This window comes from Cebus imitator, unplaced genomic scaffold (genome assembly GCF_001604975.1).
Source record: "Cebus imitator isolate Cc_AM_T3 unplaced genomic scaffold, Cebus_imitator-1.0 Scaffold39, whole genome shotgun sequence".
Lineage (NCBI taxonomy): Eukaryota > Metazoa > Chordata > Mammalia > Primates > Cebidae > Cebus > Cebus imitator.
In genome coordinates this window covers 3607901-3679989 of record NW_016107354.1, presented here as the reverse complement: position 1 = coordinate 3679989, position 72089 = coordinate 3607901, and the positions used below count along the sequence as shown (strand labels likewise).

The following is a 72089-nucleotide window of genomic DNA, read 5'->3' as shown; positions in this document are numbered from 1 at the left end:
GAATAGCTACTCCTGCTGGCTTTTGGTGTCTATTAGCATGAAATGTCTTTTATACCCCTTTACCTTGGGTTTGTATGAGCCCTTAAGTGTTAGTTAAGTCTGTTGGAGGCAGCAGATAGTTGGTTGGTACATTCTTATCCATTTTGTAATTCTGTATCTTTTAAGTGGAGCATTTAGGTCATTTACACTCAACGTTAGTATAGAAATGGAAGGTACTACTCCATTCATCATGCTATTTGTTGCCTATATGTTTTGTTTTTTACATTGTGTTTTTGTTTTACAGGTCTTGTGAGATGTATGCTTTAAAGATGTTCTATTTTGATGTGTTTCCAGGATTTCTTTCAAGATTTAGAGCTCCTTTTAGATGTGGTAGTAGTGACTTGGTAGTGGCAAATTCTCTCAATGTTTGTCTGAAAAAGATTGTATCTTTCCTTCAGATATGAAGCTTAGTTTCACTGGATACAAAATTCTTGGCTGATAAATGTTTGAGGAGGCTGAAGATAGGGCCCAAATTCCTTCTAGCTTGTAGGGTTTCTGCTGAGAAATCTTCTGTTAATCTGATAGGTTTTTCTTTATAGGTTACCTGATGCTTTTGTCTTACAGCTCTTAAGATTCTTTCCTTCATCTTAACTTCAGATAACCTGATGACAATATGCCTATGTGATGATCTTTTTGCAATGAATTTTCCAGGTGTTCTTTGTGTTTCTTGTATTTGGAGGTCTAGATCTCTTGCAAGGCCAGGGAAGTTTTCCTCAATTATTCCCCCAAATATGTTTTCCAAACTTTTAAATTGCTCTTCTTCCTCAGGAATACCAGTTATTCTTAGGTTTGGTTGTTTAACATAATCCCAGACTTCTCGTAGGCTTTGTTTATATTTTCTTATCGCTTTTTCTTTGTCTTTGTTGGATTGGGTTAATTCAAAGACCTTGTTTCGAGCTCTGAATTTCTTTCTTCTACTTAGTCAATTATATTGCTGAGACTTTCCAGAGGATTTTCATTTCTATAAGTATGTTCATTGTTTCCTGAAGTTTTGATTATTATTTATGTTATCTATTTCCTTGAATATTTCTACCTTCACTTCTTGTATCATCTTTTGGATTTCCTTACATTGGGCTTCACCACCTTTCTGTGGTGCCTCCGTGATTAGCTTAATAATTAACCTCCTGAATTCTTTTTCAGGTAAATCTGGGATTTCTTCTTGGTTTGGGTCCATTGCTGGTGAGCTAGTGTGATTTTGGGCATATGTTAAATAACCTTGTTTTGTTGTATTACCTAGTTGGTTTTCTGGTTCCTTCTCATTTGGGTAGGTTCTGCCAGAGGGAAGGTCTAGGGCTGAAGGCTGCTGTTCAAATTCTTTTGTCCTATGGGGTGTTCCCTTGATGCAGTATTCTTCCCCTTTTCCTATGGATGTGGCTTCCTGGGAGCTGAGCTGTAGTGATTGTTATTTCTCTTCTGGATCTAACCACCCAGCAAGTCTACCAGGCTCCCCATGGGTACTGGGGTTTGTCTGCACAGAGCCCTGTGATATAAACCATCTATGGGTCTCTCAGCTGTGGATACCAGCACAGCATTTGGGGTGTCTCCCAGGTCCCACAGGAGCAACCCACTTCTTTCAGAGAGTCTGTGAGTCCTCTCAGATTTCCTGATTTATTCCTGCAGTCATTCTGGAGCAAAATTCATGATGCAAGCCTCCTCATGCTGCTCATTCATCCGAGTCAAAGCTGTAATCTAGTCCTGCCTCCCGTCCACCATCTCTCAAATACTTCTTGGAGTTCCCAAGGAATATTTGGCATATAATCATGAACCAATCCATCGGCTTTAACCAACACTTGGCCCCACCCTTCAGCTTGCCCTGGTTCTCCCTTGTCAACATCCTCTGTTGTCACATCTACATAAGGGAGCCTCCATACACCCCAAAATAGCTGTTCCCTTTCTGTTTGAGCCCAGAGTCTCACAACATCTGTAACTCATCTCTCCATCAGGACTAACAAACATTTCAAGGGGCTTGGCAGAAAGCATACCCCCCCCACCTAAAAAAATTTCCTTTTATCTCCCTCTTCTCTCAGTCTTCCATCCCACACTTACTGTTTCTCTCCCACGTACCCTCGTGCATATCAATCAGCTCATGGAAATATAAGAGTCCAAGAGGGTGTCTGGTCCACCAGTTTTGACTTCCAGTTTGGGCTCAACTAGAACATTCTTTTGCATATGTAACTACAACGTAGCGGTGACAAAAGCGATCTAGTTGTAAGAAAGGAAAAGGGCATGTATACCAGACAAGTGTATCTTGGACAAGGGGCATCTAAATTGAGCCTTAAGCAATTAATAGGAAAGTTGAAGGGATGACATACGGGTGACATTCCAGACCGGAACAGCATAAGCAAAGTTGCAGAGGCCTCAGCTTGGTGTTGCTGGAGGGTAAAATGCAGGGCAGGGAAGGTGAAGGGAAGTTGGAGGAGTCAACAGAAACCAAATGAAAGATGGTTTTAGAGATGACATAGAGGAGATTGTACTTTCAGGCAGCAGGAAGGCCACTGAAGGTGTTTAGCAGAGGAGAGGATAATTAGTTCTGTGCTTTAGAAAGATTGTTCTGGTCACCTGGAATACATTTGAAGAGTGTCAAAGAGGAGGAGTGGACCTACTAGGGAGGCTGTTGGAAAGATTGGGGTAAGAGGTTATAAGGACCAGGGCTGAGCAGTAGTTAAGGAGGGCAGGAGGAGGAAAAGAAAGAGGAGAAAGAGGAGAAGCAGGAGGAGGAGAAGCAGGGGCTTGGGGCAGGTTCATAAGTAGAGGGGAGAAGGACTACTCCCAGGTTTATGGCATGAGTAACCACATATGTATTGAAGCTACTGACTAAGACAGATAACATGGGAGAAGGAAGAATTAGAAGGTGGGAAGTTCTTTTTGAAGATGTCTGTGATATCTTTTGGGAGTTGACAGGTAGACCTGTGGAAGTATGCATCTGAAGCTCAGGAGAGGTGTCTGAGCTGAGGATATAGATTTGGGATCATCAGAGGGGAAGTTTTGTTTGTGGCTGGGTTACTGCCAGAGAGCATCTAAAGAACAGAAGAGTGCTGAGGGCAGAGCTTTGCAGGACATTGATATGTAAAGAGTGGCCAAAAAGGAAAAAAAAGTTAACAAAGTAGATTGGGAAAACCAAGATATCATTGTGATAGGTACAGTCAAAGGAAGGGAGAAACTCAAGGAAAATGAATTGGTCAACAGTACCAAATGGTGCAGACTTGCTGAAAAGTAAGTCCTAATTGCATCAGATGTGCCTAGCTAGATTGCAACGTGCTGAAGCATGGGTGGCAAGGGAGGGAGTTGAGAAAGAAAGGATAGACCACTCTTTGAAGTTTAGAGGTGGAAGGAGAGAAAAAGGAGGCATTCACGTGAGGAGGAGCCAGTGCAGGGAGTGCCTGTATCTCCATGGAGTATATCTGAGAAGGCTGACAGGCTAAAGGGAAGGAAGTGGAGAGCAAAAGGCCAGAAGGAATAATTGATAGGAAGATGTCCTGGAATGGTCAAGGGGAAAAGGGCACATGAGCACAGGTTGGGTGCTGGCCTTAAAGGATGAGGGATGTGTATGAGACCCGGGAGTGTGGCAGCACTCAAAGTTTGTAAGTGGAGGGGTTTCATGACTGATGGTCTCTGTTATTTAAGAAAAAGAATCTGGACTGATTAGGAACTTGTGGAGAGTAGAAAAGGCACAAAATGACCACCATGGGGAGTGGGCAAAGCAGGCCACCAGGACTGTTCAGACAAGTTGTGCTTTGGTTTTGGCTTTCTTTCCCTACTGCCAGTGTGCAAGAGAATTTGCCCACAGCAGAAAATAACCTGAGAGCTCATGCTTATCCCCTTTTTCCTTTCACTTTTCTCCAAAAGAAAAGTGTCTTGTGAAAGCTTAAGCTTTCTGAGTCTGTGGCCCTCCCACCTGTCACAGACACCCAGTGCTGTGCCCCTGACCTCACTCCACTCGTACATCTTCCCTACATCATCCTCATCCCTCATTTCTGGATTTACTGCAGTTTCCCCAGTTTCTCAAAGCTCAACTGCATCCTGTGCTCAGACACCTCAGGCTTTGGGACCAGCAAGACTCATAGAACCTGAGTCCGGCAGGAAGCAGCATCCTCAGAAAAGTAACAGAGTTTAAGGAAAGCACTATTTACAAACGTGTGAGCAGGGTTATGGAACCCAACAAGGGATGGTGAAACAGTGGCGATAATGGCAGGGCAAGGGCAGGCAGCGGTTGTTGAAACTCTAAGAAATGCCTCTAGAGCAGGTCACCCTATGCAAACACTGGCATTTGGTAGAGGAAGGCAACCACTGCCAAGCCAGAGCCCATAGGGAGTGATTGAGGATTAATCCCCCGGTCCTCTCTCTGGTTCTCTACTCCTGCCAATGCCCCTCACTGGCTGAACTCCACTGGAAGCAAGGGAACCCAAATGTGTCATCCACAAAGGTCAGCTTGCTATGGCAAACAGCAGTGTGGAAAAGAGAGGAGAGGGCTCTGCAGGGGTGAAGGGGGAACACGGAGCATAGGAACCCTTCTCTTAGGGGAAGGAGGTTAGGGTGAGGATTGAATTAGAATTAGAAACTTCACTCAGTTGAAATAACTGGGAAGTTCTAGCCAAGGAAAAAAGATAAAAGATAACCAGGTTTATTTTGTGAACGTATTCATTTAAACTGTAATGAAAAAAAAAAAAAAAGAATAAGCCTAGAAAAAACCCTGGCAACTGACTATAGAAACATCGTAGACACTCTTTTGAAAATGACAATGGCTAAGAAAGCTGTATGGAATGCCTGGAGCAACACGACCCAAATCGCCGTGTGGGGCATGGTGGCTCAAACCTGTAATCCCAGCAATTTGGGAGGCCAGGGCAGGTGGATCACTTCAGGTGAGGAGTTCGAGACCAGCCTAGGCAACATGGCAAACCCCATCTCTACTAAAAATACAAAAATTAGGTGGTCATGGTAGCAGGCAACTGTAGTTCCAGCTACTCAGGAGACTGAGGCATGAGAATTGCTTGAACCCGGGAGACTGAGATGGTGGTGAGCCAAGATTGTGCTACTGTACTCCAGCCTGGGAAACAAAGTGAGACTCTGTCTGAAGGAAAAAAAAAAAAAAAGATCCAAAACTAGAGCTAAGCACCTGTGATTTAACTATGGCTAAACACATGTGTTCTGCAATTTCTAGTTGTAAGTGAAACTATTCTGGCTTAGAGTTTTGGTTCTGATGAAGGAACCTAGCTCAGTTGCAACATTTTAAATGCGTATGCAGCTAAGTGGATGATTTCCTTCCCATTTCAGTTAACTGGGAGCTTGTTTCTGGACAGTTTAAAGTTTTTTATGAATTATAAGCCACTACTCATCCTGTGCCTATAATTTTTCAGCACGGAGGGCTACCAGGCTAGTGGAATGTGAAATGCTCTTAGGAGCTAAGTTACACAATTAGAAAAATCAAATTATTTTGTGTTTCAGGTTAATCTCTTTTAAATACATGCAAAAGGAGAGAAACTCCCAAAATGTTTTTGGGAAACAAATAGGGCCCAAGTTACATGCTATAAATCTCTCACTCCCAGAAGGGAAGATAAACCATTGTTTGCTTGAAAACTGAGTGACTACAGACTATTGGAGGTGGGAAAGAGGGTGAATTGTCTGAGTTCTGGCTAACAACAAAAAAACCACAGGCATGGATAATTTGGAAGCTGCAAACTGAGGGTTCTTCTGCCTTTGGAAGAAGTGAGTAGGAATTATGTCCTTGGGTGGGAAAGGTTGGAAGGATCTTCTCTATCTCAGTGGCCAAGAACTGCTGGCCGCAGAAAAGCCACAGTGGGGGAGGTGCTCAAGGAAAGAGATATTATTAACATCACAAAGAGAAAAGGGAACTAATGTTTTATATTTTTACTCAAAATTTTCAGAATCTGTAATCCTTAAAAATAGTTTAAAATAAGAAAATGTGATAGAAATGTTAGAAATGGGAAAACCATAGCATAAAAATGAAAAATATAAATTAGGTTGCATTAATATAATTCTAATGTAATTCCTGTCATAGTTTGGGAATTTTTTTGGTGATTCTGAGGGAAGAGTTACCGAATACTTACTATGTACCACACACTTTCTATTCATTGTACCATTTAAATCCTTCCCAGGTAGGTATTTTACAGATGTGGAAACTAAAGCTGAGAGGCTAAATGACTCATTCACGACCACACAGCTGGTGAGTGGCAGTGAATTTATATCTAGTCTCTTTCTTTCCACAATACAATTCTGCTTCTCTGTCCTTATGGAAGGGTTTTTAATTATAGTTTTTTTGTTTGTTTGTTTGTTTTTTGACAGAGTTTCTCTTTATCGCCCAGGACAGGCTGCAGTTGTGCAATCACGACTCGACTTCCTATGTTCAAGTGATCCTCCCGCCTCAGCTCTCCTACACTACCACCCCCATCTCCAGTAACTGAGACAACAGGCACATAACACCATGCCTGGCTAGTTCTTTATTTTTTGAAGAGACAGGGTCTTACTATATTGCCCAGGCTGGTATTACATTATTTTTTTAATTTTGGAAGTACTTCTGTTTGGGAGTTACTATGGAATAGTATGTTAGAGATGCAGATATGGTGTATTTATTCATAAAAACAACAGAATGTTTGTACTAAAATGGCAGTAGAATTTGCTGAAAATGCTAAAGAACTGCAACTGTGCACATTGTTGGCATCTGCTTTTGTCTTATTTGGGAAAAATGCTGGAATTTTTTCCCAAGAGTGGCAAAACATTTCTTGAAAAGGTTTAGGTGGAACTTCAATACCCTATGTATGTCAAATCACTCACAAGGATTATTATAAATGTATAGTCCCTGTTCCACTTGTCTGGGATACACGGCTCCTAGGTGGGGCCTAGACACCTCTATGTCTATTAAACTCCTTAGATGATACTGCTGCATACCCCTGGCTTAGGGCAGGGACAATCACATCTGGATCATGAGAGTCACTGGGAGAGAATGTTTAAAATTCAGATCCCTGGGCTTTTCTCTAATCAGAAACTCTAGAGGTCAGGCTGGGTGTGGTGGCTCACACCTGTAATCCAAGCACTTTGGGAGGCCCAGGTAGATGGATCACGTTAGGTCAGGAGTTTGAGAATAGCCTGGTCAATGTGGTGGAATCCTGTCTCTACAAAAAATACAAAAATTATCCAGGTGCAGTGGCATTGGCCGTAGTCTCAGCTACTTGGGAGGCTGAGTCAGGAGAATTGCCTGAATCCTGGAGGCAGAGGTTGTAGTAAGCCTAGATAACGCCACTGTACTCCAGCCTGGGTGATAGAATGAGACTCCGTTTTGAAAAAAAAGAAACTCCAGGGGTCAGTCCACAGAACTTCTGTGTTTAAAAAAGTTAGCCAGTAATTTTGACCTGGCCAGTTGTGAGACCCTGTTTGGGGGTTAGCTAGAATAAACTTAGAGCTTGTTGTGGTTTGTGGATTGCAAAGTGATTGGCATCATCCAAGGAGATGGCATTTTCAGTTTGGGGTTTTATAAACTCATAATCTGATTCTTCAAGAACCCTAGCAATAACAGAAGAGTGTGAGCTCAGAGGAATCATCCAAATTAAGGAATTAAATAAGCATAATGTTAAGACAAATCTTCTCTGCTTTTTAACAACTATTATATATATTTCAAAAAAGGTTTTGCCACACAAACCAATATTCTTTCTCTGATAGCACCTTTTGTTGAATGATGTCACATAAAAGGAATAGGATACACACACACACACACACACACACACACAAAGGGTAAGTGATAAAATTGGAGTCAGTGTAGCAAGTTACCAATATTTAAAGCTCTTTAAGAATCCCTTTCAACACTAACCTTTAACTGCTCAGTTATTTCCAAAAGTGTCAAATTCTTCTTGTGTGTGGAACTTATAGAAGCCTAGTCCCCTGGAAGAATGCCAGCTGATCCTGGAAAGCTCATTGCAGCTGGCAAGGGAGGTTTCAAATGGGAGATGGGGAAGGCAAGAGCAAACAGGATCAAAGAACTATGTGACAAAAAGAAGAGCAGCAAATGTGACGAGGGTAGGTAAACAAGTATAAGTGGCTTTTAAAAAGATGAAGCTAGATTTGTACAGTATACTCAGTCTTTGTGAAAAAGCCTGTGAACTGGTGTTTTAGAATGTCTCAAAGTTAACATTTCCCCCTTGCATTTTTCTCCACTAAGTGAAAAAAAGATTTCCTTTCTGCTTTAAGGGGCTCTTCCATTTTCCCTCTACGGGATGATTTCTGTGTGTATTTGATTACTACTATGTCTACCTAGTGCCAAGGAGGATTTCTGGATACTCCAGCACCCAAGTACTGACATTTATTTATTAACTATACATTTACTCTATAATGACCTAGAATCTAGTGGTCTAGTAAAACTAACAGAGTATGGATATATACAATGTGCTTGTAGGTAAAGTATATCTAACAATACATGAGCGACAGAAGAGTGTTTATCATGTGGTATGTATTAGAATAATATTGAACACCGAGGGAACTAAAGGTTGAGGTCTGGTGGATTTCAGAGCAAGGTAGGCAGTTCTTACAGTGTATGGGGTACTGTCTCTTGTACCAGGGAAGGGAAAAATCAAAACATGAACACAGGTCTATAAGATGTATTCTGGCATACTGCAGAAGGCAGATGATACAGGCAGGGCAGTGTTCCATCTACTGTGCTCTGTCAAGTGTCACATGCACAGCTCACCCTCCTAACCACTTCAGCATTACTGAGCTCAGCAAAGTCATCAAATCTATCCATAAACCAGGAATCAAGTTGGCCCTCAATCTAGACAACTAGATTTCTTTGGAAAAACATCTTCATAAGGAAAAACCCTGAAGGTGTAAGGGCATCCGTTAGTACTTTATGATCTGTTAACAATTTAGAAAGGTGTACTTAGCATGATTTTACATTAGTGGACCACAAACAGCTGATCAATTCTTATTGAATAAAAGACAGTAAAGTATGTCAACTGCGGTTTCTAACATGGGTCATTTGCATTACATGTTGCGCTAACATCTCTAGGTGACCAACAACAAAAAAGTTAGTTTGGGTAACAGATGTGCTTTTGCTAGGAAAACCTTCTTATTGTGTAATAGCCATTCCACAGCCTATAGTGAATTTTGAGCGTACAAGGACACTCAGATGGCTCAACAATCTCTCCAGCCTAATCTTTCTTTAGCTATCCTCTCTTCTAGCACCAAAACATGTCCTCTCTCTTCCTTACACCTCCCAGCCTCTGCAAATGCTCTGATGCCTGGATGCTTCTCTACCCCACCATTCTACCAATCTGACTTAAAACCACAATTCAAAAGTTCTGTTTGTATAAGCTTTCTTGAAATAAGCAAGAAATTGCTCCTCTGTGCCTTTAGTATGTTGTTCTTCTGTCATTACATGTTAAAATTATCTGCTTGTTTATCCATATCAAATCATAAAATCCTAAGGAAAGGCATTGTGTCATATTCAGGTCTAGGCCACTGAGCAGCTTAGTTTGGTATGTGATACAGGTAATTGCAATGTAAGACACAGTGCCTAAATCTTAACAGCCACTCAAAATTTGTTGAATGGATGGATGCTGGGTTTTTGAAATGAAGTTAACAAAAACATTTAGTACTAGTCAGGGAAACTCTGAGTAGTCAGTAGTCAGAATACAGATATAGAAATATCTGTATTCCTAGGGTGAAACACAGTGCAGTACAATGGGCTGGAGTGCGGACTTTGGAACTAGTCTGAGTCCAAGTCTTGGCTCTGCTACTAGCAGTGTAACCTAGGGTACTTTATAACATCATGTACCTTAGTTATCATACAAACACAGAGGGCATAAGTGGGTTATTACATACAAAATGCCAAGAGTAGTGCCTGGTACATTGTTAAGTACTTAACAAATGTTAGCTAGTGTTGTTTATATAACATAAAATGTGCAATGCTGGTTTTGCTCTCAAGAAACCAACAACCAACTTGGGAGAAGTTAGGGGAAATGACAAGAACCTGTTTAAGATGTGGCATAAAGCAGAAAGTCAGGTATTAAATGTCAAACAACTAGGTACTGATGAAATAAATAATCTGGATGACTACTGTAATTAAACTACACCCATCTGTTTCGATTCAGGTGTGTTTGTTAGGAAACGAAAGAAAAAAGGCAGCTATAATACTAGACTGAGTCATATAAAATTCCTTATAGGTCAAAGACATAGCATTTTTATATGGCTCAACCTAACATTTTTTAGTTACACCTTGCTCAAGACAAGAGAAAGGAACTTATTTATATGAGAAAGAGAATTAGGTTTACTGTACAACTATAGAAAATAAAGGAATTCTGCCTCTAAAGCATCTTTGGAAGATACCTAATTCAACTTCATGGAACTTTAAAAATGAAAATTATATGTCTAGAAGAGAAAGGAATCTTCAAGACAATAAGAATGTTTACTTTTCTAAAAAAATGAATTCAGAAAAATCTTGGTTGTCTCTCTTTCCCCTTGTATAAAATTACAGATATTATAATCTGTGATCTCTGGCCAAAAACCAGTTATATCCTTATTTCTCTGAGTTCAGGCCCACAGCAAAAACATTAAACTTACACTTATCTCTTATGTTTTTCTAAATAAATGAATTTTAGAGACATCAACTTGCAAAGGAGCACATCAAACTTAATGTTTGTCAAATTTTTCTTTAATAAAGACAAATCAGAAGAATTATTTAACAATTTTTGCACAACTATGATTAACTGACAAAGGTGATTTGTTTAGGATATTAAGGGTAGCAAAGATGTATGCTAAGAGGGTACCACCAAGAAAAAAGACAAATACATTCTATTACTAGAAAATGCTTCAAGACAAAAATATTAATTCAGTAAGAAAATATTTCATATATCTTTTATCACAGACTATTAACTCATTTCTGTAATCCAGTTACATGGCATACATTCCTTTTTCTAGTTTCTCATGCAAAAGGTTGGAAAGTTTTTCTCAAAACAGAGCAAGTCAGCGCTAATGGTTTCAAGTCAGGGCTGGGAGTCAGCCTAGAAGAGCATGCTTAGAAGGCCATTTACGTTTACCTGACCCCAGCCTCATGTTCTCCCCTGCTCCAAAAGGGTTCAGTTAATTTCTATTACTAATGAATTATCTCTTATTCAATAGACATATAAATTACTACAAATGTACCTATAAATTAACAGGATATCATTCAATGTGGAGGAGAGCAGCTGGAACCTAATGATACCCTAGAGATCTCTTGGTTACTCTTTTTAGAAAACAAAAAAAACCTGCCTCATTTCAGATAATACATAAAAATAATAACACTTTAAAACAAAGTAGTCATCCTGCCTGAATGCTTCTCCTAAAATACCGTGTGAACAACTCAGAATTAAATACAATTAGGATGTAAGAATTAACAAGGCCAGGCGAGGTGGCTCACGCCTGTAATCCCAGTACTTTGGGAGGCTAAGGTGGGCGGATCACAAGGTCAAGAGATTGAGACCATCCTGGCCAACATGGTGAAACCCCATCTCTATTAAAAAATAAAAAAATTAGCTGGGTGTGGTGGCACGTGCCTATAGTTCCAGCTACTTGGGAGGCTGAGGCAGGAGAATCACTTGAACCCAGGAGGCAGGAGGTTGCAGTGAGCTGAGATCATGCTACTTCACTCCTGCTCCATCTCAAAACAAACAAACAAAAAAACACAAGTTCACCTAAAAGAGACAAGAAGTGTAAGTAAGGACTGCTTCCTGTAATCCTAACCATATCGTTTCATGGATAATTTTCAGAACATAAATATACAGTAAATACTATAATGGAAATATAGGGATTCATTTATTACTTTTTGGTTTACAAACAAAGGCACCCAATAATGCTTCTATTTACTTCCTATAAAAATTTATATTAAAACACAAAACAAAATCCCAAATCAATTCCTACAGACAACATAAAAACAGGGGAAAAGGAAATTATTTTCCCTGCTTTCAAGCTTTATTACACAGGTTCAAAATTATTATTTTATGCCATTCTTAAGTCAAAGAAAGTACTGCCATGCTTCTCTTCACTGAGTCTTAGGACATGTTAATGTTGCCAACTCAAATTTAAATGTAGTCCCAATGACATCACAATTTACAAATGTATATGCCAGGATTAGGAGTGAATAGGAGAAAAAAACCCAAATGTTTTAGAATACAGTTTAATCAAATAATTTAAATGAAATAAGAAACATTCAATTTAGTAGGCTATCCTGTTAAATAAGGAGTCTGTGTAGAAAACATAAACAGAACTAAAAATCATGTCTAGTAAATGACACAAATAATTTCTCAAATCTTTAAGTTTGACTTAAGTTCAAAGTCTAGTTGGTGGGAATTAACACTACATACTCTTGATACTAATTTTAGAACTTTAAATTCCAGAATAACAAGCTAATTTATTCATTAGTTTTCTGTTGACAACACAATTCTAAATACACAAAATTAATGCAGTGGCCTCAGCATCCTCCCAGTTAATATTTCTTTAAGTTAGATTACAAGAACAATAAAACAGTTCAGAAGACATACACTCCCTATGCACTTCATGGGCCTGCCCAAGTTGTCCCCAACTCTTTTGCAAGACACAAAGACAATTCATCTGATTCTAAGTCTATTCGGCAGAAGTATAAAAATCATACAAATGTTAGCAAGTTTTCAACATGTTATGGAAATACATTTGGAGAGATGGAGTGTTCAATGTATACTATGTGGGTCACTTTAAATCAAAGGCATCATTATTCCATTTTCAGACACTGTCATGGTCTCTTATACCTTTATGTAAGGTATGGTCCTAGACCAGAGACTTTAGTATCATTCCAAAGAATATGGAGATATTTATATACATATTTCTTTTAAAATAATATTTAAAAGTTTTACTACGGAAAATCTGGCTTCAATATGGAAGCATTTTTCCTTTTCAAGATTATACACCTGCATGAAAGTAGGTGATTTCCTTTACATTTAGTTTTTCACAATAGCAAAATAAACTTCTTACACATTGCATTTAGTTGACAAAGAAAGTTAAGATGTAAAGTTCCATGTAACTTTTTATATTGTGAACCGTTCTTTTTAAACATACTCCAGATACACTGCTGATTATTTAATACAGTACAACTTGATCAACTTAATTAGAAGTGTTATACTGAACAATCTATTGAACCAAATGTAGGCTAAAACAGTAAGTAGAGTTAGTTATTATGATTAAAGGGAATTTTAATGTATCATTAAAATATACATCAATTTTCTGGCTATTGTTTCTATAATGCATTTCTTTCTAAAGCTAAAACCACATGCATAAAAAATAAATGATATCTTCAAACTCATTCAAGTTTGCTACTTTATGTGGTAAGTAAAGTCCTTTATTTAATTTCATACACATTATCTTAAGCATTATTTTTCTTGAAGGAATTCATCTTTCAAGGTCAAAATTAGTATGTGTTTACACATGAGAACATTTTTTAAATGTTATTACTACCTGCAAATACATTCTTCCATAATAATGCACTTTCAGTTTTCATTGGAAAGATAGCACAAGCCTTTTGAAAGTCCTATGAATTAAGTTTATAAAAGGAGGAGAACACAAGTATGGTGAATCCCTCCCAATTCCCACTTCCAACAAAGTCTTAAGAAATCCTCCTGCTTCAAAACATAAACATAATCTCACAGGATTTTTATTTGATCATAATGTCGACAAGAAAACTGTATTCCTATTTTTGATACTAACAGTTTTACTGAATTTGTTTTCACTTTCCGTCAAAAAACACATAGCATATGTTGATATGGATTCTCAAACCCATTTAGATACAGGAGGGTCAATAGAATAATATAGCCTTCTGATTTTAAAAGCAACTGATTGCTTATAGAAAAATGATATGTATCAGACCTTTAATCAGAAAAAGAAAAATGAGAACATGTCTTTCATGTTTGATATCATTTAACTTAAAAGATGATGTGAAAATAGGCTGGTTATAATTTAAAAAAAAACAAAACCTACTTCAACTAATGAAAAAAATCAAACACTGAATAATCAAGTATCTTCCAACTTAGCTAGTATTACTGTCCAAATAAATGTCTTCCATTGCACTGAACATTAGAATTAGAAACTCACTATATGTTAAGGCATATTTTAATTAATATGTTCCAGAATTGCACAGTTATACTGGTCAGTGTTCCTATTTCCCCACTTCTGCCCTCATCCCACCCGTTTCTTCTAGGCTTAAAGTATTAAGTCATGGTTTTGGTGGCTATTGTAGATTTGAGCTGGCATAACACAGTGTGTTCACTAGGTTTTATGAGCATAAACATTAAAATGTTACATAAAATGTCCCATAATTTACTTCACACTCCAATCTAAGATGGTTTAATGTCTTGACAAAAGGTGAGATGACTTAAGTACATTTTACATTTTGGGCATTTAGACCACCATATGCATAGATGTTCTAATGCTGAATTCTTGGTCTTCAGTATCTCATAGTGCTGGATGCTCGGAAGTATGACAGAAACTTGTAACACAGACTAACCACAAAGTACCAGATGTTTCTTGCCATCTGTGATCTTGCAATAAAAATGCGCCAGATGAGGATCACAAGGATAGTATTAAAACCATAACGTATATTCCGCAACCTGGAAAGCAAATCAAGAGATATGTTAGACAATATTTTCTAGAATAAAATATACTGAGTTTTTAATCTAATCAAAGCTCAAATCCATATTAATTTGAAACTCATACTAGGCATTAAGTATACTGTAGGTAAAACAGATATGTTCCTTGAATTTCTTCAGCTTCTCATCTAATCTAAAAAGGCTCGTTCATTACACGCATAACAGTACAGACAAAATAGAGCATTTTTTTGACATCTTTAGTTGCTTACAAGTTGTCACACAAGTAACTTACTCTTTCAGTTACAGCTGACAGTCACATGATCAAAGGACAACTAGACAAGCTCTCATTCAAGCATAAAACATGGCATTAACTCGATAAAGGAGGATCTTCCCTTTTCTCAAAAAGTAACATGTTACTCAGCTCATGTTTCAAAACATTTTGATGTTTTTGATGGAGTTTAAAAGAAATACAAACCTTTAGATATGTAATCATATTACATAAATTACAGTGACTTCAGCAGGCAGTGCAAGATAGGACTGCAATGTAAGAAAAACAATGCAAAGAAAAGAGCTTTAAATAAGGAGTCAAAGATCAATACTCTAGTTTGCTTTGCCACTCAATACAATATGCATGGCCTAGGCAAATACAACTTTCCTAAGTCTCAATTTCCTCATCTATTTAACTGGCTTCCCTGCAAAGTCCCACAGTGTTATGAGGCATGAGAGGGATAATAATGTGAAAGTCTTAAAGAGTGTCATAAAAGTCATATTAAAAATCACTACAAATGTAAGCAATTACCATTAAAAATTATCTGTATCTCTGATACATTACCAATGATTTTTCCTCTTTTATCTTCTGATTATTAAAAAAAAAAAATAGTATGTGTTACTTGTATAAAGAGATAAAGGAAATTATAACGATTTTATATAAGAAAAAAATATTCTATGCTGAATGATGTATTCTCTTCCTCCAAACATTACTGAGTAGGAAAAAAAAAAAAAGCCTTTAAAATAGATTACCTACAATATCCTCCTTCTAATACCTTTACTTTTAAAGTAGCAATATAAAGAAAGATAATAGTAATTTCTGAAACTCAATTCCACCTGAACTTCATCCTAAGAAAGATATAAACTGTTGAAGACAGTAAGTTTCAACAATTTTAGGCTACAGTAATACTACCATAGTTCTAGTCCAAAGGTAAGTACTTATCATAGATTATTAGCAATACCTTTTATTCAATCTAGCAGTTTACCAAAAAAAATTGTGGAATATTTCATAAAGAAAATAAGATGCAATCAAATCCATGTATCAAACTCACTTGTTCAGATGTTTTCTGGCTGCAGGGAGGCCAGACATTTCTTCATTCAACACGTACTTCTTAGTTCCCATGCAGTAGTTCTCTATGTATTCTGCCCAATGTAACTGCCGTACATCAATATTGAAGGTCTACGTTAACAAAAGTTAACAAAAAATTTACTGATTATTTTCTTGACTAATTTTTTTCACAACCAGTCAGAAATTCATACTTTTTCTAAAGGCCAATTCCAAGTGACATAATTACAAAATGCTTAAATATGGAATTAACTTTTGAAATCTTACTGCTAGTCACAGAAAAGTTCTTATTCCTAGTTCATACCTTCCATTAAATGTGGAAACATTTGAGAAGATAATCTGGAAACTTGTGTCAGCATTTTAAGAGAAGTAGGTTAAATGTAAGAAGAGAAAAGCTTGTACCATTTTGCTAAACAAAGAAAAAAACCACAAAATTCCATTGTCCAAATAGATCTATGTATTCCTCACTACATTATGCATGTACTGATACATTTCCTGTTCCTTTCTATCTGTAGTCTCTTCTGCCTTCCTGTACATCATACCTACTGCACAGACTAATTTTCCTAGAGAACACTTTTGACATCAAGATAAAGAATACGTTATGAAAGCTAGCTAAGGAGTTTGGATAACTGTTATTAGACTATTTGATGAAAAGGGTACGTAAATCCAGAAAAGAAAGCCTTTGGAAATGTTATGGCAAAGTAAGAGGGCTATGCACTGCTCAGTGCTCCTTAGCATATAATCAGATAATTTTTTTGGAGTTGCAAAGATATTATTCACTATATACCATCACTTATGTAAAAATTGCCAGTTCTAGGAGGGGAAAAGCTACTTATAAGACAATCAGTAAAATATAAAAATGTAATAACTCTGCATTAAAATGAAGACTTAGGGGACATTATGAACAGGTATATGTTTATGTTATTGGGAGTCCCATTAGGAACAGTTAAAAAATATATGGAATAAAAGCAGTATCTGAGAAGATAAGAAAATTTTCCAAAAATGATGAGAAACCAAGTCACCAATTCAAAATACAAATACAACTCCCGCTTCCCCTACGTCCTGCCCCAACACACATCTAGGCACACGAGTGTCAGAAAAACATCCTATAGATTACCTCCAAAAGAACAACTATTAGACTGTAAGTTGACTTCTCAACAGACGCAATGGAAACCAAAAGACTGAGAGATGTGTTCCAACTACTCAATGAAAACAACTGCTAAGGTAAAACTCTGTACCAGTGTAAATATCCATGAAAAATAAAAGTGAAATGAAGATACTTCCAGAGAATAAAACATGAGACAATCTGACATCAGCAGAAAACCCATGTTAGAGGAAGTAAACTTAAGTATATTCTTTAGGCAGAAGGAGAACGATTCTGGATTTAAGCCTGGAGATGGAGGAAGAAATAAAGAGCAATAAAAGGACCATTATACTGGTAAATCTGTATGAATATTTATTGCATAAACTGCAATAAAAATACTGGCTTGTGTGGCTTAACATATATATAGAATTAAAACATGTATTATGGCCAAAATCGCAATTACTTTTGCACCAGCCTAATAACAACAATAACAGATAGGTGCTGATCCTTCACTATCTGAGAAGGGTAGAAGTATCAATTCATAGTAGACCTTACTAAATTAAAGGATATTGTAATCTCTAGAGTAAGCTACTAAAACAACCAAAAAAACCCCCATAATTCTATGCAATACATATAGATGGGAAAATATAAAATTATTCAAAATCTAACCTAAAAGGGTGGCAAAAAAAAAAAAAAAGACAAAAAAGCAAAAAGAATTAAAACCAGCATGACGAATACAAAGCACTAAAGGACTAAATCCAAAATGACAGCAATTACATAGAAGTTCTCCAATTAAAGGTCAAAACTTGTCAGACTGAAAATAAAAACTAACAACTATATGCTGCTTACAAAAGGCATATCTAAAAGAAAAGATACAAAATAATTGAAAAAAAAAATGGAGAAACATACACCATACAGTTCTAACAGCAATGTATAAGGATGCTGATTTGTCCAGGGACTCACCAGAGGACACTGTCCGAGTTTGCATTTTTGCAAATTTGGTAAATAGTAAATAGATATCCCAGTCTTACTTTAGTATGCATTTCCACTGAGTAAAGCTGAATATCTTTTCAAATTCTTGGGAATCATTCTGTAAACTGTTCATCTCTCTGATCTATTTTCCAGTAGGATTGTTTACCTTTTTCATTATGTCTATATAAGCATTTTATGTACTAGGGAATATATAGTAGAATCATTTTGTTATACCACTGTATACCACCTAAGTGGCTAAAATTAAAAATCAAAATTAAAAAGCCAAGTGTTATAGAGGATGTGGATTAACAGAAATTCTCATACACTGTCCTTTGGAATGTAAACTGATACAACCACTTTGGAAAACTGGTATTACCTACTAAACTGAATGTATGAATGCCCTATGTTATCCTATTTCTAGGTATATACCCTACACAAATGTGAACAGATAAAGAATGCTCATAGGATAATTATTCCTAATAGCCAGAAACTGGAAATAACTCAAATGTCTATCAACAGAAGAATGAAAAAATACTGTATAATACCATCTGTGTGAAGTCAAAAATAGGTAAAACTAATATTTAGTGTTAGAATTCAAGACAGTTGTTCCCTTTGGGAAGACAGCGGAGGTAGTGATTAGGTGTATTAGTCCATTCTCGAATCCCTATAAAGACCTACCTGAGAATGGGTAATTTGTAAAGATAAAAAGGTTTAATTAGCTTATGGTTCTGCAGCCTATACAGGCTTCTGTTCCTGGGGAGGCCTCAGGAAACTGATAATCACGGAGGAAGGTGAAGGGGAAACTGGCCTGTTCTACATAGTAGGAGCAGAAAGAGAGTGAAAGGGGAGGTACTACACACTTTTAAACAATCAGATCTTAGGAGAATTCACTATCACGAGAACAGCAAGGGGCAAGTTCGCCCCCATGATCCAATCATTTCCCACCAGGCCCCTCCTCCAACATTGGAGATTACAATTTGGACAGAAGATGTAGGCAGGGGCACAAATCCAAACCATATCATTAGGACAGGGTGTAAGGGGGACTTCAATGGACAATAATGTTTTAATTCTTCATCTGGTTGCTTACTTATTTTCTTATAATCCCTTGAGCAGTATGCATTATGCATGGGGGAAAATGCAGAAGGAGAAAGTAAGGAATCAGCAGATTCCAGAAAGCCAGCCTAATCTTTCAACTTGAGAGTATCTGCAGGACCCCGCAGAAGGTGGCTTAGACCTTCTGCTTTGAAGGCTGTAGGCAGAGGGGGAGATTAGGAGTCTTACAGAATACCCCTGCAAAGAATAAGAACCTAAAAAGCTATATCCTCTGAGCAAAGGGGAAAAAGTAGTACTTGTATACCCACCACACACCGAAGTGGACAGAGAAACAGACCACTTGAGGACTTCTGTCATGCAGAACCAGTAGAACAGACTAGATCTCTATTGTCTAATATGGCAGCCACAAGCCACCTGTGGCTCTTGGGCACTTTTAATGTGGCTAGTCCAAACTGAGATATGCTGTAGAATATAAAATACACTCTGAGTTTTGAAGGCTCAGTATGAAAAATATAAAGTAAAATATCCTTTAAATAATTTTTAGATTTTTGATCAAACAATATTTTTGATGATGTATTGGGTTAAATAACACAGTATTAAAATTAAAATATTAAGTGGGAAGAGAAAGAAATCTGGCACTAGATGAAAAAAAAAAAAAAACTCTTGAAAAACTAATGAACCAGCTCTACATCTTTTTTTTTAAAAATCAGATTGACAAAGCCCAACCCAATCAAGGTAAATTTTTCAAATTACACCCACTTTCACAGTGATACTGCCAAATGCCAAACATAAAGAGAAGATGGAAGAGGAACCAGGAATAACAGATCACCTATAAAGGAAAAGCTATCTACTGGCTTTTCAATAGCAACAATGGAAGACAAAATATAAAAAAGAAAGTTTTTGTTTGTTTTTTTGAGAGACTCTCACTCTGTTGCCCAGGCTGGAGTGCAACGAATGATGGGATCACATCTCACTGTAGCCTTGACCTCCTGGGCTCAAACGATCCTCCTATCTCAGCCTCCTGAGTAGCTGGGAATACAGGCACATGTACTATGCCTAATTTTTTTTTTTATTTTTGTGGAGATGGATCTTGCTATGTTGCCCAGGCTGATCTTGAACTCCTGGCCTCAAGTCATCCTTCCACCTCAGCCTCCAAAGTATTGGATTACAGTCATGAGCTATTATGCCCAGCAAAAAAGTTCTTTAATGTGTTGAAATCATGTTCCAAAACCAAGGATGAAAACAAGGACATATTACACAATCAAATACTGAGACCTCACTACAAAACACAATCCTTACTAAAACATATTCTAGGTATGCTGGATATATTTCAGGCAGAAAGAAGATCATAAGGAGAAAACCTGAGAGTAAAGACATTGGTATACACACACACACACAAACACACAGAGAGAGTTAAATCTAAATAAAAACTAAATGAACAAAATAATATTTCATCATGGGGTTTAAATAGGGGACTGGGGCAGCCATGGTGGCTCACACCTGTAATGCCAGCACTTTGGGAGGCTGAGGCTGGCAGATCTCCTGAGGTCAGGTGATTGAGACCAGCCTGGCTAACAAAGTGAAACCCCATCCCTATTAGAAATACAAAAATTAGCTGGGTGTGGTGATGGACACCTATAATCCCAGCTACTCAGGAGGCTGAGGCGGGAGAATTGCTTGAACCAAGGAGGCAGAGGTTGCAGTGAGCCAAGATCATGCCATTGCAGTCCAGCCTGGCCATAGAGCAAAACTCTGTCCCCCCCCCCAAAAAAAAAAAAAAAAAAACAGAACTGAAGTAATATAGAATTACAATCATTTTAAGTGAGTGGGAGTGGTAATCACAACTAAAACATTTTAAGGTTCTAAATATTATTAATGTTAAGAAGGAGGCTATAAATATTGCTTAACTTAGTCTGTGTTAGATATACATGTTAAAACATCTAGAGTAAACTCAAAAATAGCATACATCAAAGAATTTAAGTTCCAAACTAACAAAGGGCAAAATGTGGAATAAAAAAAAGTAAAAGGGTTTGTGAAAAACAAGTTTCTCTAAGAAACTTGTTTTTCTCAAAACTCAGAGAAAACAAAGTGTTTGAAAGAAAATCACGAAGATAAAATTCTCTCTTAATTCAACATTAAGAAAACAAGAGAATCAACATTTCAATCATACTTTGAAAATACCTTTGTCACTCTAAAATACTTATACTAGAAATTTTAAGATAGAGCAATTTTATTTTACCACTAACAATTATGACAAACTTTATGAGAGACTGTAAATAATGACTTTCTTGTTGCATAATAGCTGTGGAAAATATTTTTCAGGTTGCTAATGGTTCTGTAATTAGTATGCTACTTATTTTCTAATATAAAACAGAAAATACTTGCCTTTTTATCTTCAGGGTTTAGTTGATTAATTAACATATTGACATTGTCAGTATTCCAAACCCAAGAATTACTTGTGAAATATTCAAGAAACATCATAGCTTTGTGAAGACGAGTAATTGCTTTCATCATCCTGTATTGTAAGAAAAATTGACAGATTCATATTTTGTATAGATTAGGAAAAATCCTATTACCACCAATATAGGCATTAAAATTAAAATTATAACATTTAATCCTTAAGTGTACCAAACCAGCAGGGAATAAGAATATTTCTGCATCTTGGATGAACAATTTATAAATCCAAAAAAAAAAATTTTTTTTGAAAGCAGCAGAAAATGAATTTAATACCACCTAAACAGAATTCTACTGATATACAGAATTAACTCTCAAAGGATACACAATACTCTTAAATTTTCTACATCAATACTAAGCAAATGAACGGATTCAATTAATATGTCCTTGCTTTCTATTCCATAGACTATATTTTAGTTCACAGCTGCATTTACTAAGATTTCCTGTGAATTCATAATATACTGTGTTATATTTATAATCCCAACTCTCCAGCATCGCTGAAGCAAAGTGAATACAGAAATATTCGTTTCCAGGTAGTCAACTCTATTCATTTTAAAAAAAACAAAACAACTTTTCTTTAACAATGATTGGCACCACTCTTCATCATCTGGATGACTCATGCTGAAAACTATCTGAAACAGATACTCACTCACCTCCCCATACCCCACCTATAGTCATCCTTATAGAAATAAAGGAGTGTGACACTTGTTTCTTTTCAAAAGTACAAGGAGCTTTAATCTTTAAATCTGTCATTTTATATATGATGGCTCACTGTAAGTCATTGATATCATAACACTAACTTGAACAGTAACATCTATACAATAATATTTATGACAAGTAGGGAAAGGGAAGAAAGAACTTTTTGAAACAAAAAATCCCAACTTCTGAGAACAGAAAAATAATTTGTACAGAAGTATTTTTTTTAAATTTCATTTATATTATAATAAAGATTTGCATTATATGTATTAAGTAGTTCAGAAAGTCTCAAAATTGGAGGCTTTAGAAATAGGGGGCATGGAGGAAAATTACATTAGAAATGAAAAGAAAAAATTTTAAAAAAGTATCATTAGCTAAGCAATTCTGATAACACATTCAATACATTTAGAAAGAAACTGAGTCCAGAATACTGGAAAAAAATGAAGCAACATAAACTATGTAAAGAAAAACTATATTTCAACCAATAAAGTAATTTCAAAATAAAATATCTATTAAACACAAAAATAATTATCAAGCATTGAAGGCGGTTTTTGGACAGGGATAGTTCTGTAGATAAAAAGCATTTGAGGGGGAAAAACACATGCTGCTATTAGAAGAGATTAGGTGATTATTTTTTTCTAAAAAACAAGAAGAGACAACAAATTTGTCACTAAATCAATACACACTATCACGCCAGTTTAGCATACTTAAATCTCTTTCACACACACAGCTAACATGGTTTTCCTATATATATCTTATTAAAAAGTTTTTCTTAACTCTTTTTCACTGACAATTCTCTCACCTAATCTTATCTTCATATTCATTAAAGTGACAGAATCACCCTAACATCAATCACTGATTCAGCCATTCAAAACATAATTGCAGTAAAAAATTGGGGAAAGGGAAGAAATTTGAAATACCATATATTTGTGTGTGAAATTCATAGAATATTTATCATGCAAGAAAAATACATGGATCGAAAACTATGGGGAAATAGAAAGAAGCATAAATCTTTGTACCATCACTCCTTGGTTAAACATACCATAGAATAGATGTTTAAGACTACATTGCCAGGTATGTTCTGAATATGTATTTATTCTTTATTATGACTACTTTAAAAAAATAATCACAATCCTTTAGAGGAAGGCAAGATCTTAATGATTATCTAGTCCAGGGTAGATAATCATTTTTCAACCTTGGCACTATAAATATTGTGGGTTTGTTAATTCCTTCTTGTGGAGGGCTGTGAAGCATGCTGTAAGATGTTTGTCAGCATCCCTGGCCTCCAGTAGCAGCCCTCTCCCAGTTGTGGTAACTAAAAATACCTGCAAACATTGTTAAATGTCTCCAATTGAGAAGTACACAGATGAAAAATATCTGGTTTAGAGAAGTTAAGCTAGTTATGCTAGTTAACTAAAACATAAGGTCATAGAGCCATTTTTTAAAAATACTTTTAACAGTGATGAAATGTCTACTGTATTTCCAGAGCTAGAGTGAATAATTTATACTTGCTTCGACATGCAATAACACCATGCATCACAGTCCCCCCAATGACTATTAACCAAGAATCCATATGATGTATAATTGAGTTGTGCTTTTTATAATTACATCAAGATATACAGCAGGTCAGATTGTTATCTAGCTCACATTCAGAATTACGAAAATGAGTAAACTGGATGAAATGAATGACATGACTGACATCAGTTTAATGTAAAATTAGGCATTATAGTAAAGCCCCAATATAAGGTGTAAAGTCTATTACCATGCTCAATAAATTTCTGAACAAATTAAACAATACAAATTGTAAGACTGTATTTAACATTTATAAAATTATCTAAATAAAAAAATCTCTACATTCCTTGTTGCTTTTAGACTATAAGCTCCCAGAGGTCAAGGATCTGTCCTGCTTTTATACTTAGAAAGCCTCACACAGGACAAACCTCAGGTAAGAAAATTCTTTACTTTATGTTTTCTACTTAGGAAAGATTAATTTCCAAAGTTGCCTATGATATTATTTCACATCCTACATGCCCACCTACAATACAATGTCACCTTGACTGTCTTCTCAATGACAGCTGAAAATAACTTAGAACCAACCAAATGAGGTGGAAGTGACACAATGTGACTTCCAAGGCTAGGTCAGAAAAGGTGTAGAGCTTTCTGTCTTGCTCACTGGATACTCACCCTTGAAGCCTTCAGTCACCATGTACGCTGTCCAGCTCCCCCTGAGGCTGCCATGCTGCAAGGAAGCTCAAACTAGTCCATGTGGAGAGACCACATGGAGAGGCTCTGACACTACTGGAGAGAGAGATGCCCAGCCACACCAGCTGCTCTGCTCCTTCCCCGCTTTACCACTCCCTCCACAGCAAAGCTGCTCCAGTCCCTGTCTGACTATAATCATTTGAAAAATCCTGAGCCATTACCATCCAGCTAAACCCTTCTAGAATTCCTGACCCACAGAAATTGTGACACAAAAATAAAATTATTACTTTAAGACACTAAGTTTGAGGTGCCTGGTTATACAAAACAGATAAGAGATCTCAACAGATCTCAATACTGGGAGGGGCTGCTATAACAAAAACCTAAAACGTGGTATTGGCTTCAGGGTCAAGTGGTAAACAAAATCTGTAAGGCCTGTGAGGTGATCGGCAGTGAAATGTAAAATGACCAGGAAAACAGTATTATTAGAAGCCTTAAAGGGCTTTAAGAAAGCTGTTGGTGAGGGCTTGAAGTGAGGACAACAAACTGTCACCTGTGGTAAGAAGGAATATGGAAAGTGTACCCAATAAACTCAATGATCTAGCCGAAATTTGCTGAAAGAGGGCAAAAGAGAACAAAGATGATCTTTAAAAATGAACTATTTGAGTGCAATTTGGAGGAAATGTAAAATGTCAGCCAGGAATTCTTTAAGAAATGGTTTCTGAGCATAGCAGGGTAGGGGAAGATGGATTCTTTGCTAAGACTTTAGAAAGACCTAAAGTAGTGCCTTCCAGAACTTTCAGATAGACAAAAGGCACTCTTCAGATCTTAAAGAAATGTGTAACAGAAACTCTTATTGTTCAAAAGGCAGGATCTAAGATCTAAAAGTGTTGTCCCATAGCAACTTCACAGGGAACCCAAAATAAGAGAAGGGCTAGTGTCAAAGAGATTTATGGATATGGCTTTTGTCTAATGGGGTGAATTCCTTTAAAATAGATACACCGGAAACCCACACAATTTTTAAGCAACTGTGTCAGAATACATATAAAGGGATAGACAATAAAAAAATGAAGAGACTGCTATATCAAGGGTCAGCAAACCAGGGCCTATATACCAAATCCAGCCCACCACCTGTTTTTGTAAATAAAGTTTTATGGGAACACAGTCATGTTAATTCATTTACCTATTTATTGTCTATGGCTGCTTTCATTTTTAACAGCAAAGATGAGTAGCTTCAACAAAAACCACATGGGCTGCTAAACCTAAAATATTTACTATATGGTCCTAATTTACAAGAAAAGCTTGCCAGTTCCTGCCCTGATTCCCTACCCTTTTATGGGCAGGAAGCAAGATAAGAAGGCTACTTGGCTGCACACAGAGCCCATAGCACAAGCCAGTTTTTAAAAGGATGGCACAAGCCATCCTTGTAAAGAAGGATTACTCAGAGCCTCAGAAACCTTCCAGAGAATAAGACTGATGGTTTCCTAATCAAGAAACCATCAACACGTATCTGATTGGAATTCAGAAATGTTATGGACCAGTGTTTGCTGGGTACCTCCCAATACTCTCTTTTTGAATAAAACTGTTTAAAGCCATTATCCTATGCTACCATCATATGATGGGCGTATGGGCAGTCAGTAACTTGTTGCTTTAGTTCACAGATCAATTCTGGAGGAACTATACTCAAGGAGCTATCCTGACAAAATCACTCCTAAAGAGCCTTACCCAAAAATGGACCAGATTTAGATGACAAAACCCTGGCAAACAGCTGATGCCACAGGGATCTGGGGTGGTGGAGGTGGGGAGGCATGAAGGGGAAGGCATGGTGAAGGGGGAAGAAGCAACTGTACTTTCCATGTAGAAGAAATACGAATTGTTTTGGCCAGAAGGTTGACTACAGCAGATTGTACTTTCCAAAAATGGCGGCAACAATACCCTTCATCTTGACTACTTTCTAATTCCCCTTTCCTTAAATTTAGGAAGATTTGTGACTCACTCGTGACTAGAAGAATGAGGGAAAAGTGATACTGCATGACTTCTACAGGTAGCTCAGAAAATGCAACACAACCTCCACCTTACTTGCTAAAAGACTTCCTTCCCCCTTTGAAGCCATCAGCTGCCATGTAAGAAGTCTAATTCCCCTAAGGCTATCATTAATTACTGCAAAGAAGTAACGGAGAGATCCTTATGACATGACAAACAGTAATATCCGGGCTCCTGGCTGTTCCATTGCCTCTCTGCCCACCTGTCTCTTTCATCTGATCACAAACACATGAAAAGCTCCAAGCCAAATGTGCCCAGCTGATTCTTTCTCAAATTCCTGATTATGAAAGAAATAGTAAAATGATTGTTGCTGTTTTTAGCCTCTAAGTTTCAGATGATTTGTATGCAGCAACATCCTCTGAATCAGTAACTAGTAAACCAGCTATTAGCAAACTAACAGTAATTAGTAAACTAGCTATTCACTTATTTTTTTAAAAAGTTTACTAAGTCCCCTTTCTTTGTGTAAGGCAATGTGATATATTTAATGTTTTATTTTTTTACACCCAGTTTTTACTTTTCTGCCCTAAATTATAACCTTATTTATATAAAGAAAACATACACTGCCATCATTCATGAATTTATACCTGCTGTTTAGCCATGAAAGAATGTTTCCAATGGCAAATATTGCATTTTGCATATCACTCTAGAAAAGCCCGGAAATATTTCTTTACCCATTCTAAATTTGTTCAACACCTCTCACATATTTCAATTAGCCAACATATAGGGTGAGAAACATCTTGGAAAAGAGAGTCCACAGAAAATACCTACAAGGAACTCAGATCCTGATACACTGTAACTGGCATATACCTCACTTTTATTTTTGGAGTAACTGATGGAACTTCTGGGATCAGTATCTTCTTTATACAAAAAAAGTCAAATCCTGAACTCTCCAATCAAAGACTCCACTGTAATGCCAACGTAGTTTTAAAAAGTATTTTTATGATATATTCTACTGTAATTGTGTGGTAAAGACAGTAGAGGAACTTTTAAGTTTGTGGGATTTCAACAAAAACAAAAAATAAAGAAAGGTTATAACAAGTATAAGAAAACAGAAAGTTTTCCATTTTTTTTTTCATAACTGACATTCCCAACCTGGAAAATTAGTCAAAAACTGTAATAACCATATTATAAGCTGAATGGGCAGCTGAGATATTTCAAGTTATTAATTTTCTAAACATATCCTGTATTTTTAACATAAAACTGCAGCATCCATTCAAAGCAAAACTTTTACCCTTAATCCCCTATAAAAACTCATCACTAGGTTTCTAAGATGGAGAGAAGGGCTCAATTTCAGCTTATAATAACAATGACAATCATAATGTAGGACATTTTCTGTATTATGGAAATTAAGATGATCAATGACCCAGTAAGATGTGATCCATAGTTAGTGCCCCTAAAGATCTCCAAATTCTAAGAAATGTCCTAGCATTCTGATTGTGATTGTAATTAATCTGGTTAGTAAATCTAAAGGTAAAACTCATGCTAGCGACTTTTTCTCTCCAGCAAGCTTCTACCACCTTACCAATACATAGTGTATTTACTGCTATTCTTCTTACCACGGTTTCTGACCTGTCAACCTGAGTGCAAGATCGAGCAATAATGCAGGTACTGTATGTCTGACACCCTTCCAATAATGAAGCAATAGGTTGTTGGTATAAAACTTAATATTGGGGCGCCTGTAAACTTGGTTAAAAGGATGCATCTTGAAGTAATGATTTAGAATATCTCCTGTGGGAAAAATAAGCGTCAAAGCATTTTAAATATTGTTATTCAGAAAGAAACCTAAAGTAAGACCTAGAATTCAATACATGATAATAACTATCCAAACTTTAAACAAATTAGAGTAACTTACAACACTACTTTTGCTTTTCTGACAATGTCTTAAATTCAAGAGTCTTCTCAGTCACAAAAGGCCATTAAGCCTTATCAAAAGCATAAACAAATACAGAGTTAATATGCATTTTAGTGTAAGCATGGGTTGTTTAACAGTCAGAGGAACAGATAAGACAGAGCTAGTCACCATTACCTTGGGCTTCTTCCAGTCATCCTGAGGTAGATATCATACAGGAATGCTGGGGCCTTATGGCTTACAGCAATCCAGTAATGATATAAAAGGTGATTGGAGGTTAGATTTACATTGGGCCGTCTGAAGGCCTGTTCGAGAGGATTCCTCTTGAAAGTGGAAATTACATGGTATTCTGAGGAAGAAAAGTTGTGTAACAGCTTTGATAATAACCATGTAATGAAGTTTTGAAAAAAAAAATCATGTTTTTACAATGCAAAATATTTTACCAAAGATGTCAGAGTTCGTTCATTTAAAAAACAAACTTTTCTACTTTCTAGAAGCTAGTAGAATATGGGTATTAGAATGCTAAACTCAAGTGGTTTTATAACTGCTGCTATTTATGAATTTTAATTAGATGAATGAATTTTTGCTAAAATTCACTCTTAAAATCCTTTCAATGTTTTACCTATGTCAGTTTACAGTGTCACTTTCTATATTTCACTTCTCACGATAGCTTCTTTCTTTCTGTTCCTCTTTCCAGACTCTTATTACTGTACTTACTTAAAAAAGAAAAGGAAAATCATCATCCTTTGCTTAAGTTGCTCAAATTAACATTTATTAACAGGCATAAAACAACCCAAAATTAACTTCTGTTGTAATTTATGTAGGCTATGTAATGTCAACACAATCAAACCTAGTATCATCTATGTTAATACTTTACTGAAAATGTATATTGAGATAGTCATTAAAATATAATGCTCAACTTCAGCTTCTACTAAACTTTACAACACATTAAAAGATTACCAAAAAACCTAACTCATTTAAAATATTTAAATATTCTTAAAAGAATACTAAAAATAATTATAAAGTTAAAATCACCTGAGATTTTATCTTTTTCCTATATGCTCTAATGTCAATCTTTACACTGAAATAAAATGCCATAGAAAAATCCTAGGACAAATGTCATAAAAAATTTACATTGAAATCAAAATTGTTCTGCCGGGGTAATTATTCAATTAGAGGTTAAATATGACCTAACACTAAATTAATACCAAAAATATATTTTACTTTAAATTTGAACTCATCAACCAACAATTTAAAAAATGATTCAATTGCAACAGGTTTTAAGTTATACTACTCCTATTTAAGTTACACTATTCCTATAGAATTAAGAACACATACACCTGCTGTGACTCTGTAAATTTAAATAGATTAATGAAGGTTAATAAAAAATATTCTAGCAAACTGTATTCTTCTTTCTAATTCCTTCATTTATTACTCTGGGTACCACTTAATAGACCACCTCTTGTAAGAAGTGATACTGCCTACGGATAGGCAATGGCAAGACCAAGGGTGCTCACAAGGGAGAAAAAAAGCACTGTTCCCATGCCATAGGTATCTATGAGGGCTGCTGCAGATGGCAGTAGAAAAACAGCAAGGCTTAGACAAGCATAGGGTGGGTGGGTAAGAATAGACAACAGGACATTTTAAATTTGTGAAACATAATATTAAGAACCACAAGGTAGTATTGGTAGATATTACTTCTAAGATGACAATTAAGAACTAATTGGTAACTCAGTGGCCTTAATGTCTCGTAGGTATTCTAACATTAAAACTTCAGGGAACTTGGCTTTTTAAGATTTATTCTAACATTCAAAAACACAGGTAAAATCATACCAACTTCACCCCAGTGGAAAGGATTAGTGCTGCCTGTTGTACAATTATACACCATGATGTTTCGTGGTCTGCAAAGACAAAGGTGAAACCAATTAATCATAATAAGAGGCCAAACATATCCAATCTAAATCTTAGATAATATTCAAGAAGACATGAGGATGATGAGCATCTTTTCTATACTAATGTTTTTAAAGGATTAGTTTTTATGCTAATGACTATTTACAACTACGCTTTCTTCTTCCCCTACCAAAAATAATTATTTATTTTTAAAAATACAGACTTTTTTCCCTTTCACATTTTTCCTCCTTATATAGGAGTATCTGTTTTTAAACATGAGGAAAACAACAAACAATCTCAGCTCTTCTTGTCTCATTTTCAGAGGATCAAGCTGAAAAAAATTATGGACTGTTTCCTTGTGCCAGAAACAACATATTCATATAATCATCTCTCTCCTTTTTTATGACAGAAAATACTGATTATCAAAAATAAAGGTAGTTTACTAGTAGAAAAAAAAAGTTACTGGGAAGCTGAAAGTTTAAATGTTACCCATAAATGCGACTTTTACCTTTTAAAGGAAAGATGTTCATGGGTTGATTAAAGCTGCTCTGATGTGCAATGTTTAATATATGTAAACCATATTCTGTAAACTTCAGCTCTTTATATATATATATATACACCAAGTTTTAGTTTGGATTAAAAAATCATCCTTAGGGAAAGTATTTTTTTCATTTTTAACCCCTAATAAACTTATCTATTCTGTAAGTATAATATATGAGCATTAACATTAATTCTTCATTACTACTGATTGGGACCACTTGCTATTGTCTGTGATAATACCAACTCTTGGAGTTGGCAGTGATATTGCCTAAATATTGGTATGGCAACATCTGGATGGAAGGATTAATTAACATTAGTCAATAGTATGTCTTCCCTTTTCAGTTACTATACATTTAATAAGCAACATTGTCACCTCATATACCTATTAACTCCGGAATACCAGGCTGCTGCAAGACTCATGTTGACAACTACGTCTACAGGAACAAGATCTGCAAGGGCACTGTTGGAGGCACGCATTGTTCGAAGAATTCCTTTCCCTGCCTTTGTTGAAATTAAAAACAGCACCTTAAGATATATAAGCCATAGTGTATATATATCTAAATATACACATAAAGCAGAAAAATGTATAGAATATTAAATAAATCAAAAGGTTTACTTACTGCAATAAAGAGCCCACTTGGTCCATTAAAGTTATCAATCCATCCCTAATACCAAAAATTTAAAAAGGGGGAGAAGCTTTAGAAACATTATGAAGCTAGAGATTTATTATTTGAATTCTACAACCCCAAATATATACTTGATAGCTGTCTTCTAAAAACTAAAAAACAGACTATATTCAGGCCAAAATAATTCTACCAGTCCCAAACAGAAACAGTCTTCCTCTGGGATCAAAAGTGACTAAGTAAAACCATTTTCAAAGGGTTACCTATTCTTCCATTAACTCTCTGCAAAGAGAAATTTATAAAAGGGGGTTTGTACTGTTAAATATTTTTGCAAAATTAAGCTTGTTCAAGTTTGATTTTATGCCGTTTACTAATTCAGCATCCTGGGATTAAGGAAAATGGCAAATCCCCCTCAAAATTATGAATAAAACAGAAAAATAGAATAATTGTCAAAGCAACAAGAGATGCTATCACTTACTTCCATTACACAGACCTATGTTTTGGCTAAATCAATTTACCCAACTCGTTTATATTTCTGCTTTCTCTCATTCTAGGAATTCACAACTACCCTAACATCACCCTGTACCTTTCTTAGCTTTGTGATCTAGAGGAAGGAAGGGATCTACCTCTTGGAAGGTCTGCTTCTTTTTGGTACTAAGAAGCAAACCAAGTCATGTTCTCCTCTGACTTGAGACAATGTCACAGCTCTTGATTTAATTTTCAATTAGGATTTTTAAAATGTTGATCTACATTTCTAAATACTCAGCATCATATTACAGAAATGAAAGTTCCAATAAAATTAGCTCTATGAACACAAAAGAGCTTTGCCATGGTAATCCATCTTTAATAAATAATACCTGTTCTTAAAAAACTGCCAGCTCTTTTTATAGAGTTATAACTTAAAATTCTCAACTCCAATAATTTATAAAGGTTTTTAACAACTTACTGGAAAAGGTTCTTTCCAACTGGCACCAACAATCGATGGCCTTATAATCGCCACATTTAGCTTTGCTCCTTCTTGTTGTACAACATATTCTGCCAATGCTTTTGTGTATATGTAGGTATTAGGTCTGTCTCCTATCAATTTTGGCGTGATATCATTTACTAGGCCATCATCCATCCACCTGGTAAAGAATTGCATACAAATATATTTCCAGATATTTTACTATAAAATGAAAAGCCACTTAATTGAACTTTGCACATTCAAACATATCTGTTGTTCTGACTCAAATCATCTGATAACTTTTACTGAAAAATTAAACTTAGTCTTTATTTTTCTTAAACATCAACTACACATCCACAATCCCTTATTTGCAATTTCTGTATCCAAAAAGATCTGAAAACTAAGAGTTATTTCGTAAATCATACAGTGGATAGCAAAATCTGATCTACACTGACTTTCGGTCTTTTTTTGATTCAACCTAGTTTAAACAGTCATATATTTTATACGTATTTGATCAGGGATACTAACCCAGATCAAGTTAAAAAGTTTTTTCCTATTACACAGTACATAAATTATATTCCCTCTCTAAAGTCCAAATAAATTCGCAAATACATCTGAAACCTTTTGGAAGGTTGCAGGTTAGGAAATATAGATCTGTATATAACCACCTAGTGAAGTAACATGTTGATTATATACATTTACAATTAACATACATTTATAATGAACATAAAAGGTATAAGTACTTTTTATATATGAAAAAGAATATGAATTAAATTGAAGGGAAATTGCTATCCAACTTAGGAAAAATTCCACCATGGAGATGAGTTTTGAAAAATGGAAGGGATAGTTAATATATGAGAAAAGAAAAAGCCTCATCACTAGAATGAGTTTACAGAACAAATCTATGAGTTATTTTTAAATTATCTGCTAGCTAGATTTCTTTGCAGCCAGGAAAGGAGATACAGCATTAGCTTACAAGTTATTTTTCCGTTTCTCAAATGTTTGTATATATAAATGTTAGGAAGTGAAAAAGTAAAATGCTTCATTAACTTCCACACTCAACTTTTCCCACAGGTATTAAACACTTCTGTCTATTAATATATGAAGAAAATGAAGTAGATATTTGGGACCATCTAAGAAAATAAGTGAGAAAATAGAAATTAGGGAATTACAATGAAAATGTCTTGGTAATTTCTCATACTTATTTTTTTTTTTACAATCTATCTGTTTCCTCATAATGATTAGCAGGAAAGCTTTAAAGAAAAGACTGTGCTTATTTTAGGAGAAAGCAGCAGATGTTAACTAAGGAGTCAAAGTGGATAGAATCTCTGGAAAGAAAGACGACTAAAAGAGACAGAAGAATAAAGGAGGAAAAAACTCAAAGATATTATATAAGGATTAACAAATGTGAAAATATTGTGGATACTGGAATGTTTATATAATTGTAGTCTATAAAAGTAAAAAAGATCTTATTTTTTTGTCTGAACTTTGTCTGTTTGATGAGAAAGCCTAAGCTGCAGCAAATGAAAACAAGGTCATGGTATGTACCACTTCATTTAATCCCTATCTATCAATTCTCACAAATAAATTTTTATGTAATAATTGCTGACAGAATTTCAGTCCTCAGAAAGACGATAAACAGTAAGACTAATGGTATGAGTTAAAAAGACTATGACTCCTCTGATTCTTTAATAATTAAAGGCCTCTCTATAGATATACTCCATGGGTGGGGGTAGTGACAGCAGTCTTTTAATAAATTAGAAGCTTGCTATTAAACAGGCAGTCATGGGTCTCCACGGGTACTTCTTGGTTGCTAAGACTGATTCCCTAAAAAAGAGTCCCTAATATCACTAATAAGATGTTCAGGAGCCTTCCTCCAAAACCATTATATGTGGTCAAAAGTGAAAACTACATACTGACTTCACTAACATTCCTTTAGATACTAATCTATACAATAAAAAGGATGTGAGGATATGTAAAAATTTTTGAAGAAAAGAGATAAATGTATGTGCGCATGCACATGCATATGGGTGGGGTGAGGAGGAGGGAGAGGGACTTGGATCCAAAGTTTTGTTTTTTTTTTTTTGAGACAGTCTCACTGTGTTGCCTGGGCTGGAGTGCAGTGCACAATCTCAGCTCATGCAGCCTTTGCCTCCTGGGTTTCAAGCAATTCTCCTGCCTCAGCCTCCTAAGCAGCTGGGACTACAGGTGCCCACTATCACACCGGACTAAATTTTTTTTATATTTTTAGTAGAGATGGAGTTTCACTATGTTACCCAGGCTGGTCTTCAACTCCCGACCTCATGATCTGCCCATCTCCGCCTCTTTTGGGATCAAAGCAAATGTATATAAATTTTAAACAAACATACTCTAAAGAATCAATCAGCTTCTTGGGATCCACAGGTGGTGGGTAGACTACTTCATCAATATGCTTTCGATTACAGTAGGCATATGCTGTTGATACATGCATGAACACTTCCAGATTCTTCATTTGTTGTGCAAGGAGAATAAGCTGTCGCGTTGCAATCACATTTAACTGAACAGCATCTCTGTTTAAAAAGAAAAAGGGACAACAGAAAATTGGAAAGCTATGTTATTTATTTTACCTGTTAAAAAAATCTTATTTTCATTAGAGGGGTAGTAAGAGAGACAGAGACAAAAATTTTTGTTTCTTTACACCTTATCCTTTAGCTGTGATTTTGTGTATTTTATTTCAGTATAAAGTATGTTTACTCTATCAATTGGGTTAAAAAATTTTTAATTTTAAAATAACTTTCATTATAGCACTTAAAAATTAAAGTAGAAATTTAAAAATTATATAATTGCCCAGGAACAAACAGGTAATTTCAGTCTTTAGCTTCTATGCCTAATTTTGAAGTCATGCTAGACTTATTTTGCATCTTGATTTTTAAAAGTATAATATTGCATAATATGGATGTACCACAAGGATAAAAAAATAGAATGGTTAAGTAATTTTTAAATGTTAAGGTAGTCACTAAAAAGGATGATACGGCCAGAGAAAACTCAGAAACATTAAATTATATTAACATATAATCAAGAAAGTAAATGTATATTTCCCTCTTTATAGCAATCAATCCAAACACTTTTCTAAGACTACCTTATAAAATTCAAAGGGATATTATAATAAAACTGGTACATTTGTTACAAGGTACATGCAAGACCCCAAAATGATCTATACTCCCTCCTTGGAATTTACTTAAAGTAAATAATTCCACAAAAGCAAATGTATATAGGCAGAAAAGTTATCAATAAAGTACCATGTAATAATAAAAACCCAGAGAGCCCAAATATTCACTATGGAATATGTAATGGCTCAATAAAGTAGGTATTTTATCACAATGAAAGAATATAGCCACTAAAATAATTATGTGAAGACTACAAAAACATGGAAAATTGGTATGAATAATACCAAAAAAAAAAATACATGCAATATCATGTGAAGCAGGATTAAAAACAAGGCTCTGGAATCAGTCCTGTGTTCAAATTCTGACTTGGCCTATCTATCAGTTAGGACATAAAGCTATTGAAGCACTCCAGCCTTAGTTTTCTTACCTGGAAATGGGAACAATAATGAAACCTACCTACTACAACTGGTATAAAATTAAACAAAACAAATAGTTTGCAAGCATTTAGCAGTATTTCTAACATAGTCACCAAACAGGCAGTCAACAAATACTCCTTAAGGTAATGAGATGGTGGATAGTTTTTGCTTTCTATTAAACTTCTGTTTATAGCTTTTAAAAAATTGACCAAGAGATCTATTGTACAACATAGAGACTACAGTTAATATCAATGTATTGTATTATTAAAGATTATGAAGAGAGTGGATTTTAGGTATTCTCACCACAAAAAGTATGTGAGATAATGAATATGCTAATTAGCACATTTAGCCATTCTACAATGTATACATATTTCAAAATACATTGTACACAATAAATATACACAACTTTTGTCAATTAAAAAATAATAAAAAGGAAAAAAGATTTAAATGATACCAGTGACAAAATTAGCAAAGTAATATACTGTTGTTGACACTACAAACTGACACAAATGATCTGAAGGAAACTAGGACAAAGTATCAGGAATTACAGAAATGGTATATTTATTAATCTAGTTAATCTGTTGAAATTAACTCAGAGGTAAAACTTGTTCTAACCCTTACTTTTCAAATAAAAAGAAATTAAAATTCCTTAAAGTTTATTCTAAGTGAATAATACATAAATTGTGGTATGTCAGCATGATGGAGTATCACCAAATCACTAAAATTGTAACTATGGAAAAAATTAGAAATACAGAAATTGTTTCTATATTAAGTTTTAAAAGTAAAATTAGAAAGTCTATGTTTACAATCGCAAAACAATAATGTTCAAACACAAAAAATTAAAAAAAAACAAAAATAGTTTTGAGTACTTTCTAAAATTCTTTTATTTTCAGTATTTAAGAAAAAAATCCAACTACTGTTTTAAAAGGCCAGGATATTTCACAGATAGAATCCAGTCCACTTCACTGTAAAGCAGTGCTTTGATGTCTATCACATTTGCAAAACAATGGTGATAAGGAGAGTACTGTTTGGGACAGGTATACAGAGAATATTCTGTTACAGGTTCCTGAGGACAGGACAACAAGTTCTGGGTCACCAGAAACAAGGAATAACTCCAGGAGAGAAAAAAAGTCCTGTGCCATATTATTTTCTTTTAATTTAATAGTACCTGAGACCCTATGAAAACATATTAGAAAGACTTTTTTTTTTTTTTAATGAAATAATTGGGTTGGTGTCTTAAAATCATGGATGCATCTTTTTTTTTTCCCTTCCTTGTCTCAATTGAGGGGGAAAATCTGTTCAAGTGAAAATCCATTAAGAAAGACATTTCACAGAGAGGATACTGTCCACTAGACTATAAGGGAATGCACTATTTTCTTTTGCATTTGCAAAACAATGGGGGCAGGAAGAGCAATGTTTTGGGAAATGTACACTAAGGATATTCTGTTACATGTCCCTGAAGATGGTGACAGAGTTTCTGGGTCACCAAAAATAAGGAATAACTTGAGAGGAAAACCTCTGTGCCTTACCTTTTTCCCTTTGCATCTGTACCCGAAAGCCCAAACCTGAAGCCATTCTGTGCCCACATAAGTAACGCCTAGTATCTCTCTGCCAGTATAGTTAGCCTAACTCTGTTTTACCTCAATCCAATTTCTAGTCCATTGACCTTCAAACTGAGACTCTGACATGTTATATTAGAAGTTATTTAGTACTAATCAAAAATAATGTTCTCATTATTGTTTTGGTTACATGGAGTCATAAATGCATCTTCAATAAGAGAGGCTTTTGGGAGAGGAGTGCAAAATGAGAAAGTCTTTATAATTAGCATCTACCTTCACTAAATGTAGACATGGAAATCACTTTGAAAAAAATTTAAAAAGAAAAAAAGCTCAATGATCTGAAGTGCCAATAAATTTTCTTGTTCATCTTTCTTTTACAGACAGCTTAGGTTATTTAAAATCTACGTTGATAATACTTCTAAAGACCTTAAACCAGGGTTCTCATGCTTGGCATAACATACACCTGGGAGTTTATTAAAAATGCAGACTCCTGGACCTCATCCTCAGACACTTTTAACACATGAAACGAGGTCTGGAAAACTATATTTTAAATAAGTTCTCTAGGCGATTTTGACACAAGTCTCTTTTCCACCCTCTTACTCCTAAGAAAATACTGTCTAGATGAGATCTCATCACCACAACCGCCTTTTTTTTTTTTTTTTATGAAAATATAGACACAGATGTTTAGGGAACAATGAGTCAATCTTAGGGTAGGGGGCTCAGTCATCTGTAATTTTAAAAATGTCTCCAAAGCTGATTCTGACAGCAATGGTTCTAAAGGGGCAAAACAAGGTCCAGCAGTGACTAAATCACACCTAAGGCTCTTGCTAAAAACAAGAACCCTGGAGTATGATTCTAAAATTAAAAGGTCAAAATTTGGCAAGTGCAATCTAGGAATATGCATTTTAACACATTTTCCAGTAATTCTTAAGATTCATAATACATTCTAAAGTTTGATAATCAATGCCCAACAAACTCAATAGTTTCTTGATCTTTTTTTTCTTTTTTTTTTTTTTTGAGACAGAGTTTCACTCTTGTTACCCAGGCTGGAGTGCAATGGCGCGATCTCGGCTCACCGCAACCTCTGTCTCCTGGGTTCAGGCAATTCTCCTGCCTCAACTTCCTGAGTAGCTGGGATTACAGGCATGCGCCACCATGCCCAGCTAATGTTTTGTATTTTTAGTAGAGACGGGGTTTCACCATGTTGACCAAGATGGTCTCGATCTCTTGACCTTGTGATCCACCTGCATCGGCCTCCCAAAATGCTAGGATTACAGGCTTGAGCCACCGCGCCCGGCTTTCTTGATCTTTTCTAAGCATCAATCTTAACTTCCATTTCTTTCTGAAAATCTTTCATATTCATACCTTGGGTCTTATCACCTTGAATTGCTCTATTTCTAAAATTTTATACTATGAACCATACCATCTGCCCACTCATCTCTCTCCTTCAGCCTAGTTTTTGTCCTCATGGTCTCCAGTTTCTCACCTCTTCATTACTCTCAACTTTATTGACCCTGTCTAACTTGCACTTCCCTTACTAGTACCTTTCCTTATAACAGACGCCATGATCAACTACTTAAGTCACTCCATTTATTATCTTCACTTCTACCCTCACTTTTTTCTTTCTTTTTGAGATGGAGTCTCGCTCTGTCATCCAGGCTGGAGTGCAATGGTACCTTCTTTGGTCACTGCAACCTCCACCTCCCAGGTTCAAGTGATTCTCTTTCCTCAGTCTCCCAAGTAGCTGGGATTACAGGTGTGTGCTACATGCCCGGCTAATTTTTGTATTATTAGTAGAGACAGGGTTTCACCATGTTGGCTAGGCTGATCTTGAACACCCGACCTCAGATGATCTGCCTGCCTCAGCCTCCCGAAGTGCTGAGATTACAGGCATGAGCCACCATGCCCAGCCCTCCCCACATTTTTTGTATTTCCTCATGAATCCTAAGCCTGATATCTATTTTTCTCCTGTCTCAGGATTTAGGAACCACCACATATGAAAATAAGTGAGCTCTATCTACCTTCTCTCAACCTCCATAGCATTTAATGTATGCTCCTTGATAAATCCTTATTTTCTATCCTATATTATGGTTATTTTGCATATCCTATCTCCTCTAGACTACATGCACTTTGCAAATAAGATCTGTGTGCAATTTATGCTGGTTTCTCTCCTACGGTATTGGGCTTAATGTTGTAGTAACATCTGAAAGCTTCCTCCCCAACAGTAAAAGCTTCATGCCATTTTTTATTTGTGGGTTAACTTAACAAGCAGTTATAAAGAGTAATTGTTATCTGTCTCTACAAAAAATACAAAAATTAGCCAAGCATGTTGACATACGCCTGCAGTCCCAGCCACTAGGGAGGCTGAGGTGAAAGGATCACTTGAACCCAGGAGGTCGAGGTTGCAGTGAGCCATGATTACACCATAGCATTCCAGCCCGGGCAATAAAGGTGAGACCCTACCTTTAAAAAAAAAAAAAAAAAAAGTAATTCTTTCATACAAAGTTGTTCTACGCCTATCTGGAATATTACAGAATCTCTGACCCAAACCCAATGTCCTAGCACCACTTGGATGTCAAAATTGCTTCCCAGAAATAATTTCAATGTAATGACAAGGACTAGGTCAGTGAACATACGTGCCTTGACAGTGGAAGAGAAGAACAACGTAACATGTACGAGGCCTTCTGCTATAGCTTCTCTAGTAAAAGAAGAAAATAATAATGAGAAGATGTCTTTTCATTAATGGTAGCCTTGCTTACCCTAGGGTGACAGAAAGAGAGACTAAGTTCCCTGAAAGTACTTTACTTTGATCCTCCTTGTAAAGCTTCCCTTTATGAGTTGCACCCTAATCAATGTTGCCTGTTCACATTTCAAAGCATGTAATTTTCCCCTTTAAGTCAATGAGGACTAGACCACCATTAGCCAATATCTATGCATGGTTTCAATGAAAACATGCTAAGCTTCATAAAGCTGTGTGAACTCTTCCTTTTGTCTATGAAGGAAATAATAAAAGCCAGAACTACAGGGAAAGAAGAATCTATTTTACTGATCATTTCACACTATCTTTTCTTTAGGAAAAGATAAAGCACTAATTAAAAATTAAAGACCACATTAACAATCTTGGAAATGCTAGTCAAAAACAAATTGTTAGACCTATATGCAAATATATATACACACAAGGAAAATTTTAAATGTAAAAAACAAGGAGTTTTGTTAGCTGATGAGGGTATCAGTCCCTTTAAGATTTCTTATAGGTGTTACTTTTAAAAATTATTTTTAAAGTAACTTTTATAGGTGTTACTTTTAAAAATTATTTTTAAAAGTCATTGTATACAGCTTTATTTGAAGATTAATATATGTTCATAGTAGAAAAAATAATATACAGGTAAGACTATAAACCTACCTGTAACTGCACCATCCAAAGATAAATGTATCAGCAAATATAAAAAGACATGTACATAAATACATCTATGCATATATTTTATGAGAATAAGATCATATTATAGTCCTAATAATATTCTTTATCACCTTTGAATCATTAACACATAATGGCTGCACAATATTTTACCTGTCTGCTGCGGAGAAAGAGCTAAAAAATAAATAAAGCAACTGCTACAGATTCAGATTTCCTGCAATGGACAGGAACTGAGTGAGACATCACTTAAATTTCCTGAAGGAAAAAGTAATAATCTTTTGAGAAATGTTACTTTGATTTTACATGTCAGGAAGCTGAGGCTTAAGGAGGTTAATAACTTACACAAACTCACCAGTAAGTAAATGATATGGTAAAGATTAGAACTAACATATGTAATTCCAAAGCTCATAGCCCTTCCATTACAATGCTGCCTCAGCTTCCTCAAGTGTACAATGGATTTGTCTATAATGTTACAGTGGGTAAAGTGACCATGGAATAAAATAATTGACGAGAAAATACCTTAAAAACCCATAAAGGATGACTGCAGAGATCTAAAGGACTATTATAGTGAACTCACCTGGAATATAAGCAAAATATACTGTAATACTTTGGCATTGAACTGTCACCTGATATAATGCTGACTGATGTTTATACTTCCATATTAGATAAAGACACTATGGTGAATAATATCATATTTTTGTAATCAGAACTTAATTTTTTATTTTTTTTAATTCTTAATTAAAATTTTTTGTTTGTGGAGACAGGGTCTTATTATGTTGCCGAGGCTGGCTTTAAGTGATCCTCCTACCTCAGCCTCAGAACTCCATTTTTTAAACTTTAAAAAATGTATTTTATTTTGTAAATTGACATATCATAACTGTACATATTTATGAGATACGCAGTGGTGTTTTGATTCATATAATATATAGTAATTAGATCAGGGTAACTAGCACATCCTAGCACATCCATCATCTCAAATACTTATTTCTTTGTTGGAACATTCAATTTCCTCCTTTTAGTTATTTAGCTTTAAAACATTTTAAAGAGAAGGCTTTCAAGTAGCTTTGAAACCTATAATAAGTCTGTACCATTTTAATTGGCATGAGACCATAAAATTAAAAGTAACATTATAAAAACTGTATTTTTGGACACACTGTCAAAAAGAATGCTCTGAATTCGGAACCATTATTTGAATTGTTTATTCATTAGATTTTTTTAAGAACAATGGACATTTAGAGTCTTAACTTTTTCTTGCAACAGATATCCTGAAAGAAGTTCAAATTATTTTTTAAATTAAATTTATCTCCAACATACCTTGCCCCTAGCACTACCACAAAAGTTTGAAAATAAAAAGGTGTGATTTAAATTTATAAGCAATTTACCTTATCCTGTAAAAAATTAGCCTAATTTTGTTTATTTTCAGATGGGTATGATGCGGATTAGAAGAATAAAACTGTTGGGGTATAGGCTTCTGAAGGAAGAGAAGACAAACACCATTAGTTGTTAAGACTAAGGTTTCTTCTACTACATTTTTTGCTTCTCCCCTGTTGCATGTTTAAATTCATGGCAACTTCTTCTAATAAATATGTATTAGTTATCCATGGTTTTTAAACTGATAACAGGAGGAAGAAAAATGTTTTAACACTCTGTAGGACACTGAAAGCCACAGTTAACATATGACAAATAGTTTCAAATCACATTCACAACAACTTGACTAAAGAGAATTAGAATGAGAGCTTTTAATAACTATACTGAAGTTCAAATATCATAATTACCTGCACTTACCTTAAATTTTCATTAAACCTTACTGCAGCTGCACAGTGGAATATAATATTGGTAGAATCTATGATCACCTCTTTATCTTCTTCACTGAGAGCCAGTTTAGGTTGGGTGAGTTCGCTGTTGATTGCTATAATTTTCTCTCTAAAATCTGGATTTTCATCTCTCAATCTGTCAAAGAGCTATCAAGGGGGAAAAATATTTATTTTAGGGCAGTATTTTTCCATTTTCTGAAACTCATCATCACCATTTTTCCCCACCAAGGATGACTGCTTTTTTAGAAACTTAAACTATGCAATTCCTAAGGCTGCTATTCTTAATTGCTACTATTCTGTACAGAAAACACCCTATGAGGCCCACACTATTATCCCCATTTTGCAGATAAGGAATCTGAGACTCAGAGCAGTTAAGGAGTTTGTCAAGTACACAAAGCTGGTAGTTCACAGAGTTGAATTTGAACTGTCCATGACCTGGCTGAATAGATAACGTCACCCCTCAGAATAGACTTCAGCAATACAGACATCAGAACAATGTTTAAAAATGATCATTCAGATTTCTAAAATCCAGACCTTAATTTTTCACTTTACTTCATTTTTATTTTATTCCCTTTTGACAGATTAGAGAAAAACACGATTTACATTCTACTTAAAATTTTAGAACAAATTTTTAAAAAGGGAAAAATAGTAATTATGTGAAAGGAAAAAGTTGGTAAGCAAATATGCAAACTAGAAACTGAACAAACTTCAGAAGTATCACATTTATAGGATTTAAACTGAAAATTCAACATTCTTTAAGTGTACCCAAAGGAATAAATTTTGCTAGACAGTCAGATCACAGAATGATTACAGTTTAAAGGTGCATTCAATTATGAGTCAAGTTTAACTTTTTATCCCAGATGTCACAGAAAAACACTGATTTTTTTTCCAGGTCACTGTTCTATCACTTTGACTCTCCATTTAAAGTTCATACTTGCAGTTTAAAAAGGATTCTTAACCTGAGAAGTCTATATAATACATCAGAGCTCATTTTCACCTTCCTAGATGACTTTAGTATATAACAGTCTTCCTGCTTCTACTGCTAGCTCCTACTGCTACTTCCACTGCTAGCACATGACTTGAATATTAATGTGTTCTTCTATTAATTAAAAAAATAAAAACTTACTGGGTATTTAATATGAACCAGGCAAGCACCTTCCAGATTCTAAAGAAACAAGAAAATGGCCTTTGGTCCAAGTAAATGGACAATTAATATATAGTGCGCTATTTAATAAGAGAACAGAGTTATGGGGCTGCATAGGAGAAACAACTAACCCGGCTTTGAAAGACCACACACAAGCTGGCCTTCTCAGAGAAAATGACATTTAACAGAATGTGTGTGTGTGGTATGTGTGTGTGTGTTAGGGACAAAGTGAGGGAGGAAGGCCCTGAAATTACAAAGTAGAAGAATAGTGTTTCTAGGCAGAGGAAGTAGCATGTATAGCCCATCAGAAATCAGAAGGCATTAATATGCTTCGGAGATTAAAAGTAATTTAGTCAGCTTGGAACATAAGAGTATGCAGGAAAAAGCAGCTAGAGTTGATGGAGATAAGAAAGGCCAGATAATTTTGTCTTTTAAGCCACATTAAAAAGATGAATTTTATCTGAGAGTAATGGTGAGTTACCGACTGATTTTAAGCAGAGAAGTGATACAAGCATGCTCATAATTTTAAAAAATCCTTTGGCAGTAATGAGTTTTAGAACACTCTTGTGGTTACCCATATCCAGATATTGCTTGGTCTGAATCAAAATAATGGCAATGAGAGATTTAGAATGTAACATTCAGGATATAGTCATTTTGGCCAATGACTGGATTTGAGGGATAAGAAATGCAAACTTCATTAGGGTAGGCTCCACATCTATTTTGCTCAGCATACAAGTCCAAGAGAGCAGATCTTGCCTGGCAAGATAAAGACTTTAAACATTTGTTAAGTGAATAAATTCAGTAGACTGAGGAACACAGGGAGAGAAAGAAGCTGTTTTGGAGATACAATTTCAGTCTTGTGAATGTTGAATGTAAAGTGCCTACATGACACCCCAGAAGACAGGTCTAGTAGAGGTGACTGGCTTTGTGGGTCTAGAGTTCAGGGGAGAGAGCCAGACTATCAATGTAGATTTTACTAACCACATAGAGGTAGTAACTGAAGCCCCGGGAGTAGAAAAGAATTTATCTAGGTAATAGCAATAATGAGTACCCAAGATCCAAACTATATAAAACTAAATCTAATTTAAAGGACATCCATTCCTTTCACATAAAACGGAGGGTGGCTGAGTAACCATCTCACTGGACCTAGTAAGATATCAAGGCCTACACCAGAAACTTGAAGAATAACAATCTTTAAGGGGCAAGCAGAGAAAAAGGAACCTAAGGAATGACCAGAAAAGTACTTTTTAATACCTTGAATTCATACTGCATTCTCCTGATTGCTGATGACCTTTAATTTCCTTTAATATCAGCTATCTATACCACTACCACCAGGACATAACAATGCTGCTCTTAAATTTGCTAAATCTTAAATGTGATACTCTTCTTTTCTCTAGCCAGCATCTCCTAATTCAATACCATCCTTTCCAGTGTTTTTAACCCACTAGTACCTAATTAGTTTCTACTTTACTAAGTTTACTGATACCTTCTTAACATCCTTGATTCTCTTTCCTGAATATACTTCATGATCAAATACTTTGTTTTACTTTTTGTTCTTTGAGACAGGGTCTTGAGACAGGGTCTCACTCATCACCCATGCTGGAGTACAGTGGTGTAATCTCAGCTCACTGCAACCTCCACCTCCCAGGTTCCAGCGATCCTCCCACCTCACCCTCCTGAGTAGCTGGGACCACAGGCATGCACCACCACACCTGGCTAATTTGTATTTCTTAGTAGAGATGGGGTTTCTCTGTATTGGCCAAGCTGGTCTCAAACTCCCGGCTTCAAGTGATCCACCAGTCTTGGCCTCTCAAAGTGCTGGGATTACAGGCATGAGCCACCGTAACCAGCCATGATCAACTATTTTATATCAATCTTCGTTACCCAATGGAGTTTCTGTTCCCTGAGACATTCCCATAAGTCACTGTTCTCAAACAGGGGTGATTCTGGTCTTCAGCAGATATTTGGTGATGTCTAAAAACATTTTGGTTGTTACAGCAGGGAGTGAGGTCAGGAATGTTGCTGATGACCTTACAATGCAGAGGACATGCCTCCAGAACAAAGAACTAGCCAGCCCAAATGTCAATGGTGCTGAAGCTGAGAAACCCTACTGTAAGTCAGTGTGTCCCATTTGGTATATGCTCTTGGCCTTATGTTCTTTATTCCTATTTCAAACTCAGAGTAGATAATACCTACAATTTCTTACTAACTTTAAGTGCACACTCACTGCTATCTGACATAAAAAGGGCGCATTTTTATTGACTCACCAGCAATGCTATACACAATGGAGAATGAATGGCTTTAGAATTAAGTAGTAGGATATGCCAGGAGGTAAATGAAGGCATAAGATAAAAATTACATAATTTTAGGGAGTATCAAGTTTAGTCAAATATCTGGGGACAAAACATTTTTTTATATTGAAAATAACAACTGTATGTTTAGGCTAAACCATCAAAGTTCAATGAAACTTCAGGCTTTAAGTAGAAAATATTCCTTTTCTTACGCTTAGCGTGGAAGAAATTTTAGAAGCACTGCTCTGAAGACCCCAAAGAAAATGCCCAAGTCGTCTTCACATTTTACTCAGACCCTCAATTCTGGCCAGCACATCAACTTAAATAACTGTTCCTATTTCCTCCTGACACTTCTGATACTGCCTCTTCCTTCCTCCTTCCCTCTTAAAAACTGTCTAAAAGGCCAGGAATGTATCTTACTTATCCCTGAATTCAATTCCCTACAAGAAGTCAAACACCCAGAACTAAGCAGGCACAATAAATATAATCTAAAAAATAAAAAATGAGTAAGAATAAATAACCCCTCCCTGGGGGGACAGGAGTATCGGGAGAAAAATAAAAACATACCAATTACAAGTGCTTCATAATAAAAATGCCAAGATGAGTAAACAAAGGGCAAGAAAACAGGCATTCTACTTAGAACAAGCCTTGTGGTTTTACAGCCCCATTGATGACTCCTTCCTTGTAGGTTTTAAGGGAAGCAAAGGATTCCAGAAGGGTTCAGCAAATAATCAGAGAGAAAAAAATGATTGAGAGAGATGAATGTAGTCTAATTTGTATAAGTACAATTATATATGTATAAATTATATGTATAAATTATTCTTATAAAAGTATAATTTTTAAACTTCTAAGAAAGAATCTTACATCCCATCGTTAAAAAATAAAACCAACATAATGAGGCATATATGTTGCATGGTGTCAAGCAAATGCTAATGTCATATGACAATTAGTGCCAAATAACTATAATAAAGGTATATGAAGTTCATTCAAAGTCAAAAGTCTGGTTGGTTGCTATAATGAGGCTTGCTACAGTTTGGGGTTTTTTAAGAGGCCTATAAGAATGTAGATATTCAAATGAGTGTCATTCTAATTATAAAATAAATGCTCTACTTGAAATTCCTTCTTGAGATATGTCTTATGTGCACCAAAACTGAGCTTATAGCTTTCTAATTCAATTTACTATTAGTAAATGTCAGATAAAATCATTTAAGAGAATTCACAAACTTATGATTGTGAAATACTTCTACTCCAGCTCATTGCCATTTTTTCTTAGCAATATTTTTCCGAAGGCTCAAAATGTATGACACATTCTTATATTCTATATGGCCCCACCGTCATCTGTCAAATGGGAATATGTGACTTCTCTTCTGCCTAATACTGTTGTCAGGGAGTAAGTGGTGCTATCAAAGCACAGTGTCTCACAAAATTAGGTAGTCTTACTACCTACTAATTACTATTATTATCAAAAAACTAAACTATTTAGTAGTTACAAACAACCTGCCTCAAATGTTCTAAAAATATACCTTAAATACCTACCATAAAGGTAGCTTAGAGCTTACTATACAATTTTGCCTGTCACAGAGGAAAACTTTTTTTTCCTAGTTACTCACAAGTCATATCCTGTTTCTTGCCATTCTGCAGGAACTTACTAAATTTTTTTTTACTAATTTTTTCAGAATACTGAAGAAATACACTAAGCTATTGATGGTTACAATAATTACACACACAAACACACACTTTTTTCTCCGTTCCAAATGCTCATTTTCCACACTTACCTTGCCACTAAGGATTTCTTCTACTCGCTCTTGTGGTGTCTGTCCAGCTTTCTGCCTCACCAAAACATACACTGAATTCACCTTAGGACAAGATCTCAGCAACTTTTCCAGAAGCACCTTCCCTAGAAAACCAGTAGCTCCTGTGAGGAGGACATTCTTGCCTTCATAGTATTCTGGGATTGAAACCATTTTGATCCTAAGAAAAATATGGCAAATAAGCATTAGTTTAAGGATTCACCTTCATTCTTACATACTAAAAATCTCTTGGCATTCAAATAAGTATTTTAAAAAGCAGGCAAAAGTCAAAATTGAATATTAACAAGGAAGGACTCTAACCTCCAGTTCATTACAGTAAAGTGGAAAGAAGAATGAGACCTATAGCTTATTTTAACCCTGTGTTTTTCCCTTGGATCACCTTGGACAAGTCACTCACCTTCTCTGGACCTAAGTTTCTTTGGTACAATTTGTACTAAAGGATCTCTAAAAGTTCCTTCCAGAAATAAGAACCCAAATCAGCATTCAATCTCAGTTACACTCTAAACACAACTGAATGGTGTTTCTCTGACTCCAAAGAGATTTATAACACCAAATACAGGTCAGCAGCAAGACTCAATTACCTAGCTTGTATAACACTGGAGGTGTCATATTTGCCTATCATCACCAATTGTAACAAGAAGAGGTAACACCAAGCCCTTTCTATTACATATCTCTTAGTGACAGTATATCTAAAAGGTGCTTAAATCTCCCTTTTTAAAAAGTTAGAGTAAGAAATACATGGGCTGACTGAACTTCCCTACCCCAATTCCACTGAAACAGCAGAAAAGATATATTAAGAAAATGAACAAATAAAAGAACCATAATGAATGGAAAAATAAAAACAGGTGTAGAAGAATTCATGCATTATGTCACTACAAAAAGCTCTAACACATTCAAAACAATGCTCTGTATTGCCTAGAAATGTACACAGATGGAAAAATATTAATAGATGCCTGAAAGGCAGTAGAAGAAAATAAGAATCTTGAATTGTATTTATGTTTTATTTAAGCTGGGGAGTAGATGCATGTGATTTATGTCTAAATTTTTCGTAATTAAAAATATATATATTCATAATAACCTGGAAAAAATAGCTCCATTAGCCAAGCCAAACAAAAAAGAAGAAAGAAAAAAATGATAGAAGAATTTCTAGAAGAAACAGACAAGACTGAATTGGTAGAATAGCCATAGCAGAAGAAACAGCAATCCAAGCAAAACAAGCACAGGAAAGGACTGTAATGAGGCAAGAACTCTTTTTTACTAACCCCCTAAATGGAACCTGGTAGAAAACACCAAGGTCAGGATCAAGAAGCTGGACTAAAGCATAAAGAAATCAAGGTAATTAAAAGATTGCTCACAGAACAGCAGAGCTACTCATGACAGTCTCACTTTCTGTATAAACTTTGGCTCCCAGGCTTAGTATCCAGATCTGACTGAGAAGAGCATACAGCATGGGTAATAGGGACCAAAAAAAGAAGTAGAATTGAGCCTGAGGGTTGCTTCAAACATCCCCAAATGGAGGTAGGGGAGGCAGGGGATCAGGAGAGAGCAAACAAAAACCACCAAAAGGAAAAAGCATTTATAGCGCTCAGGATACATTTTAGGTCCTCAGCCTCTCTGTTGCTGGCCCTTAATACAAGCTTGTCCAACCCGTGGCCCAGGATGGCTTTCAATGCAGCCCAACACAAATTCATAAACTTTCTTAAAACATCATTAGATTTTTCTGCAATTTTTTTTTTTTAGCTCATCAGCTATTGTTAGTGTTATTTTATGTGCGGCCCAAGACAATTCTTCTTCCAATGTGGCCCAGGGAAGCCAAAAACTTGGATAGCCCTGCCTTAAAGGAAACTCATTCAGAGCTCTTAATCATACCATCTGTGGAAAAGCTCTTTTGAGAAAACAGACCTCAAAAACTAGAGGAAGCCAGTATCAGCTATCAAAACCAACGACCCTACTCCATTATAAATACGAGTAAATAACCACAGATCACCAGATATTTAAAAACTACACACAAAATAAAGAAAGCCCAAAATGAAAAGCAATAGAACCAACTACAAAGGAAATTAAGGTAAGGAAAAATTTTAAGAAAACTTAAATTCCTATATTCTCCAAGTTGTTCACAAAAATGCTGCATCCATAATATAATTAGTAAAAAAGGAAACATAATATGAAAGCATTCAGAAATTAGAAACTCAGGTGTAAGTACAAAATCCAATAAATAAACAGACTATTAAAATTAACAGCCCCCACATGAATTTAAGAAGGTCACCAGATACAAGGTTTACATGAAGGAAAAATGTATTTCTATATACCAACAACGCATAGTGAAATTTTTAAACTCAAAATTATACCGCTTAAAATACTATAAAACACCAAAATTATAGAAAAAAATAAGTGTTGGTGAAGACTTTAAAAAATCAGAACAGTCACACACTGTTGGTAGGACTGTAAAATGGTTCAGCTGCTGTGGAAAAACTTTTGGCAGTTCCTTAAAAAGTTAAACAGAATTATCACATGACCCAGCAATTTCACTCCTAGGTAAACACACTAAAGAATTGAAAACAGGTACTCAAACAAGTTGACACAGGTTTATACAGGTTAAGTATCCCTTATCCGAAATGCTTTGGACCAGAAGTGTTTCACATTTCAGAATTTTTTTCAAATTTGGAATATTTGCATTATGCTTACTGGTTGAACATTCCTAATCTGAAATCCGATAAGGATTAGCCAGATGTGGTGGCACATGTCTGTAATCCCAGCTACTTGGGAGGCTGAGGCAGGAGAACTGCTTGAACCCAGAAGACAGGTTGTAGTGAGCTGAGATCCTGCCACTGCACTCCAGCCTTGAGGACAGAGCAAGACTCTGACTCAAAAAAAAAAGAAAAAGATGATCGAAATGACCAATTAGCACATGAAAAGGGGCTCAACTTCATTAGTTATCAAGTTAAAACCCCTATGTGATACCACTAATTGACTCTCAGAATAAGGGTGCAGAATAAATGGAACTCACATCTTACTGCGGGAGGAAGTACAGGTTAATATAATACTTAGGAAAGGTGGTACTGCTTGCTAAAGCTGAACATTCACATCATATGACCTAGTAATTCCACTCCTAATTACATACCCAATAGAAATGAATACATATGTTCACCAAAAGAACAAGCAAGTATGATTATAGCAGCACCATTTCTGTTGGCCCAATATAAAACTCAAGTGTTCATGAAATAGTATAGCATATACACTGTGGTATATGCACATGATAAAATTTTTAAAAACAATAAAAATGAAGGAACGATTGCTAAACACAATGTGGAGGGATCTCACAAAGGGAGCACTGAACCAGCAAGGCCAGATAAAAAAGTGTGTACTACTATATGATGTCATTTATATAAAGTTCAAACTAGGCAAAACTCATCTATGACTGAAAATCAAAACAATGGTTACCTTGCAGGGAAGAAGAGGCAGTGACTAGAAGGGAACATGAAGAAGACTTCTGGGATACTGGTGATATTCTATTTCTTGATCTGGGCAGCTTATTTTTAAAAAGTCCATCAAGCTGTCCAGTTAGAATATATGGACTTTCTGAATTTATTATATTTGGATAAAATATTTACTTTGAAAAATAAAAACAAACGTGACCATATGTCATAGTTTGCCTGGAACAAGCCTGATTTATACATGCTGCTCCCACTTAATTTTGATTTTCTCAGAAGTGTCTCAGTTTAAACAATAAATTATATGGTTACCTTCATTATAATCTATTCTATTTCAATATTTCAATGACAAAAAGTCTAATTAAAACTATAGAGCATTAAAGTTCAAATGAATAGTGCCTTCTGAAGGCTGAGGCAGAGGGGCTGCTTGAGCCCAGGAGGCCAAGGTCAGCCTGGGCAACACAGCAGACCCCATCTCTTAAAAAAAAAAAAGGTTTGCTGTCAGTAACCTCATATGGAAGACACGATGAATAATTCTGCATAAATATACTTCTTAACAAGTAGATATTAATGACAACTACATACTTAATATATATTAAATAGTATACTGAGAGCATACCTAGAAGAGTTATCTAATTCTTTGAGCTTTATTTTTTTTTATGTAAAAATTTATTCAACAAATATTTATTAAGGACCTACTAGGTATCAGGCACTAGAAAGTTTTTCATAGGTGTACATATGCATGTAAGACAGGATAATATATTAGGCAGTTTTCCCTCTAACAATTGAGAATTTAGAGCCTGAATATGTGATCAGTTCAACCCTAAAAAACAAAAAACAGAAAACAAAACAATGTACTTCCTTCAGATATCAAGACATTTGCTCTACCTAAGCCTCAACAGCTAATCTATCACCAACAAATAGCAGAAATTTTTTACCGAATGCAATTCTCCTCAAGCTTAACAGAATAAAGATTGCTTGTTAAGAGAGTTGTAGAATGAAGCGGTTTCTTATCAGTTTCAGGCAATAACTTAAAGCTTAACAAGCAATTTTATACTATTTGATGACTTACACAGTTTTCCTCCTAGAAAAAAACCAATTCCCACAACTTAGCACAATGCCACTCAAACATTTACAAGCACTATTTTTTAAAAATTATTATACTTTCAATTCTGGGGTACATGTACAGCACGTGCAGGATTGTTGCATAGGTATACAAGTGCCATGGTGGTTTGCTGCACCCATCAACCCGTCATCTACATTAGGTATTTCTCCTAATGCTATTCCTCCCCAAGGCACCCCTGACTCCAGAGGCCCTGGTGTGTGATGTTCCCCTCCCTGTGTCCATGTGTTCTCATTGTTCAACTCCCACTTATGAGTGAGAACATGTGGTGTTTGGTTTTCTGTTCTTGTGTTACTTTGCTGAGAATGATGTTTTCCAGCTTGATCCATGTCCCTGCAAAGGACATGAACTCATCCCTTTTTATGGCTGCATAGTATTCCACGGTATGTATGTGCCACATTTTTTTTAACCAGTCTATTATTGAAGGGCATTTGGGTTGGTTCAAGTCTTTGCTATTGCGAACATTCTATTATAAAGATACACGCACACGTATGTTTATTGTGTGGCATATATATACCCAGTAATTTGATTACTAGGTCAAACGGTATTTCTAATTCTAGATCCTTGAGGAACTGCCACACTGTCTTCCACAATGGTTGAACCAATTTATACTCCCAAAAACAGGGTAAAAGCATTCCTATTTCTCCACATCCTCTCCAGCATCTGTTGTTTCCTGACTTTTTAATGATCGCCATTCTAACTGGTATGAGATGGTATCTCAATGTGGTTTTGATTTGCACTTCTCTAATGACCAGTGACAATGAACTTTTTTTCATTTGTTTGTTAGCTACATAAATGCCTTCTCTTGAAAAGTGTCTGTTCATATCCTTTGCCCACTTTTTATGGAGTTGTTTTTCCTTGTAAATTTGTTTAAGTTCTTTGTAGATTCTGAATATTAGCCCTTTGTCAGATGGACAGATTGCAAAAATTTTTCCCAGTCTGTAGATTGCCTGTTACTCTGATGATAGTTTCTTTTGCTGTACAAGTACTAAATATTTTTAAACTCTGCCTCTGGCTCAAAGGAAGTCTGCACTAATTTAAAAAGAAATGTATTCTTGGCTTCTCCATCCAACCAATACAGTTCACCCTACAAATTTATTGGCAAAGCCAATAAAAATAGGAGTTCTTAAGGGAAGTTCAGACTTGTCCTATCTTCCACAGTCCTACCAGAGTGGCTAGAAGCAACTAGAAAAGGAAAAGCCATGAAAGGAATGCTGCCAATCCTTCCAGACCATGCTGTTCAGATTCTTACTACACAGCAAGAATCCTATCATCTGTTGAAAAGTAGCTGTACCACTGCAACATGAGAAAAGCCACAGCATTAGCATTCCCATGAACTTGGGGAAGGGGACAACAGGACTATGAAAGGTGATTCAAATTTATTTTCACTGTTCTTGAGCTGCTTTAGGAAATATCACCTAGCAGTAGTACCTAGCTATTTTCTTCAAAACACGCCTTTTCCTTTGACTCAAGTTAAAGAAGCAGAAATCTTTCTGAAGACTAGCAAAATGATGAATACCATGTATCACCATTACTTTTAAGGAATTCACTTAGGCTTACTTGCAAAGTGGGTTTTCCTAGTGGCTGTAAAAAAATTATCATATATTTGCATTTATAAGTGCATTAAGAGAAACATATTACAAAGCTGCTTAAGATATATTTACTTGCTGGGAGTTCAAGTCCAAACTCTGCCACTTAGCAGCTATGAGATCCTAAGATAAAACTACTACTCTGAACCTGTTTCCTCATTTGCAAAAGGAGAACACCCAGGTCTCATGGGCCAAAAGAACCTGAAATGACCACAAGTGGAGAACCACAGAGAACTTCTAAGGTAACAGCCTACCCAATATAAACCTGCACTTTTGAAACATGATTATATTCTCTTAATAAATGCTCTAATATTAACGGAAGGCTAATCATGTTGTTTCATTCATTTTAGAAACTTTTAGGTAATTAAAGACAGGATCCTCTCATTTTCAACTGTATTAAAGAGTTTTTTAAATAGATAAAGCATTTAAATTGAGAAACTGGAATATTCCAATACTCAGAAAAGTATAAAGCTGGTCTGAAGATACTGAGTTACCACAACTGATTGTTCACAGTTACAGGCTGAACTGTTCTACTCTTTCCCTTTTTCTCACTGTTGCACTTGACTAGTCGCTTTTTTAAAAGCACAAAAAATTTACCAGTTTCTTAAAAAGGCAGCTTTTTGATGCCAAGAAATGAGAATTCCTTTGTCTGTATTAGAATTTAAAACAACTCAAATTAATTAAAACTTTTAACAAAATGTCAGCTGATTATTTCTGATACTTGCTAAGCAGTAAGACAAATATGAATAAGTATATAAAAAGTGGGGTATGGGGAAAGGAAATGAGAGGAAATTCCATGGGCCAGCCAGGTAGAATAAAAATGAAGGGTTTTTTTTGTTTGTTTTGTTTTTGAGACAGAGTTTTGCTCTTGTTGCCCAGGTTGGAGTGCAATGGCACAATCCTGGCTCACTGCAACCTCTACCTCCTGGGTTCAAGCGATTCTCCTGCCTCAGCCTCCTGAGTAGCAGGGATTACAGGCATGCGCCACCATGCCCAGCTAATTTTTAGTTTAGTAGAGACGGGGTCTCTCCATGTTGGTCAGGCTGGTCTTGAACTCCCAACATCAGGTGATCTGTCTGCTTCGGCCTCCCAAAGTGCTGGAATTACAGGCGTGAGCCACAGCGCCCAGCCAAGAATGAAGTTTTAAAGAAGACTCACCAGTGATGAGAAAAATATATAGTTAAGGGAAGAAAGGGAAAGAAAAATGTATTTAGCACAAACTGTCTCTCTCTCATGCCTTCATACACTATTTTCCACAAGTCTCCTTAATAACTTTTCTTGTCTGAGGTCCCTCAGCACACATATATGGGTAGAATCAAATTGGAACTAAATCTTCTAACTAAATCCCACATTTATAGAATGCACAAAAAGTTTTTACTTGTCCTTCAGAAAGGTCAAGGAATCAATTCATCAATGAGAACTGAGTGCACAACACTAGAAGAAAAGTTCAGAGAAAATGAAGAGGTTAGAATAGATGATCTGGAAGGTCCTACGCAGTTCTAAGTTGTATGACTCATGACAGGAAGAAACAAGAGCAGTCTTCACTACAAAGCCTCAGCTTTTACTAACTGCATACAATAGACAGGAATTTGCTCCACAGAAAATTTTAGCATATAACACAAACTCTTGCTGAAGAATCCTTAAAAATCACATCACTGCATTATAAGTTGATGGGTCAAATGAGCAACTCAGTATAGAAATTTTACTGTTAAAAAAATTCAGGCTCTCTCTTCCTTTCTCTACCATCATTCTGTGTGCTTGACCTCAGCTTCTCACCATGTCTTCTCACAAGACTTTCAGGATTAAGCATTTCCTGGCCAAGAAACGAAAGCAAAAATCGTCCCACTCCCAGTGGATTTAGATGAAAACTGGTAATAAAATCAGGTACAACTCCAGAACGAGACATTGGAGAAGCACCAAAATGGGTCTGTAAGGAATTGCACATGAGATGGCACACTTATTTATGCTATGTCAAGATCATGACTGTGTTCTCATATTGAGCTGAAAATGTTACCACTATCTAGACAGTTGGACATGTTTTATTGGGAATGTATTTTTTTTTCTCTCTGTATGTGCTATGAAGGCACTGGCTGGCTGGGTTCAATAATAAATATGTGAGACCTTGCATTAAAAAAAAAAAATTCAGGTAGTTAAAATCCAAAGGCAATTAGACTTTACCAGGATTTCCCTGAGAGCCATTTCCAGAGGCAGCCAACAAGAGGGAAAAAAGACAAGTAGTCTACTGTCAACCTCAGAACGCTACTCAGTAGACCATCTTCTAGGTGGATTTAGTTATTGACACTATCAATCTGAATAAAAAGACATCATTTTCAGGTAAGAAGCACATATCAAAGATCAGTGGACTCATTTCCAACCCCACCCTACCTAACCCATGGAGAGATCTTACCTAGACAGTATCCTTTATTGAAATAGTAGAAACAAAAAAACCCAGGGCAGTAGAGGTAATAAGGTAAGGTTAGAAGATAAGAAGCTTTGGGGTCTTGTTTAAGACTACTAATAAATTCAAACATGTTTCTACAAATACCTATACCAAGGTAATCCTATGGATCACTTAAGTTTGAAAATATATACTAGAACTTAAATGCCTTAAACTTAAAATGTTCACCATGTTCACAAAGCAATAAAGTGCATAGAATAGTGAGCTATTACAAAACTAAATCTTTAGTAAAAACATTTTCAATACTGAATGAAATGAGGCCCAGCTTATAAACTGCCCCTTGTTAAATAAGGTAGGCCCTTTATAGAAACAAGCCTTTCAGAAAACCCAGTGTCAAGACACAGTGGAAATCCCTGGGACTCTGAGTCTAGCAGGTTTGGGTTAAAACCTAAACTCACCTGTTTACCTTGCCGATGAGCTTGCTTACCTGTTTGGGTCTATAGTTTATCTTTAAAATACAGATAAACACCCAACCCACCTAACTCCATCTCATAGCATTTTTGTTATGGATGCTATGAAACAAGATGGATTTCCTGAATGGAATGTGAAAAATTATTTTCCCTCTCAGATAATGTTGATTTGCGGATTGCATGTACCGTCTTCTATATCCTGCAAGATTCACCTTGTTCACAATGTTCACCATGTTCACGAAGCAATGAGGTGCACAGAATAGAAAATATAGTACAATACCCAATATAGTACTGCAGTCAAGTCTAGATTGGCTCTACTTGCATGCATCTTTCTGTACCATCATTTACTGTACAAACCCAGTAACTGACAACAGGTATATCTGTAAGAACTACTAGTTCCATGTTTTAGCTGCTACAAATTTATTTAGGGCAACTAAGTACTGAAATGGAAAGTCTCAAATTGAATATCTAACCAATCAATACAGCTACCTAAAACAATCTACCACCTATAGCTATACCTGAAAGTCCAGCCCATTTACCTGTTTTTCTATTAAAATTGGCTCTTCTGTGCCTTCTGCAAGTAAACAAATTCAAAGTCAAAACCTACCAATGGAGCTGAGCATAGCTGCTCATGCCTGTAATCCCAGCACTCTGGGAGCCCAGGCAGGGGGATCACTTGAGACCAGAGTTCAAGATCAGTGTGGGCAACATCGCTAGACCCCATCTCTACAAAAAATTATTTAAAAAAACAAAAACCTACCAATGGAGAGACAGTAAGGGGAGCAAATGGACAAAGAACATAATACTAATATTTCACCTATGTTTTCATTTTTTTACTCCCAATCAGGTACAACTCCTGTGCTTAACACAGCTATATCAAATGCTGCTTTGTCATTAATTCTTTTTTTTGAGACTGAGTCTCACTCTGTCGCCCAGGCTGGAGTGCTGCGGTGCAAGCTCGGCTCACTGCAACCTCCACCTCGCAGGGTCAAGTGATTCTCGTGCCTCAGCCTCCCCCAGTAACTGGAATTACAGGCACCCACCAGCAGGCCAGGCTAATTTTTGTATTTTTAGTAGAGATGGGGTTTCCCCATGTTGGCCAGGCTGGTCTTGAACTCCTGACTTCAAGTGATCTATCAGCCTTGGCCTCCCAAAGTGCTGGGATTACAGGCATGAGCCACTACACCCAGCTGTCATTATTTCTTTAATTAATTTTGCTTATCTCATTATCATATCCCTTTCAGCCGGTGGACCACATGGTAGGAGTACTGAAAAAAATTCAAGCAGCAGATAGAAAGTCAAGTTAAATAATCTTTTAATATTCATTAGATTGCATGACTTAAAAAGTAAAAGAAAAAATAACTTCAAATATCCTTTAAAAGGGAGAACTGGCTGGGTGCAGTGGCTCATGTCTATAATCCCAGCACTTTGGGAGGATAAGGGAGGCAGATTGCTTGAGCCCACGAGTTTGACACCAGCCTTGGCAACAAAGCAACACTCCATCTTGAAAAAAAATACAGAAATTAGCCAGGCGTAGTGGTGCACACCTGTGATTCGAGCTACTTGGGAGGCTGAAGTGGGAGGATCACTTGAGCCCAGGAGGTCGAGACTACAGTTAGCTATAATTACGCCACTGCTCTCCAGCCTGGGTGACAGAGTGAGACCCTGCCTCAAAAGTAAAGGACTAAAAAAGTAAAAAGGATAATCAATTAAGAAATAGTCTAAACCAGGAGTTGACAAAGGTTTCTGTAAAGGGCCAAGTAACAAGTATTTTCCACTTTGTAACCCATACAATCTCAGCAATAACTTCTTGGTTCTGCCACAGTACCAAAAAAGCAGCCATGGGCGATAAATAAATGAATGGGTGTGGCTGTGTTCCAATAAAACTTTAGAAAAACAAGAAGACAGTTTGCAGGCAACAGTTTCCCAATCTCTGTTCTAAACAATGATTTCCAGTATTTCACAAACATTCAGAAAAATGAAGTATAAATGAGAAAGACATCAATCAAAAAGCAATACAGTCTAAAAATTCATTGTCTATGATTTCACTACTACTGTTACTGTGCACAACACTGTAAAATGAACAATAAATGCCTGTTTGATACAATATCTTCATAAACGAAGCAACACATTAATGTCTGGCTTTAGAAACATAAATACGCCAGAGGCTGAATGCAAAAGGATGACATGACCTATAGCCTTTTTCAAGGTATACATTTTAAAAAATCTGTATTTCTAAAAGGAAAGCCAATTAAGATATGCAGGTATGAGGTTTGGGCCATATTACTTTGTAGAAAAGAATACAAGAGAAGAAGAGTACAGAATATAATTCTGTCACAAACTCAGAGAAACTCTTGCCCGCTACTTTGTTCAAAAACTTCATATAACAATATTTTGTTCAAAAACTTCATACAACAATATATTTTAAAAAGCACAGAATTTAAAAGGATGGATGGGAAAGTAGTATTGAATGGACAGTAGTATTCTGGTTACCTGTCACTATGTAACAAAATCCCTCTAAAACTTAGCATTTTAAAACAACCACCATTTTGTTCTCTTTCACAATTTTTATGAGTTAGGAATTTGGGGTCAGTTAAGCAAGTCTGGCTGGGCAGTACTAGCTCCTGGACTTAGCCTCTTCTATTTTCCCAATGAGATAGTTTGGGCTTCCTTTCAACATGGGGATCTCAGACTAGTCCGATGCTTACAAAGCTGCTAATGTCTTAAAGACCAGTATTCTTGTGAGCTAGGCAAAAGCTCTCTCGCCTTTTCTGATCTAGCCTTGGAAGTCACACAGTTTAACTTTTTGCCACATTCTATTGGCTACAAGTGATTCACAAGACTGCCCAAATCCCACCTCAGAACGACAGAACAGTTAGGGTCTGCAGGAGCTCACACATGTGCAATGGAAAATACTGTTGTAATCATTTTTAGAAAATACAGTCTGTCACAAAGAGGAAGTAACTGCCTGTTACTCTTGAGACTTCAACCACCAACCCATGTTGAACCTATTTCACAGGACTTCACTACAACAAAGAGTAGTTTCTTACTACGTATTTTTTTAGCCACTCAAAATCCATTTTAAATATGGATTCATGGACCTCACATTTTGAAATACTTTGTCTACCCAATAACCTCATCTACTGAATAAGAATTTCACATTCCCATGTTCAATTAACTATGAACTCCTAAACCCAGTTTTAGCTGAACGAAGGAGCAAAGCTCTGCAACATTACCATATGGAGTTGACACACCTCTAGTCAAAAGCAAGACAACTTGTTTTACAGAAGTTACACTATGAAGAAGCCTCGAGCTAAGTATATTCATTAAGATTTTCTGATAAATTCCCATCTGAAACATATTGGGAACCAATGATATAGTGTTTTTTCTACCATATTTTGGTAACTGCAATCGTCACTCAATGTTTTAAGACTGCTACGGTTCAGATATGGTTTGTTTGGTCCCATCAAGTCTCATGTCGAAATTTCATTTCCAGTGTCGGAGGTGGGGCCTGATGGGAGTTGTTTGGGTCATGGGGGCAGATTCTTCATGAATGATTTGGTGCCACTCTTGCAGGAGTGAGTTCTCACTCTTTGTGAAAACTGGCTTAGTTCTCAGACACAAGAACTGGCTGTTGAAAAGAGCCTGGCAGCGCCTCCTCTTTCTCTCTCTTGCTTCCTCTCTGTATGATGCCTGCTCCCCTTGACCTTACACCAGGAGTGGAAGCCTCCTAAGGCCCTCGCCAGAAGCAGATTTTGATGCCACGCTTCTTGTACAGCCTGCAGAACTGTGAGCCAAATAAACCTCTTTTCTTTATAAATTACCCAGCCTCAGGTATTCCTTTAGATCAACACAAATGGACTAAGACACTCTCAACATCAAAGAATACATCCTCTGAGCCAGGCGCTATGGCAAACAACTGTGGTCCCAGCTACTTGGGAGGCTAAGACAGAAGAATTGCATGAGGCACAGAGTTTGAGTCCAGCCTGGGCAACAGGGCAAAACCCTATCTCAAAAAAGAAAACCTCATCTGAAAGAATGCTATAAGTAACAAAATGCAGAACCAAAATGCAAACCGAAAGTGTACAAATTGTTTAGTGTAGTCAAGCTGATAAGAACAGTGGGTTCCTTTTTCCTTTCTCACAAATTAAGGCTTACTGAGCATTTTCCACAAATAAAGATCAGCTGTAGCATCTTGATTAACATTTCTTTTTTCAATAAAAGATGCCAGTGTCCAACCCTGTTGTAAGTACCCATTGAAGTAGATATAATGGCCACTCTGTTTGCCTACACAAGCACTGATTTACCAATATTTAACTGTCTATATCCTATTTTCCCCAATACTTCCCTAAGGCACTTCTTGGTAGTGAAGAATCTAAACACGTTCATTAGTTCTTAGGACACTATACAAATGTTTCATATACTGATGCTGCTCCATAAGCACGGCACTTTGACAAGAGTTAAAATGCTTCTAGGATCTTATTATCTTGGGAATGATTGAGAAAAAAAGATTCAGAATTCCTGAGTGATGTAAAAATCAAACATAAAGACATCTTAAATTCTACTCTATCAGAGAGGAAATGTCAGTTTTGTAGCACTAAAATTATCTGCCGATCAGAAAACAAGTTGTTCAATAATACACATTTTCCTTTGTTTCTGTTTCTGTCCTTAAGGCTAGAACCAGTAGGGTAACTTCTCTACTATAAAGCCTACAGAAGGTGGGCTGTGTTCTTGTTAACACACAGCTTGATAATACTGAATAATAAATAGGAAGAAGCATCCAAAATAATAAAAAAGTAAATCGTTCTAACAATTAGTTAAGTTAGTGAAATTGAAGGGGATAAAAGTCTGCTGCTTGCAAAAACATGTATTCAATTTCCTTGTAGGGGAAGAAAACAGTTTTTTAAATAAAGTAATTCCCATAAGTCATACATGGCTCTTTTTTTAGGTAAACTATTGTGCTTGATCACATTTTCCCTTAATAAAACCGTTTTCATTTTAAAACATGAAATTTTGATCCTAATACTTTCAGACTCAAAGATGTGAAACATAATATTCCAATATGCAAAGATATAATAATATTTTAAGTGTACTACTAAAGATAGAGCTTTTCAAACTTTTATAACAACAGAATTGCAGTATCTTTTTTGCTTAAACATTTATAAAATTTAACTTCATAATATACCTAAAGATTTATATTAAAATATTTCAAATTACTCAGTAAAACTGATGTTACAGAAAAACGTACTATGTTTACCCTGAACAATGCATATTCACAACATATAGCTTCACCCAAAATTAACACAGGTAAATTATGTCTGCTTCATATAAATGCAGTATTTTCTATTTTTTTGTGTGTTCCTTTCTTATTGCTGCCTTCTGAATCTGTTCTCAAGGCTGAACCTAAAAACAAGACTCAGTCCTCCAAGGCAGCATTTGTGATAAATGGGGCTGGGAAACCGTATACTTTATTATCAACCAGATTAAATATATATATTAGCATATCAAAGACTACAAAATGTCCTGAAGTAAAGAAACCCACTAAATTCTATCTAAGCCCTGCTCTTCATAAATTTCCCAACACAGCTAGGGAAACAATGGTCATGAGAACCTCAATGATTACCAAATCAGCCTTCTAAAGTAATGATTTTCCAAGAAAGGGCCAAGCCTCTTGATGGACTATAAACTATTTAGAAAGCATGACCTTCCTTTAATCCATAAAGCTACTCATGAATAAACTATTAAGCTAGTTATCAACAGTTGCGAAAATGAGCACTTTACTAGAATGTACCAAAAATTTCAATTTGTATTCAACTAGTATGTCTGGTTGCTGCAACTGGCAATGCTGCAAGCTCCTACCACATATGCATACTCAAAACCTAGATGTCTGTAATTTTCAAAGGGGCACTTGCCATCAGTGAAACTGTGTTGTCGTTAGTTGGTCTTAATTTCCAATTGTCATTATTCTTGTCTTTTAATTAAAAATTACCATTAAGTTTAGTTCATCATTATCAATTTAGTTTTTATTTTATTATAGCTGTAGAGAATACTGATACAATTACATCACTAGGATTTGAGGCCTACAGTTTTCTAATTAGTCTAGACTTTATGACAAATACATTTTTTGTGACTCAGTTAGGAACCATCCATATTGCTCTTCCCAAAAAATGCTTATACCATGACAATTATTATTATTCCACTAGAAAGTAAAAATTATTGACCTAAAGGATGACTCAGCTAAAAGACTAGGATTAAAAAAGCTTGACAGGCATTGTTCTAAGGGTCCTCACTCTGACGATGGGATTGCTAATGTACGGGGCAAGTCGTCTCCCAGCCAACCTGTCCACATGAACCAAATGCGGCAAAAGAACTCAGAATTGGGATCAGTCATATAAGTAAATAGTAACTTCTTTGAACCTGGATGTCAATAATCCTTCCAGTGTCTAGTTTTGAGTAGGAAAAAATAGCTTTTAGGAATGTATTTAAATGACTAATCCCATAACAAACTCTCTTCTCAAAAATCTTTTCCTAGTTTATCTTTAAAACTTTGCCAAGTTCATAGACACAGCTTGCAACTAAATGCTGTTAGGCAAAAATCACCCCAGAAAGATATAAAAAAGCATGAGGGAAATGTTTTAAGAATTGTGGATTCTTAGTATCTGTCTCCAACTGTGGAACTGAATGAAGCTCCTAAAACTCCTACCCCAGTAAATCTTGTAACCATAAGCTATTATGTTAAAGATGGAAGGAGTATATGTATGGCAAAGTAAAAACATTGTGGTATAACAATTCAGGGAATTCTTAGCCAATTTATCAATTATTTAGTTACCATGTTAAAAATTCTAGTGTTAATATACTTCATTCTCCAGATACTGAGATCCAAAATGAAAAGATAGCCAAAATAAACATATACAATAGAGTTACTGAAAATCAGGTAATGAGTAACAACGCTGCTGGGAATGCCATAACCAACAGACCTTAGGCAAGTTAACCTCTCTGGTCACTCTTTAAATTCATTGAAGGAGAGGTCAGGTCATGGATTGTTAAAATCTCTTCTGGTTCTCACAGTCTATATTTCTATTACTATGTATTGGAATAAGTTGCTTCCTAGTAGTAGATTAGGTACTTGGAAAATTATTAACTCCAACAGGTCACAAGGGTATCACTGTAAAGCAATTCACCTAATATCTACTGAACTTCAAACAGTCTGTGCACAGCTCTGCGGGGTTAAATGTCCCATTACCAGCTAATTCACCTGTTCCTATCTCCTGAGAATTCCGTTTATGCTAATAATCATTATCATAATTACATTTTAATTACAATTCACAAGTTTTTAAAACCACGTATTTCTAAGAAACTCATTTAGGGCCATTCCAATAATAAGCTTTATCATTTTATCACTCCTAATAATTAAAAACACTTGTCTGTAAAAGGCAAGCAGAACTCACAGAAATACAATTGAGTTGAATTTTAGCAGTATGCTTTCTGCCTACAAATTAAAGGATAAATTATTAAACCAGAATCCACAGACCCCCAAGAATATTTGAATGTATATTTTTCTGATGAGATAGCACAACACTTTGAGGAGATGCTCAGAGAAGTTCACGATCTTTAATAAGGAATTTCTGCATTAGGAAATATACGTTAAGATTTTCTAACCAGAATACTTCAAAATAATAAGCTATAATGATAACAATTCCCTAAATTCAAGGATTTCTCATGAATTATCATGCCAACATTTCTGGAAAAAATTTCATGTAAGACAAGAATGATCTAAACTAGGTATTTCAAAATAATCTTAAAATTGTCAAATAGTTAACATTTAAACACACACACACACAATTGCACACAAAAGATGATGGCACAAACCCACAAACATTCTAATAAGAATGAATCCATTAATACATGTGGTATTAAGATATTTAGAAGGCTTTTTAACAGAATATCCCAAAAAATTCACCATGAACAGTGATACATTCACAAAGTAGTGTGTCATAATTTCTACTATAGCAATTGGCTTTGTTCAAGTTCTGATGTAACAACTACACTATGCCAACTACATTCTGTAGGGGTCTAAAAGATAAAGACAGAGATATATAGATTTAGATATAACTTATTCTATGAAGCCAAAGTTAGATTTTCTAACTGCATGCTTTATCCATGTGATATCCCTCACCTTACCCCTAAATGTTCTCTATTGCCACCTAATGTTTAAGTTCTACTTTCGTTCTAAAATAATGTCAGTTCCCACTTAAGAGTCTCTACCACCAATTTTGGCAAATGATCGTGTTGCTACATTCTGTTTCACATATGTACACAGTCTCTTCAATTATATTATCCCTGACCTATAGTAGCTTAGTAGAGCTCATTTCTCATGCCTCAAACAGCATATAATGCTCAAGTCTCAAAATATATTTACATGAACAAATTTTCACCACAGTTGGATTAACATGTTTATTATTATAATTATCATACTGCATGGTAATAACTGGCAAAAAAAAAAAAAAAAGTTTAGGGACTTGCTTCAATATAAAGAGGGAAGTGGGTGGAGGTATGGATGAAGCAAGACTGACCACAAATTGATAAATGTTAAAGTTGGCGATGTGTATATTATTGCTAGCAATTTTCCATGATACAAAGTTTACAGAAGTTTGTCCCTCCTACTAGTAAGAGGGCTTCTTAAGACAAGTTTAAGAGTTTTCTTCTTTGTACATCTATCCAATACAGAGCAGACAAATTGAACTTTACTAAACACATTTTATTCTTTAGGTAGAACTACTTTTCAATGAAACTTCACCTTTTTGACAGTATTTTATTTAAATAATTTCTCATTAGCTCAGATAAAATATATATTTATTCATTCATTATTTTCTGGGTCCCTACTTCCTAAGATATGCTGTCCTGGTAAATGTAGACACCAAAAATAATTTATCCTCTAATAAATTAAGAAGGGAAAGAAGGAAGATGAAGAGAAAAGAAAATATTGTAAAATGCAGTAATACAGTTTTTAAGAAAGGCATCTAGGGCATCTATGTTTTTAATTAGAAAGAAGGCATATAACCTGTTCAAGGCAGACAGGCTTAAAATTTCTACTTCCCCTCCATTTTACAGATGAGGAAACTAAAGCCCATAGAGGGGAAGTGATTTGCCTGAAGGTACACATCAAGTTGCTAACAAAACCAAAACTAAAGCTCATATCTGCTGATACACAGTTCAATTTGAATTTTCTACATCATAACACTTTTCTCTCCAATGTAATGTTAACAAAAGAGAACGAATTATTTTATTAGTATATATTTTAATTCTTTATTAAATCATAATTTTAAAAAGAATAGGATAGGTAAGATGGGGAAACCTGCAGGAAAAAAGTGCACAACAAATTGGTAAAATACTTATGCATGAAAACTACATGCATATATGCCAGGCTTCACCAATTTTGAGACACATTTGACTTTAAGACATAGTATCCATTTCACAAACATTTTGAAGTAAATATAGACAGTAATAAATACCCAGTCCACAAACATTTTAAAGCAAATATAGACACTAATATATATCATCAAAAAATTCTAAAATATAAAAACATAATCACAAAAGTAAGAAAATATATTCTATAAGATACCAAAAAAATCACTGTCATTAATTTAAAGGCAGTGTTACAGAGCACAAACACTCAGAGCACGAGTCTCACCTTCTAAGGTAACAAATAATTACTAAATACCTAAGGCTTGTGGCATTTTTTTTCAATTGAAAGTATAAATCAGTCCTCCTTGCTATTAGTTTCAGAAGGATGAGTTTTGGAGTTACACAAAGAAAGGTTTGAATCCCAGCTCTGTCACTTAGCTCTCCAACCTTGGAAAGTTACTAAGTTCTCCTGAGTTTCATTCTCCTCATCTGTAATATGGTATTCACACTTTAGACAATTACATGAGAATCAAACGTGATAATTTATTGAAGGATTATGGCACAGTGCCTAGATGAAATAGGAATCACATTAATATCATTTCCTCTCAGAATCCCTATGGGCTAAGTGAAATTAAACTAAAAGCTAGATTAATTTACGCAACTCTTTCCTCTCTGTTTAGGAGACTGTAGTAAGTCTGTACTGATCCTAGGGCAAATCCTACTAGTTTGGGAATCATTCTTTGAATAAGGAAAGCTTATTTTCTTGAAATCTGTCTCCACTCTCAAATTGGGAACCGAAAACAAAGATGAGCTTATAAGTGTTTAAGTTGATCAGCTATACCTAAATCCAGTACTTTCATTTTGTCTTACTGAACTGAAACTCTAAGCCCATTACAAACCCATTGAAGAGGAACTACAGAACCAATGTGTAGGAAGAAGGATATAAGGCCAAAAGAAACAGTTAAAATGACTCAATTCTATCAGTGGTTTGTTGGGTTTTTTTAAACTTTAAATTCATGTATTAAACCCTAAGAAAACAAATGTTCAGGAAAGCCAAGACTGTATCTCCATCATTCAGGGTATGTTAGTAACTGGATCCCTGAGATTAAGCAAATGCCATCTTTCAGTACATAGTTTCAGCTTCCATCAGTGACAATCCAATCATTTCCATGATGAGAACACACCTACCAAGGTGGCTCTTATGGAATAGACACTGAAATAAGACTATCTTCCCTCCTACTCCAAGTTCAGGCCAGCCCACCTACATTTTCCTGAGTAGTAGCTCATTTCAGTTGAATGCCTGTCTCTACTAATTATAAAAATAATGCTCACTTTATTTTGAGACAGGGTCTTACTTTGTCACTTAGGCTGGAGTGGAGTGGCATGACCAAGGCTTGGCCTCAACCTCCTAGGCTTCTACCTCAGCCCCCACAAATAACTGGAATTACAGGTGCACATGCCACCTTGCCCAATTAGTATTTTTTTATTGGTAGAGAAGGGGTTTTGCCATGTTGCCCAGGCTGCTCTTGACCTCCTGAGTTTAAGCAATCTGCCTGCCTCAGCCTCACTCACTTTTTAAAATTTGAAAAAAATACTAAAAAGTGCAAGCATTTTAAAGCATTCATGATCTTTCCAGCCAAAGATTAAAACATTACAAGGGGCCATACCATCATCTTTCCTATGAATCTAACCATAACTATGAAAATATTTAAATTTGTATAGAGTACCTGCCACCAAACACAATTAACTACCAACCCAAATATTAATATCCTCATTCCAGCTTTCTTGTGACTAAATTCACATTAATTTTTTACTTACTTAAATCAATTGTTTCTTCTCAATCATTCTGAGTCTCTCAGCTATGTATTTTGCTGCTGATCACTTCCTCTTTAAAACTCTATCCTAGGTTTCTCTAAATTGTGTATTCCTCAGTATCTACAGAAATCTCTCCAACGAATCTTTTTTCTTTCTTCACTAATTCTTTTTATATAAACTGACAATCTCTAGGAAATAGATGAGGTCTGACTTCAATTTCCTTGTCCATGTTGAATACCCAGCATTCAGTACAGTGCCTGGCATCGAGGAGATGCTCAATTAACATTTACTAACTGATTCTGCCAATCCTGACCTGCTTCTTCCTAACCGTGTGACCTTGGGCAAGTTATATCTCTGAGTCTTATCTCCCTCATCTATAAAATACAGATAATCAGAAGATGAGATAATATTTGGAAAGCTCAAAACTGTCTGTCACAAAGTAGCAACCAATAAATTTTGCTACTATTATCAATATACTCAATATACTCTAGTACAGCACTCAAAAATGTTTCCAATTATTATATATGGTTGACTGTTAAAACCACTTCCCAATAACCTAACTTACTCTCACTTCAGTCTCCTATAACTGTCAAAGAATATTTTTATGCTTTCTCTTGTTACCTATCTCCAATCTATCATCAACTGTTTTCTCTCCTAATCAACATAAGAAATTATTTATCACTAAGCTGCAACATAGGCTTAGTTGATTTCCAAACCCCTAAATCTTCATTCCAATCTTCAATTATACTTAAAAAACATTTTTAATTTGTCACTCTTGTCCATAGTTGCTAATACCATGTACAAACTACTGGAATGTCATCCTCATATCTTCTAATAACCCACATCCCAACTTACAGTTCATTGCTGCCATTGTGGCGTGCTCGGCGCTGTTTTGGTGGGGCCTAGGGGCCCTCCATCCATTGCTGGCTCAAACTCACCTCTTTCAGGAAACCTTCCCTGATTCACTCCACACCACTCAGATTAATTCTCTGCTCCAAGTCGCCTCAGCACTTAGGTATTCTGTTATACTAAGGGCAAATGTGATCAAGTAAATAGCATCACCAAGAAATCACTTTCACAAAATTGTTTCTAGATCATAAATAATGGTCCATTAGTTACAATGCTCTGATGATCTGGTTAACAAGGAAACATGTTACACAGCAAATGCTCTCTTTGGCTTCTGTCCTTGACTCTATAAGTTCACAATCCGTTTGTCCTATCCTCAAACATAAACTCCCATTTAAATACACTGGAAATATGGTAGTGGGCCACCTTCTTTTCTACCCCTTCTATGACCTCAGTCTCTGCCTCCAGCCCCTATCCACACCCTACAAATAAAAATTCCAAAAGCTTCAAATAGAATAGCAATGATATATACAATGTCTTTTCCGAGTGGGAAAAAAAAAAAACCTGAATCTACTTAGCTATAAAATTATTTACAAGGGTGATAAATTTCCCAACAGGCCTAATACATAATCAAATTGCACAAAATTTATGTGGAATTTTTACAAATAAATTTATGGAATAATTTGGCTGGCACAGTAACTCACGCCTGTAATCCCAGCACTTTGGGAGGCCAAGGCAGATGGATCACTTCAAGTCAGGAGTTCGAGACCAGCCTGGCCAACACGGTGAAACCCTGTCTCTACTAAAAATACAAAACTTAGCCAGGTGTGGGGCACGTGCCTGTAGTCCCTGCTACTTGAGAGGCTGAGGCAGGAGGATTGCTTTAACTTGGGAGGTGGAGGTTGCAGTGAGCCAAGGTCACTGCACTCTAGCCTGGGCAACAGAGTGAGGCTGTGTCTCACACACACAAAAAAATTCATGAATAATTTTATGGAAAATGTATGGAATAATAGGGCCTGGGCAGGGTGGCTCAGCCCTGTAATCTCAAGCCTTTAAGAGGCCACGGTGGGAAGATCTCTTGGGCTCAGGAGTTTGAGGCTGCAGTGAGCTATGATCTCGCCCCTGCACTCCAGCCTGGGCGACAGAGCAAACCCTGTCTCTGTTTATTTTTTTAATTAATTTGAAAAAAAGACAACAAGACTGTACTTACACATTAATTCTCACTTGTGTTACTGTAAGAGATTTTGCATCATTTTCATGCTATATTACACATGCCCAACATTACAAGTGAGAAACTCCCTTGGAGGGCAGATTTTCTGAGAGTATCTTCTGATGTTGTCTTTAACCAACACATTCTTTAAAATATATATATATATATGTATATATATATAAAGAATTAAGGGATTCCTGACTGCCATACAGTCAAAAGCAAACAATACACAATACATATGCCATTCCTTCGGAGGGAGTGAATTTTTGTGCGTTTGAGGCAAAACAATGAGATGAACTGTCACAGGGATGGCAGGAGGGATGGTGTGCAGGAAGAGGATCAACCTCAGTAGTGAGAATTAAAAACACTTGAGTGTTTGGCCCTCGACTAGCAATAAGTTAACCTACAAACCTGACCAAGACACTACCTGAGACCCTCCACTCTCCGACACACTGCAGAATCAGACAATGGTTCTTGCTCAACTACTCATTAAAGATTTACAGCCTTCACCTACACACATACATAAATCTACAGCGTTTGCTGCTTGTGTACTTTGTCCTACGAGACCAACTAACGCCTTCCGGCCCCACAGTCTCATGTCCACACTTCACCTAAAACCTTCTTTCAGGCACCTTTCAGTTTCAGTAGGTGCCTCTTAGTCCAGATCCACGTGTCCCCAGTTCTCCAGAGACCTTCACCTTCAAACCCCAAGCCTGACCCCACTTCACTTCCAGTTGATCTCCCCCAAACCCTATCAATGCCTTACTTCCAAGAGGCCAACCACACTCACCCGACCCGCGCCTTCTCCCTGAGCACACTTTTCTGAGCATCACCTATTTCCCATCACTTTCTTCCTCCCCAGACTTGGAATCCTGCAATCACAGGCCTCCCTTTACCGCCACCCTCCCGCGAGTGCGCGAGCCCGCTGCTCGGTTAACCACCCCGCCCAACCTTCACCACCTCTATGCGGCCTCCCACCCCAGCCAGCGCCCCCGGGTTCCGCGGCTGAAAACCAGGCCCGACCGTACGTCTCTCTTGCGGTCCCGGCCAGGTGGAGGGCGATGGCAGGGCCAAGTCGCGCCGACACTACCCTGGCCGAGGCGGGCGCCCTCACTTCTGGGCGTACCCTGGCTGAGGGCGGGGGCTGGACAGTGGGTTGTCGCCCCCGCCTCTGCCCGGCCTGCAGCCCGGGCTCCTGCAGCCGCTGCCCGAGCCAAGCGAGGAGGGACCCGCAGCCCAGCCGCTCCTCCCGGCGCACCCGCCTCTTACCTAGACGCAGAGGCTCAGGCCTCGCTGTCCCGCCTGGCCGTCCAGCGATGGCTGCGCCGCCGCCGCCGCCGTTGCGCTCTCCTCACTTGCTTTTCCACCGCCCCCAACCGGCTGCTGAAGAGCGGACGGGCAGTGGCACGCCCATTGGCTGAGGCCCGCACTCGCGTCAGCTGGCCCCGACCGCAACTCGTGATGTGACTGGTTGGCGCGGCGCCTCTTTTCCACATCCGCTTCTGATTGGTTCTCGCGCGCACCCTTACTCCAAGGACCACTCAGCATCCTCACTGCTTTGGCCTCCCACCCCCCAACCCGGTTTCCCTCCGGGCGGGAGTGGGGCGGGAGCGGACACCAGCGGGACTAGGACGGCCAATGGGGGTGCGGAGAGAGGGCCGGGAGGTGGGCCCCGCGGCCAGCCGGCTCGCGGGGGAATGCTCAGCCAATGGGCCCGCGCCCCACATCCCGAGTACTGGAGCGCCCCCGCCGGCTGCTGGCATCCCATCGGGTCGCGCCTAGGGCCACGCCCTGCTGTCCGTCGCGCAGGAGGGGCGCCCACTCCCAAGGTGGGGAGCACGCGGCGAGGCCCACGCGGTAGACAGCCGGGCTGCCATTGTGGCGTGCTCGGCGCTGT

At 36.5% G+C, this 72089-nt stretch overlaps 1 protein-coding gene and 1 pseudogene across 3 annotated transcripts; both read right to left on the bottom strand.

Annotated features, from left to right (window-relative positions):
* The window catches only part of LOC108302185, a 5551-nt pseudogene extending 1540 nt beyond the window's left edge, over nucleotides 1–4011 (bottom strand).
* A 7797-nt stretch (nucleotides 4012–11808) lies between these two features.
* FAR1 (fatty acyl-CoA reductase 1) lies at nucleotides 11809–71602 on the bottom strand. 3 transcript variants are annotated; one of them, XM_017525787.2, is made up of 13 exons: nucleotides 71462–71597; nucleotides 69075–69164; nucleotides 47870–48065; nucleotides 42631–42806; nucleotides 34679–34858; nucleotides 32313–32490; nucleotides 31364–31408; nucleotides 31126–31244; nucleotides 30147–30214; nucleotides 28491–28662; nucleotides 21458–21587; nucleotides 15950–16077; nucleotides 11809–14651 (listed from the first exon to the last, which is right to left on the bottom strand). In XM_017525787.2, the coding sequence occupies exons 3-13, from the start codon at nucleotides 48056–48058 to the stop codon at nucleotides 14489–14491; spliced, it is 1548 nt and encodes a 515-aa protein (XP_017381276.1). In that variant the 5' UTR covers nucleotides 48059–48065; nucleotides 69075–69164; nucleotides 71462–71597; the 3' UTR covers nucleotides 11809–14488. The 3 variants fall into 3 exon arrangements, with proteins under 3 accessions (XP_017381276.1, XP_017381274.1, XP_037593428.1); XM_017525785.2 differs by lacking the exon at nucleotides 69075–69164 and having other exon boundaries at nucleotides 71462–71602; XM_037737500.1 differs by lacking the exons at nucleotides 28491–28662; nucleotides 69075–69164 and adding an exon at nucleotides 28021–28192 and having other exon boundaries at nucleotides 71462–71602.
* Nucleotides 71603–72089: the final 487 nt, after the last annotated feature.

Coding starts and splice junctions, on each gene's coding strand:
- FAR1 (XM_017525785.2), bottom strand. CDS start 48,058: ATGGTTTCAATCCCAGAATACTATGAAGGCAAGAATGTCCTCCTCACA. Junction 31,409..32,312: donor GTTGGAAAGAACCTTTTCCA/GTAAGTTGTTAA, acceptor TTTTGGTATTAG/GGATGGATTGATAACTTTAA. Junction 28,663..30,146: donor TTTCCACTGGGGTGAAGTTG/GTATGATTTTAC, acceptor TTTCTTCCTCAG/AATACCATGTAATTTCCACT.